Raw genomic sequence first — 72,089 nt, 5'->3', positions numbered from 1 at the left:
CCTTGGATAGCTCCAAGTTCAGGCTCAAAGCAGAAATGGATGTCCCACTTCACTGACATTGGACCCATGGCTGCCCTTGGTTAAACGCATTTGCCTCAGGCAATATAATGTCTTGTGTTTGCCTACATAATACAGTAAAGATGTTTGCCTGGCAACTGATCCTCTAAAGTGGCACATCACAGAGATACTAAAATGACCAATATTTCAACAGTCTTTCAGATGCGCTTGCTTTTCAAGTGTTTTCATTTTAATTCTAAGGAGCCCTTGGTGGCGCAGTGGGTTAAACTCTTTTGCTGGCAGGACTGCTGACCTGAAGGTTGCCAGTTCAAATCCAGGAAGAATGCGGATGAGCTCCCACTGTCAGCTCCAGCTCCCCATGCAGGGACAGGAGAGAAGCCTCCCACAAGGATGGTAAAACATCAAAAATATCCGGGAGTCTCCTGGGCAATGTCCTTGCAGATGGCCAATTCTCTCACACCAGACGTGACTTGCAGTTTCTCAAGTCACTCCTGACATTTAAAAAATCAATTCTTATTTCATGTGTGCTTGATGTAAAGCAAAAAATTATTATGGTGCATTTTTTGCTACTATTCCATCCCAAAGTGTCCTTTTCAGCAGATTCCTGTTCCTGGCACTTAGTATCCCTGAAATACATTAAATGACTCTTAACTCTTTCCTCACTCTAGTAAGCATTTTGAAAAGAAACATTATTATCAGTATAAATTCTCTCCTGGAACCATAACCTATTATGCACTTGGCACTGGCTGGGAGAAAAGAATGATAAAGGACTTGTATTACCACAGGGTATCAAGTGACAGAGCAGTGTAGGCTGGCATGTGAGCACTTTTAAAAAGAATTGGAGCTTGTGTTCAATGTCATTTCAAAAGCAAAAATCATTGTACCTCCATGGTTACAAAAGATGACCTTAAAATAGCAAACTGCTGGATGCACAAGGTGTGTTTTGAGATTAACTATGCCAGTCCTTTGCAATCATGCCAAAGGGAGAATTTTGCAAGTGCCTTGCCATCCATCACTTTACTACATCAGTTGAAATTATTCCTTCGGCATAGCTATGAAAAGCACAGGAGCCACAAGTGAACACAAACTGCCAGCACCCTAAGGCCTTGATTTCAGATTCTGGTTCAGTTATGAACTGGCTGAGTAAAGCCTCTCTGTATAACACAGGAAATCAAGGCTCAGTCTGAGGATCCTTTTTAAGAACTAGAACTGGGGAAAGGGATTACTTTAGGGGCTGCAATACCCCTAATATAAGATACAAGATACACCTCCCAGACAGTAGCTTTGATAAATCTTGAGTTTACTTGGTTGTCCATGGTGAAAACGAATTCCACGCAGTTGATGGAAATGGCCTAACAAAAGAAAGGCAGATAGTTCTGTCATTCTCGTATTAGACTGCTGCTAGAGGAAAGGACAGCTTTTCCCATCTAGGCAAGTCATTTGGCAAAAAAAAAAACAAAAAACCAAAAAAAAAAAACCCGAAAGCTAGTCTGCTAGGAGCCAGGTTGTTTTTTTCTCCATGCTAGTTGCAGAAAGGTTCCATGATTCTTTATTTGGGAGGCAAAAGGTATATCTATATTGTAGAATTAATGCCATTTGAGACCACTTTAACTGCCATGGCTCAATGCTATGGAATCTTGGGAGTTGTAGTTTTACAAAGTTTTAAAGCCTTGTCTGCCAATGAGTGCTAGTGCTTCATCAAACTAAGCAATTCCCTGTGAATTCCAACCTCTGCAAGGATCCAAAAACTGTCTTGCAATGGTGTAGCACTCACAGAAGTCATCAATATTTACCAATAGGGTGCCAGTATGATTTTTTTTTTAAATTGCTGACTACTGAAATGGTCCATCTGACTCCACCCCTGGTCAAGTGAAACACAAACTTTGGTCCTTCCTTACACTGTATCAGCAGTGGTCCCTCCACATATATCAGTGAGTCTTATCTTTACATTAATTTCCCTTTTAGTAACAAATTTATCTATTTACTTTCCCTGTCTTAACAGACTTACTCAGTTTTCCCCAAAATAAAAACTAGCCCGAAAAATATCATGATTTTTCAGTATTTCTGAGGATGCTTGAAAAATAAGCCTATTTCAAAAAAAAAAAAAAAAGCCCTAGATATAGTTCATTTAAAAAGTCAATTTGGAAAAATAGGACTGCCCCTGGAAACAAGCCCTAACACATCATTTGGAGCAAAAAATTAACATAAGACCCTGTCTTATTTTGGGGAAACAGGGTAAGTGCTACAATGGCACACCCCCCCCCCCCCCGGTACATCCTGGTGTAGTTTATTAGAACTATTTGTCAGAAAAAGCTAAAGTACTTATACAACTACAGCACCCAGGATTTCATAACATTGAGCTATGGTAGTTAAAGTGGTGTCAAACTGCAATTATTCTTCAGGATAGGTGCATGCTTAAATGCAGCATTTATGCCAATTCCAGAAATAAAATAATATGTATCCTCTTATTCATACACAAAGTCATATGTGCAAAACCATGTGAAAAATATACTTCCTGGACTACACCTCCCAGAATCATCCAGAAATTTGATCACTGGCCAAGTTGGCTGGGCAAGAATTGAAGATATATCAATGATATATCAGAAATTTGACATTACCACATTGTGTTTGTGTCTATGGTGAACAAACATTTTGCTTGCTTTAACATCTTTCCTTGGGGAGAAAAATCTGGGTCCCCAGTTTCCATATTTCTGGCAGGGCTAATGTACCTCATATTCATTGACAAACTGAAGCAAGGAAAAGGGCTAAAACTGAGGGTGGACTTACACTGTAAATCAGTGGTTCTCAACCTGTGGGTCCCCAGGTGTGTTGGCTTACAACTCCTGGAGATCCCAGCCAGTTTACTAGCTGTTGGGATTTCTGGGAGTTGAAGGCCAAAACATCTAGGGACTCACAGGTTGAGAACCACTGCTGTAAAATAAATACAGTTTGACACCACTGATCCAATGGTTCAATGCTATGGAGTTGTGGGAGTTATAACTGGATTAGGCACCAGCAGCCCTTGGCAGAGAAGACTTGTAACAATACAGCCTCCATGATTTCATAGTACTGAGCCATGGCAGTTAAACCTGTGTCAAACTGCAATTATTCTACAATGTAGGTGCAGTTTGCAGAAGGTGTGAGGGAGAGAGGGGGGGAGGGGAGGGGGAGGGAGAGAGAGCGAGAGCAAGAGCGAGAGAGGGGGAGGGAGAGGGGAAGAGCGCTGTGTGACCAAAGTATCAATCTACAATCTTGGTCTCAGATGAAATCAGACATAGAATTGCTAAGTAATGACAGACTCACTGATCCTTGGGGAAAAAGAGCAATTGTTCAGACATGGAGATGTCTGTGAGGTCAGAAGCTTGAGTGCTGAGAGCTAAGAGATGAAAACAGAGAGGTGAGCCAGAACAGCACACCTGGCGCACAGGGCCTGATCTCAGTCTCTCATTCTAGTCCTCAGGTAGAGCCGCTGTAAACTGATCATCAGTAAGCTTGGGAGGTCAAACCTTCAAAATGGCCTGCGTGAGCTGGAACTGAACCCCACCTCGCTAATTAGGAAAGGGACGGAGTGGGAAGCTCTGAAGAAACCCGATACAGCTGTAATGATGGGATCATTATCCCAAACCATATGGGAGTGTTATACGATCCCACATCTTTCAATAATGGCTTCAGAGTGCTGTACTGTTCAGCACTCACCCCTCCACTAATTGTAGAACACAAGCAAAATGAGAAGGTTGCGGGCAATTACATAATTTATAGTTTTCTGAAGAAAGCTTTATATTTGCAGAGGTTTCAGCTTTTGCTCACTCATCTCACTACTCCAAAGTCAAAAAGGAGTGGGGGATTGCTCAAGAGGTAAAGCAGCAAATGCAGCCCCAAACCCACCTATGGAAATTAAAGTGCATTGTAAACAAAGTCAGTTTGGCACATGAGGTAGAAAGCCCTGCAAGTATCTCACTCAGACTCTGGAAGAAATAATACAGTAACAATTTAAAATGAAACTATTACTAGAATATGCTAAATTCTTAGCCTCCTAATATTCTAAATTCCATTAATCTCAAATGGGCACATGGATAGCAATTGTCCTCTTGGCTTCCATCACACTGTTTGTTTACCATCATTATTGTTATCACCACTATCATTACCATTTTCAGAATCTTTCTTTCTACAAATTAGATGGTAATTATTAGCACTGCTTTATTTTGAGATTGAGAGAGGACTCCACAGCCTAATTGCAAAAGAACAACTAAGTCGCTGATAAGACGCACTGATTCATGGGATCAACTCATTAAAGGCATTGTTTGACAAACTTTCTTTTTACTTGCTAATTTCTTTAGTTGGACTACAAAACTGGGTGTAAAATTCATACAGTTTGATATGACTTTAACTGCCATGACTCAATACTAGGGAATTATGGGATTTGGAGGTTTGGTGAGGCACTAGCACTCTTTGGCAGAGTAGGCTAAAAATAATGTAAAACTACTACTGCCATGATTCAACAGCATTGAGTTATGCCAATTAAAGTGGTGTCAAACGGCATGCCTTCTACAGTGTAGATTCACCCCATGACAGCTTATTAACAGCAATAGTTTTTGACATGATATTTTCCAGTTTTTCTCTTATCAATCTTGAAGTTCTTCCCATCCTCCCAAAAGTAAAAGAAAACAACAAGAAAGCAATTACTGCAAAAAATAACGAAATGAGTTTCACATTTAAGCATTATAATGAGTAACTTCATATACAGTAGAGTCTCACTTATCCAACATAAACGGGCCGGCAGAATGTTGGATAAGCAAATATGTTGGATAATAAGGAGGCATTAAGGAAAAGCCTATTAAACACCAAATTAGGTTATGATTTTACAAATGAAGCACCAAAACATCATGTTAGACAACAAATTTGGCAGAAAAAGTAGTTCAATACGCAGTAATGCTATGTAGTAATTACTGTATTTATGACTTTAGCACCAAAATATCACGATATATTGAAACCTTGACTACAAAAATGTGTTGGATAATCCAGAACGTTGGATAAGCGAGTGTTGGATAAGTGAGACTCTACTGTATATGGGTTACATTATAAAAACTATATTGAATAATGGAATATACCTTTGAAAAGTAATTTTCCAAACTCTGCTGCCAGTCCTGCCACACAATGTGAATGACTTTAACCAACTAACCCTATATTCTTCCACATTATAATATACTGTGTTTCAAAGTCTTCATTCTTCCAAAGTTGTAATATGAAATAAATGCTGGGTTTAACTTTTGAATTTTAAAGTCATCTGCCTTGTTTTTTTTAAAGCCAAGTCTATATGTGAAATAAACATACCAGGTTGAGCTCCCAAGATAATGATAGGCTTCATTTTGTAAAATCATATGGTAGCTGAGTAGCCTCATGAAATAGCCAGATGGTGACAATCTAATAAGGTTTTTCTAGGTTTATGTCCCACTGGGAGGAGATAAATGGATGGAGTACAGGACAAGGGTTAAAGAAAAATGTAAGTGCCATGTTCTCAGGACAAGGATAAGTTGTATGCTCAGCAAAATGACACAATGTTCACAACAAAAGTACCACCTGAGAGAAGCAGTCTCTACACACACACACACACACACACACACACACACACACACACACACACACACAGATTGCCAGTAACTCACTATTTATAATGCAAAAGAAAAAGATGTAGGCAAAGTTCACTGAAGAGAACTAACATCACAAATTAGCAGTCTCATGCTGAGCTATGTTTGTCTCTCACACCGCAAGATCTATGCTAAAAGAACACAAAGATCTTAAAAGCTTTTTTGAACTGTGATGGATTATGAGAAAGAGACAGATGGAGAGATGGGGGAGGAGGCTATGAATACCAGAGTCTCTTGTGGAAAATAATCTGATCGGCAAACAGATTCATCTGAGGATCTGGGAGAACAAGACTCTGGTTTGTCTTACTGTGACAAGTGGGGAAAATAAAATGCTTGGCTCAATGCTTACATGTTACAATTTCAAACTGCTACAATTGCAAATAGTTTCAGAACCATGCTTATGCAGGTTAAGGATCCCATATACAAAATGCTTGGGACCAGATGTGTTTTGGATTGTGGAATACCGGTATTTGCATGTACACTCATAATGAGATATCTTGAAGACAAAACATGATATTCATTTATTGTTTCATATATGCTGAATACACATGTTTTGTAACCAGCTCCGAGCCATGAGGAGGGTAAGCAATACAATTGTTGTTGTTGTTGTTGTTATTATTATTATCTAAAGGTAAAATTCAGTCAATCTCATTGTTTTGTCCTACATTTTGCAGTTTCACAGACAGTCTTGTCTCATCTTTTTGACATTCCTTTAAAATATCTGAAAACTGTCCACCTTTCTAATCTCTCCCATTTCATGAATTCCTGCTGTTTTTAAAGTAAATATATCCCTGCTTCCCTTACTGTTCCATAGACAACTTTCAGAGTCTTTTAAGTCCATTTTCTCCTGCTATTTTTCCCCTGAATCATTTCCAGTTTATTTGTAACATTCTTGAAATATAGTTTCCAGTATTCATGGCTGCTGCTAGGTTCTGTAGGTTTGTTCTTGTGTGGGAACAGGGACATTCTTTCAGTGTAAAGCAGCCAAAAATGTACATATATTAGCTTTAGATAGCGAAGGGAAGGGTCAACACCCCTGTGGTGTTTGTTTTGCTGTCTGTGCCCCAGTTCAGAAGTTTTCACCTCATTTTCTGTCACTGCGATAATTGGATCTTGAAAAAAAATGGCTTGTTGTGGAAACAGGGATTGGTAATAATGCTTCAGTGGAGACAGCTTTCCCCCATTATAACTCTTCCAAGAGGTAGATTTCCCTTCCGAGGGGTAGATTTCTCTCACTTCCTGTTGCCTCACCCCCGTTTTTAACTATGAGTCATTTTTAAAGTTGGATGTTTGTAACTCAGAGACTGCCTGTAAAAATAATATACAGTAGGCCCATGGTATCTGTTGAGGTTTGGTTCCAGCACTCCATGTGGATCCCAAAATCTGTGGGTGCTCAAGTTCCGTTACATCCAATTGGGTAGTAAAATGGTGTCCATTATAAAATAGGATAATCAATGTGCATTTCTTTAAAAATATTTTCAAGCAGTGGGTGGTGGAATCTGTGTTTAGGGAGGACCTTTTCTGGTCTTGGCTTTTGCTATTAACATTATTGAAATTTGCTAAAACAGCATCTGTTTGGATGCATCTACACCAGTGGTTCTCAATCTGTGGGTCGCAGCCCAGCAGTGGGCCGCGAGCATGAAAATCCTCTCTGCAAACCTCATTCCTCTTCAAAGTGGTCCATGGTCAAGCGGGCCTTGATCAAAGTGGGCCCTGGTCAAGTGGGCCCTGGTAAAGATGGTCCCTGATCAAGTGGACCCTGGTCAAAAAAAGGTTGGGAACCACTGGTCTACATTGTAGAACTAATGCAGATTGACACCACTTAAACAACCATGGTCCAATGCTATGGAATCCTGGTGTTTGTAGTTTGGCAGAGAAGACTAAAGACTTTGTAAAACTACAACTCCCATGATTCCATAGCATTGCGCCATGGCAGTTAATGTGGTGTCAAACTGCATTAATTCTACAGTGTAGATGCACCCATAGTTTATTCTAACTTTTCTCTAAGGAATGCACAAAATAGTCTGGGTACACTGTGCAGTATGACTCCTTCTTTACTGTATATGTATTACAGGAGAAATGTCTTTGCTTTGTCCTTACTGACCTTTAAGATGTTTAATATTAGCATTAAAATGTTAGCAATTCAAGCCTAAGCAATGCTCTCATTCCAGGACTGTGATTAACTGGCTAGCAGAGCCTGACTACGTTAATTGTCTCATCTTTTGGGAAACACACCAGCAACAATTCTGCAGCTGCCATTCTTTGCAGCTGCCATTTGTCTTTCAGAAATTATAGCTGTAACTTCAGGTAAATCCAATATGGGCATTGTGTTAACACTTTCATAAAAAGCACTCATGGGCCAAAGTATTGGTTGCAATATAAATTCAGCTAGAACACTTTATAACAATATATAAAGTATAAATCTTTAGCGACATAACATTTTAAAAAATAAATAAATGTGCAAGGTAGTGAATGTGAGTGCTAGGAGAGGAGGTGCTGAATTTAGGAAGGTAATGCTCTCATTACAGTTAACCGCAATATAAGCAGAGAGAGAAAAGAGTGGATGACACTTTAATATATTTAGGGTCTGAGAGGATACAGGACGAGAACAACCATTACAAGGCATGAATATCTCAACATTTATGATAGACTCATCTGGAGCAGCCCAATGCTTCTCTTGTCCTGGTTATATTTCCCATCACTTAATACAGCTTTTTACTTCTTACCTAAATCCTACATGATTTCCTGTCCAGCTATACTGTGGTACTGTTTGCATTCTAAATCAATATCTCTATTTCAGAGGTTTTCTTTTCTTTGGGGATTTTTATTTATGTGCAAGGATATGTACCGTGGATGTTATTTTTCCCCACTTTTACACTTGATTTGAGAACATGTTCTTTCCTGCTTTCTAAAACCAATTTCCCCACTTTCTCAGTTTTTCTCCCTGTGCTGTTAGCCCTGTTAGCCCTGTGCACAAAATTGCCTTTAAATGTTTTAAAAATGGATCCATCTTGTGCTAGAGCAGCAAAAGTTTATGGGGAAAAAAATCACATTTGCAGATGCGGAGTTTGGAAGCAAAAGGCGTCAGAAGAGGCCAAGAAGGATAAATTCTGGTCTTGGCTCTTTTTTTTTTAAGGCTACATCCAGCAAGTATTTGAGAAGCTTGGAAGAAGATACGAGAACAATCGCAAAAAAAAAACAACCCATCAAAAGCAGAGAGAAAGTAGCTCATAGCTTCACTGAATTAAAAAATAATAATCCTGATGAACCATGAAGCAAAAGCTTTCTTACTTACTTGATGCATTCACACAACAAATAGCTTATAAGACTGTCCCTGCCCATAGCCTCATAAACTAAAAGACATGAAACAGAACAATGTGATATCTAAGTGACGCAGACTGGGAAGAGACACTGACATTATTATGTTTGAATGAAAACAAATAGAGATAATTGGATGCATTTACTGGACAAAGGAGAAAGCGTACAATACTTTTCAAACAAGACAGTTTGGATAAGCTGAATAAAAACAATAATGGCCAGGGCAAATGCTTTTTCCTATGTGAAATGCACACCTTCCTGAAATAAACATTATGGGTAAAAAAAAAGGGATTGACTTACAGATGAGCTTATGCAAGCCATATGAAAGTCAAGAGTAATGGAAAATTAATTATCAATGCACTGTCTTAAATGACAGAAGTATTTTGTGAGATAAGAATGAAGGGTGGAATAGGTAAGTAATTAGCTACCCTGAGAGATCGCCAGCTCTTCCAGTTTATTTTTTAAAAATTCAACCCAGTTATGCTTTGGAACAATGATACTTTTGTTCTGTTGTAATAAAAAACCCATTTACTATTACTTTAAAAATGATATTTCAGAGTTAAAGGTATTCCAATGGTTTTGTGCATTTAATTATCTGGTTATTATCAATTCTAAGTGACTTCTTCAACTAACCAGATGCAACATAAAAGTAATTATTGTATGAACTGTGGCAGAGAATGCAAAAGGCTCTGCCCTAACCAACATTTTCCAAAATGCAGTGCTCAGCATCAGAAAGCCCCAATGAGGGTTGCAGAAGCCAGATGTTTAGTCAGTCTAATAATAATAAATAGAATGATTCAATCTGCAAAGAGGACTAAAGTAAGTAATACTATAAATCAGTGCTAAGTTGAAGTTATGTGGTTGTGAGTCATAAAGACAGGCAGACATTAAAGGGAATTGCTGTTGTAGCTTTTTGGGGGGATAAATTGTTTTTGTCTAAATTTTTAAAAATTCCCAAAAATCTGTAGATGAAACTTCTGGGGATTCGTGCCCTAGTTATCTTGTGCATTGTAGATAAAATTCAAGTACAAAGCTCTTGTAGTTTTCTCTTTAAAAATGTCGTTTATAAAAATTTTGAAAATTCTCCAAAAATCCATGGATAAGTGAAAATGTGTTCTATCATTGTAGCAAGTTTTGCTCCAATAGCTTTAAAATGAGAAAGGAGCCCCTGACATTTCCCCAATTATAGTCATTATGCAGAATTACTATAACGAAATAGTAACAAAATTTTGTTACTCTCGTTATAGTAACAAATTTTTCACTAACCATACTTTAGACACGAAATGCCAGTGCCCCCCCCCCTCGCCCCAGTTTTGTAATGACTTTTGAACCATTTTTAAATAGATCGCACAGATTGGCACATTGGAGTGTACCAATTAATGATTGAGCCAAAGTAGGGAAAATATTGAAATATTTCAATGTATTCATTGTCTACTTTAAAGTTATGTATGATCATTATATGTGTTTTCATAATGTTCAACTGTAAACCTGCATATGATTTTTCTGCCCTGACTTTCTTCAATAAGTCTTCGCTATTTTGTGCTAGTAGTATGGTGTCATCTGCATATATTATATAGTTGGTATTCCTTTCTCCAATTTTCACGTCTCCCTCCTCTGAGTATAATCCTGCTTTATATATGATGTTTAGTGCACAATTTAAACAGATAGGGGTTGCATCTACACTAGAATTAACGCAGTATAAGTGTCACATCTTGATGCTATGGAATCCTAGGAATTGTATTTTCACAAGGTCTTCAGTCTTCTCTGTTGAGTGCTGGTGCCTCAACAAACAAAATTCCCAGGACTCCATAACATTGAGACATGGCAGTTAAAATGGTGTCAAACTGCATTAGTTCTACAGTGTAGATGTACCCAGATAAAGAGTAGCCTTATCTGACACCTTTGCCAATTGGAAACCATGCTGTTTCTCCATATCTTGTCCCAACATTATCCTGTTCTGGTCCTGAGTGTAGATTACAGGATAAACAAATATTCTGGCACCATGAGTGATCTATGATGTTTCATGTTCTATATAATCAAAGCCTTGATTGACTGATTTTCTTTTTAAATTGTTTTGTGCACTCCCAATATTCAGTGTATGTTTGTGATATGATCCCTGGTGTCTCTCCCTTTTCTGGACCAAGCTAGGACAGCTTGCATCTCTCTCCATATATGGTAAAATTCTTTTTGTAAAAATTTAACCATCACTTTGCTTGCATGGGAAATCAATAGTCCTGTGATTTTTGAAATTCCATGTCTACCCTTTCTTGGAAATTGGAATCTGTTGACAGATTTTTATTAGAACTAAAAGCTGCACTCATGAGTACTTGAGAGAAGAGGGAGGAATATCAACTATCTAAATTCTGTCTCTGTAGATTAAAGCAACTGTATTGATATGCCGGCGCCTCCAGAGGTGTAGTGGGTTCAACTGCTGAGCTGCTAAACTTGCTGACCAAAAGGTTGGAGGTTCGAATCTGGGGAGTAGTACTGTTAGCCTCAGCTTCTGCCAACCTAGCAGTTCAAAAACATGCAAATATGAGTAGATCAATAGGTACTGCTCAATAGATACCACTCCAGCGGGAAGGTAACGGCGCTCCATGGAGTCATGCTGGCCACATTATCTTAAAGACGTCTAAGAACAATGCCGGCTCTTCGGCTTAGAAATGGAGATAAGCACCAACCCCCAGAGTTGGACATGACTAGACTTAATGTCAGGGGAAAACCTTTATTTTTGATATGCCATCTGTTCCTGGTGACTTATTTCTCTCACTTGCTCTGAGTGGAGCTTCTATTAATCTTTAAAAATTAGAAGTTTGTCTTTGTATGGATCTTTTTTCAAGTGACTCTGTCATCTCTTTTATATAGTTCTTCCAGGTATTGTTTCCATCTTCTTTTTGTTTCTACTTGCACATGTAATGAAGGGCCTAAGGCCTAGAGATGGAAAAATACCAGCTAAGATTGAGAGGGCTTGGAGTGAAAATTTACCAGCCAATTCAAAACCCCTCATTTTTCTTTAAGATTGCAGGAAATATTTTAAGCCACCTGGAAATAAAGGGACATAGCGGCGTATCCCAACATTCATGTGTTTTCCTGCTGGTTGTAGAACATCTCCACTTTTGGCTAAAATTGTTATTTGATTTTTTGGGTCTTGTTGAAGAGATCTCATTTTTTTCTTTTCTTCTCTTTCTTTCTGCTGTCAACTGTTCTTTTTCTGCATTGGTTACAGTAGTTTTTCTTATCTCTGTGAACAAGTCAGTGAACAGTTGCATTGAGGGTTTTGGTTGTATTTCTGTTGTCTTTCACTTTTGCTTCCCTTCTGTCCTTGGTTGTTTGAAAATTTTCATCTGTCATCCAATGGGATTTCTCTTTCTTTTTGGCTACAGATAGTATCTTTTTGCATTCCTCCTTGACAATGTTCTTGGCTTCAGTCCAGAGTTCATCTGGATTTCCTAGTCATACCGCATTTTGGCAATCTATTATTTCTACTATAAACCCCCTTTGCTGCCTCTTCAAGCAGAAACAATCTCATTCTGAAGACCATGCTTTTCTTTTCTTTGAATGGAAGTGATTGCTATGTCACAGATTATTGTTCCCTTAAATACTGTTTGGCTGCAGCAACCTTGTTCATCTTAAGGCCTTATTCCTAGATTTAACATTTAAGAAACACTGTGTGAACATCAAGCACAAAGTAGATGCATGCAATAACATACTGTGGAAACTTACTAATAGTGCATGGGGTGCAGACCCAAAATTAATAAGACTACCAGCCTTGGCCTTGTCTTACTCAACTGCTGAGTATGCCTGCCCCGTCTGGCATAAATCTGTCCACACGAAGCAGGTGAATATAGCACTGAATGAGACATGTAGAATAATCATGGGATGGCTTAAATCTATATCTGTTGACAGACTGACTCTATAAGCTAGCTAGCATTGCCCCCCCCCCCCGATGTGTGACAGAAAGTTGCTGCCAATTGCGACAGAAATAAGGTTGAATACTGTAAAATCCAGCTATTGTATGGCTATCAGCCTCCTCCCAGTAGACTTAAATCAAGGAAAAGTTTCATGAGAACCACCACTTCTCTAAATGTTCCTCCTGCCACAGCAAGAATATCCCTGTGGGCAGCAAAATCAGGCACTTCCACCTGGATGGTCCCCCACAAGGGTCTGCCTCCAGGGGCAAATCAAGAATGGGCAACTTGGAAGTCCCTGAACAGACTCAGAAGTGGAGTTGGCAGATCAAAAGATAACCTGGCAAGATAGCACTACCTAGAAGAATCCTACATCTTGTGCGACTCCGCAAACAACTCTGCATATGTATGCTTGCTCATGCCTCATGCACAGAGGAAGAACTGTTTAAAGCTACAGACAATGCAGTCGCTGTTGCCTGTTTTTGGTCTAAAAACTATTTAGCAGCTTGTGATCCCTTTATTTTATCAGTTTTAAACTTATCTATTTATGCAATACTTTTGGCATGAAATAAAGATGAATTCCTAGATAAAGACAGTATTCCCATATCCAGGATTATAAAATCTGAAATACTCCAAAACCCAAAATGCGTGGCTGAGGTAATGAAGTTCAGTTTAAACAAACTTTGTTTCATGCACAAAATTATTTAAAATGTTGCATTAAATTACCTTCATGTGAGGTTATGGGAAAAAGAAATGAATTTCGTGTTTATAGACTTTGGTCCCATCTCCAGAGCCCTATAATGAAGTTAAACTGCCTCATATGGTCAGTGTCAATTAGGCATGGGCAAACTTTGGCCCTCCAGTTGTTCTGGACTTCAACTCCCACAATTCCTAACAACTGGTTCAATGTGCAGTATATGGGCAGACACCTATCATATAAGGCAGTTCAAAGTGTATTATATGGCAGTGTAGATCTCAAGACATATTAGTTACATGCATGCAAAACCAGATTTTCAAATATCCAAAAAGCTCCAGAATACCAAAGGCCTCTGGTCCCAAGCATTTTGGATAGGGCTACTCAGCCTGTAGTACCAGCCGTGAACACATGCAAATACATGCAAAGCATTTTACAAAGATAAAGGATATTCAATTGATAGTATAATCCAGAAACAGAACACACAGATGGAGCCAGAAGCCTCTTCCTGGTGCAGCCAGTCTAATGCAATCCCAGCCGCAAGAAGAAACTGTTCTCAGATGATTCAATGTTGTTTTTGCTGATGGTGATCATGCTGCTGAAGAAGAGATCCCCCCAGGCGCACATCACGCTTGCCACACACATCCTTTCCCACATTAACATTAAGGACAACTACCGCCTGGGGCTGCGATTGTCAGATCAACATTTCCACAAACCCAGGGCAGAACATGTTATGTTTTATGACACTGGGATGTTTTGAAGTGAGACATTTTGCATGCTAATATTCTACTATTATCAATGCATGTTTTACAAGAGTCAGTAAATAGTGCCATGCACTGACTACATAAACACAGGCATATTCCCATACAGGCTATCCTAAGGATACCAATAAAAAGCAGTTTCTGTCAAATCAAACTTGGTGGGCAGTTCACTGTCCATGAAAAAAAAAAGTCTACCTCCTGGCCCTGGTCCCAGTGTGGTATCCTCTATTACAACTGTTGTGCATTGCTCCCCACTAGCTGGGATTTCATAGAATCATGGAATAATATAGTTGGAAGAAACCACACAGGCCATCTAGTCCAGTTCCCAGACATGCAGGAAAAGCACATTCAAAGTATCTCTGACAGGTGGTTAAACCCTTGTACCGGCAGAACTGCTGACCAAAAGGTCGGCAGTTCGAAGCAGGGGAGAACAGGTGAGCTCCCTCTGTCAGCTCCAGCTCCCCATGTGGGGACATGAAAAAAGCCTCCCACAAGGTTGGTAAAGTATCAAACACCCGGGCATCCCTGGGCAATGTCCTTGCAGATGGCCAATTCTTGAAGTTTCTCAAGTCATTCCTGAAACAAAAAAAAGGCCACCCTGCCTCTGTTTAAAAGTTTCCAAGGAAGGAGCTTCCACCACACTCCGAGGCAGAAAGTTTCACTGCTGAACAGCTCTTACGGTCAGGAAGTTCTTCCTAATGTTCAGGTGGAATCTCCTTTCCTGTAATTTGAACCCATTGCTCCGAGTCCTAGTTTGCAGGGCAGCAGAAAACAAGTCTGCTCCCTCTTCCTTATGACATCGTTTCAAATATATAAACATGACTATCATGTCTCCTCTCAACCTTCTTTTCTGCAGGCTAAATATACCTAGTTCTTTAAGTTCTTTAAGATGCTCCTCATAGGGCCTGGTCTCCAGACCTTTGATAATTTTAGTTGCCCTCCCCTTGCCAATATCCTCCAGCTTGCCAATATCCCTTTTGAACTGTGCCCGGATTTATCAGATACATTAATGCAACATATTCCCTCGAATTCCTGGCATCCTGATTATGCCTAGGGGTGCCCTTACATTGTCGAATTAATGCAGTTTGATGCTACTTTAACCACATGCCTCAATGCTATGGAATCATAGGAGTTGTAGTTTGGTGAACAGCACTCTTTGGCAGAGAAGACTAAAAACCTAGGACAAGAGCTCCCAGGATTCCATAGTATTGAGCCAGGGCAGTTAAAGTGATGTCAAACTGCATTAATTGAACAGTGTAGATCAGGCATGGGAAAACCTTGGTCTTCCAGGTGTTTTGGATTTCAACTCCCTCAATCCCTAACAGTCCACTGGCTAAATATGCTTTTCCTGCATGGCTGGGAGTTGGACTAGATGGCCCGTGTGGTCTCTTCCAACTATATTATTCCATGATTTTATGAAATCCCAGCTGGTGGGGGGCAAGGCACAATTGTAATAGAGGATGTCACATTGGTGTTGTCGACTGCGTTTTAGGGGATCGGGCCCTTAAGGAGAGACCCGATCCGGTCCTGAGAGAATGGACCTTGGCGAAGCCAAAAGGAGAATTACGAGCCGCAATACAACCTGAAGCTGAAATGAAGGAGGTCCGCCAAAGTTGAAGGAAAATCCGCCAAGGAGTCTTTATTGAGCAATTCAGCTGAAGAGGACTCTAGTAGCGATCATTCGGTCTACTAGGGTACCATACAATCAAAATAAAGCCATACTTATACAAAATTTCAGTCTGACAACCCTTTGAATTTCTCGCCCTGCTTCCCCGCCCATCTGATCGTTGATAGGCTAGAAGGTTGAACGAGGCGGGCTTTCGTTTCCCGCCTTGCTCCGTTGGCCCAATAGGAAGCTGCCTTTTGTCTCTACTCGGGCCAATCAGGAAAGAGAAGGCGGGAGTTATCGAAACAATGAGGTGACGGGACAGGAACTAGCGGATTAAGTCCTGCTAGACCAATTTCTAAAGGGTGCTTAATTTATTAATGGCAGCAATCAAGGGTGTCCGGGTTTCTGTCACGTATACAGATTTTAGATATGCCTAGGGGTGTCAGAGATGGAAGCAAAGATGGGTGGTGATGAGCCATATTGACAGGCTCTGCAGGGCGCCTTCCTGAGGTGTCCTGGTTTTTCCTTTGGGTGAGATATGACAATGTTTGCCTTGGGGCGAATCACCTTTAGGTCAGCAAACTCCGAATTCGGCGACTCAAGCCCTATATTGTCCATGCAATTTGAATTTGATTGGATTTAGCGGTGGCAGATTATCCTTTTGTTTTTGGGAAAGGAAGCCTGGGTCATAGGAAATGGGATAAGTTCTGGGGTTCAGGTTGAGTTCAAAATATTTCCTATTTGATTTCATGATTTGACAATTATATGAAATAAAATGAAAAATAAAATAAAGTTGGAATATAAACCATGCTGGGAAAAATACATATTTTCCGGGGATCCCAAAGAGTACAAATACATATAGGCAGATAGATAGATTTCATGGAAATAAGGGAGAATCCATAAAAGTGAGTTACATTGCATAAAGGGGAATCATGAATGATATAAACAATTGAAAATATTTGATAAGAACGAAGTTCATAACATCTGGAGAACCCAGCATGGAAATTCATAAAAGTGGAGTTTTAGCAGCATGATTTTACAATTCATGAAGTTGTTATCTCTTGCCTCAGAGTGCAGAGTTTTAGTAAACCACAGTAAACTCCAGTAAAAAGTCTCAATCATCTTCTACTATAAATATATGGAATATAGAACATAAAGTCTTGATTTTTGAACTATCTTTTACAAAGTCCTGGGGGGGAGGGTGGTCACCTCGATCACATTGGGGACAGCGTTCCACTGCTGAACAGCTCTCACAGCGAGGAAGTTCTTCCTGATGTTCAGGTGGAATCTCCTTTGGTGTAGATTGAAGCCATTGTTCCGCATCATAGTCTGCAGGGCAGCAGAAAACAAGCTTGCTCCCTCCTCCCTATGACTTCCCCTCACATATTTATACATGGCTATCATGTCTCCTCTCAGCCTTCTCTTCTGCAGGCTAAACGTGCCCAGCTCTTTAAGTCGCTCCTCAAAGAGCTTGTTCTCCAGACCCTTAATCATATACTATTTTGTATATTGATTCTATATTTTATATATATTTCACACACACACACACATATAGATATAGATGTCATATTCTACTTGATATTTTCCACCTTTTATTGTGCCTTCTTCGCCCCCCCTCCCCCCTCCGTTGTTCCCACCCAAGCCCCCTGCCTCACGTGGCGCACGAAGCCTCTCCGCCCGCCGCGGCTCCCTTAGCAACAGAGCCTCTCTGCTTTATCACCCAATCAGGAGAAACATGCTCCGTCAGAACCAATGGCGGCGCAGGGGGCGGGGACAACGCGCGACCCGCGGGGGAAGGAAGGCGGTCCAGGCTGGAGCCGCCATTTTGCCTGGTGAGAAACAAAAGAGTCGAAGCCACTGCTGGGCCGGGCGCGATTGGTAGGTGAATTGATGCTGTTTCTTTCTTCCCGACAGTGGTTTAGGTTTAAGGTCGGGGGGCCAAAGGGAAAGGGGTGCCCTTAGCTTGCCCCAAGGGTGCTGAGTGCCCAGAGTCGTGGGCACCGAAATGGCCACAGTCTTTGCCGGAGAGGCGCAGAAGTAACCGGCTGCGGCCTCACCGTGAGGCCAGTATTGCCATTATGTTACTGTCCTTTGCAGGCGGGTGATGGTTCTTCAAGGGAGGCCTGTTCTCGTCCTATTTGGAAACATCTTTGTCCCCATCATGTCGTGGTACCTCTGTGGGCCCAAATCCTATATTTTTGGGTAAGCTATTCTCGTTTGTGTCTCTTTTGGACTCCAACTCCCACAATTCCTGACAGACCGGCTGTCAGGAATTGTGGATTGGAATCCAAAACACCCGGAGGGCCGAAGTTTGCCCATGCCTGCGCTTACCCTTCAGTCAGAATTAAAATAGCCGAGAGATTGTTCTCTTTCTTTGTGGTTAGAAAACCCAGGGTTTAGGCCCAGCACGTCACAAAAGGGCGAGATAATTAAAACATCTTTCTCTGTGTGTGTTCACTTTCAAAGCTTTTATTGCGATGGGAAATACATGAGTCATTGAGCCCTTCCAGACAGGCCCTATATCCCAGGATCTGATCCCAGGTTTTCTGTTTAACCCATATTATCTGGCAATGCAGACTCATATAATCCAGTTTAAAGCAGAAAATCTGGGATCAGATCCTGGGATATAAGGCTTGTCTGGAAGGTCCCATAGTTATTTGGCAGTTTTGACACTGCACTGACTGGCTTTTCAGTGTCTTTCTTCACTACCCTCCCCCCCCCCCCCCCCCAACATTATGCTTATATGAGATTTATATTACAAATTCTAGAACATTTTGATCTTTGTGACATGCTATTCGTTATTGAGCTGCATTTACAAATAACGAATTCCTAGTTTGCATTCCATCTTGATGAAGTATTTTGATTTCATGAAACAAAACAAAGCATAAGTACTTTTGATCCCTCTCAGTGATTCTCAAATTGATCCTCCGGGTGTTTTGAACTTCCCCTCCCTGAAGTCTCATCATCCTCTTTGACCAATGACCAGGGATTTTGGGAGTTGGAGTTATAAACACCTGAAAGACCAGAGTTTGCAAAAAGAAGCAATAGTTGTCAATGGTGTTGCGTATTTCTGCTGTAATTTTTATTAACAGTATTTTTATTTTATAGGGCGTTCTTCCCTACAGATTTGCTGTGGATAATGCATCACTAATATAGCAGAAAACAAATAATCACTGTGAATTACATTCCCAGTATATTAATAGGAATCAGATTTGGAGGTTAAAATTCTGATAATAAAAACAATTCTTAAGACACATTCTAGCAGGTACCCAGTGAAATATCAAGCACTATGGGGTAGCACTTGAACGCTTTCCTATGTCTTACTGATTTGCATAAACAAGTGGTTCTCAACTTGTGGATCCCCAGATGTTTTGGCCTTCCTCTCCCATCCTAACAGCTAGTAAACTGGCCAGGATTTCTGGGAGTTGTAGGCCAAAACACCTGGGGGCCCACAGGTTAAGAACCACTGGCACAACTGTTCTTAGCAGGACCAGCATCTTGACTGTATTTAGGTAATAGTTCTTATCAGCTGTTTTTTCAGAGCAAGTTGTTCAATGCAATGAATGAAAATATACAATGTAAGTACAGTAAAATGAATAATAATAAAAAATGTACTGACCACACAACAAGAGCAGTGGCTGAACTGAAAGTCAGGTGAAAGCTAGTAAATAAAGCTTGTAAAAAGAAAGTGGAAGGTAAACAGTGAAATTACCTAACAGGAGCTTGCAGCAGATTCTGCAGTGTTGGTAAATATTCTTCTGAACTTTCACAACTCTGTGAATAGTTGCTGTGAACTTCACTGCACCTTCTCCATAATAAGTTTTAATGACATAACATTCTGCAGTATGTTCCTGTTGAAATATGACAGTGACATGAAGATGACGACCAAGTTGCAATGAGGAAGCTACCAAAACTTTTTCACCAGATATAGTTAAAAACATCCACAATCACTATTGCAACCTGATACTACAGAAACATAAGGCTGTATTATAATGAGCAGGGTTGATTGTTTGCTACTAAAAATGTGTCCTTCCTAGACTACAGGATTATATTCTGTGGATTTTATGTCTTTTTAATCCTCCACTGGTGCCCTCTGTGATAAACTGTAACAAAAACACATTGGTCTGAACGACTGGTTTATTTAAGGCTTACAAATTAAATTGAAATGCATTGTATTCAATCTGTTTATAGTGAATGCCACAGATGCTTCATTTAAACCTGAGTATTTACACCAGTGATGGTAATTGTGCATCCTCCAAATTTTGAATTACAATGCCAAACATTTTTCATAAGTGGCTGTGCTGGCTGGGATATCTGGGAGCTGCAGTTTATCAAATTGTTGGCTATGCATATTTCTCACCCCCAATTTTACACCATATCTATTAAGTTATATCTTGCTGTTTGATGAACTGTTCATGTTAAGGGATGGGTGTCATGGAGTCTGATGGCCATAAATGCATTTTTGAGACCCCATCTTTAAAAAAGACGGGGTGGGAATGGAGACTTACCCCTTTTGAAGCTGCTGGAAGGGGTGTGATTCTGGCCTAAGTCAAGATGTATTTCCCTTATGGCTTTTGTTTTACCAGAAATCTGATTTTTGAGGTAAAAGACAGAAGCAACCTGGTTTCCCTAGTATGGGCAAGTGCTCTAGCGTTTAGAGGTCTAAGCAATAAATCCCACTTCATTCTAAATTTTCAGCATCAGTTGATAGCTGAATAAGGCCCCTTCCACACAGCTGTATAAAATCACATTGAACTGGATTACATGGCAGTGTGGTCTCAGTGGTTCTGACTGCCAGGTACATACATTTGCAGCTTAGAATCACCAAAACAGATTTTAAAGCTTGAGCAGGTTCATAGGGGTGAAAGTTTCTGAGATTGTGGTCAGATTTAAGGGTTAATAATACTGAATTAAAAATGCAGCTGATACAGTAGATATTGATTGACCCTGTAATTTTAGAGGCCCTGGATGGTCCTGAAAAAATATTTTATCATCATGAATGGGACAGTAGTTTATTTGAAACAGCTGGTACAGATCATGGGATGGCTCCTGAGTTCAGCCTGACCTCTGGATGTTCATATACATGAGTGGCATTTTTATTACGTATTTATGTACCATCTGCAGCTTATATTGGAGGTCAAAGTCATTATGATTACCACTTATTCTTTGATAGTAGGAATGGGGGCACTTATTTCTTCTGTGTCATACTATTTATTACTTTAGCCCTGTGCTGTGTCGTTTCTTCTGCGATGGTTCTGCAGGGTCTAGGGTAGGAGTCGTCTGCATCTTGTGGTAAACATGTTTTGTAGCTGTTTTTAAAACTATGAATGCCAGGGATTGGCTCAGATCTGTAGTCAAAATATGAGTTTTACAGCTCCCACTACCCAACAAAGATTGTTTGCTGTAATGAAGCCTTTGAAGAGTGCTTGCAGAAAACAGTTTAAAGTATTTACATTGTTTCACAATACTTTGTCAGCAGTCTTTACAATGGATCTGTAAAGTGGATTAGCCTTATTAGCTCAGTGTTGTAGATGAATGAGGTTGAGAGTAATTTGTTTAAGGCTCTCTAGCAAGTTCAAACTGGCACAATTTGAACTTGAAAGCTATTCATCATAGCAGATTTTTCACTGAGCACAGCTATTGTGGAATCCTATTGCTTCATCTACTATACACAACTGACTTATTTTCTCCATTGCATTCACTAGGTTGATCTAATTGCTAAACATAGCTCTAGGTACTGGTGAATAAATGTCTTGTAAGATAAGCCTATATGGTAACTCCTTTCAAAAATTCCCCTTATTTTGAGATAAGCAGGTGATGGGGTTGCTTTGCATTTCATCTAGCTGAAAGCTAAACCCTAATAATGTATTATAATTAAAAATCGTGGAGGAGTTTAAGGGGAGACAGAACACACTCTAGACCAGAGGTTCACAAAATTTGTTGCTCCAGCTGTCTTGGACTTCAATTCCCAGGAACCCCAGCCAGCTTCAGCAGCTGGGAATTAAGGGACCTTTGCAGAAGTCTACCGTCATCCATCATGCTTTCCCTAATGGTTTTCTCCTAGCATGACAAGAGGATAATGTCCAGCTAGTGTGGGGCTAGCCAGCCAGCATTGCCTTCCTCCTCCATCTTTGTTCTGCTCTTCTGAATGAAAATAATACTTGAACTGGACTATAAACTCTCATGTGTCATAAAATTAGGCATTTAGAGTCTGGATCCGAAGAAAGTTTGGCCAAGCTGCAAGTACCCTGCCACCCCCCCCCCCCCCCAACCCCCGGTTAGATTAAAGGCCTTTTAAAAAATAAATACTGCTGTAGCTGTGCAGTTACAAGCCATTACCACATACTGTTTTATCTATACTAATCAATCTGTATGTAAGTCACCTGCATGCTACGTTGACAGTAGAGTCAATATTTAAATGTTCTGGGGTTATTTTATTCTCTGGCGTTATAATAATAAGAAATAAAACTTTATATTCCGCCCTATCTCCCCAAGGGGCCTCGGTGCGAATTACAACACACTAATAAACACATAAATGCAAACATTCAATGCCTCACCACCAAAACATGCAGGTGAGAAGTAGTGATTAGGGCAGGATTAATATGCGAGTAACTGAGGTGTGGGTGAAATGTGTCTTAACAAATGTCATTGAAAACATGAAGGTCCCATATTTTAATATTTGCAGTAGATTGTGCTGCTGATTTTTGGTGGTATAATTTTAGATGCATTTTTCTTCAGGGCAAAGATAACAGTTAAAAAGAGTGGATGTTTTGGATGAAACTTGACTGGCTACCCCTTCTCTGCCTGTTTTTAAAAATAATTGTGTATGGCTTAATTTATATCCCCCCCCCCCAAAAAAAAACAAAAAAACAAAAAACCATCCTATACTCCAAAAGCATCTTGGAATAAGCTCTGATCAAGTGGTTGATTAGTATGAGAGGGAAAACATGTTTTTGTGTTCTTGGCCATGGGAGTCTATTTTATTTGAATAGTAACTGTCCATTTGTTGTTTTAATAAATCTGGAGTCTTGGATAACATAGGTGATAGCATATTTTAAACATGATGTTTTTAATGAAGTGTCAATTCCTCTCAGTTCCTTTGTTTTCACCTTTTTGCTGTCTTTACTGGTGGCATAATGGGGTAAAACCTTATAACCTGAAGGTTGGGTTGCTGACCTGAAGGCTGCCAGGTTTGAATCCCACCCGATGAGAGCGCGGATGAGCTCCCTCTATCAGCTCCAGCTCCATGTGGGGACATGAGAGAAGCCTCCCACAAAGATGGTAAAAACATCAAAACATCCGGGCATCCCCTGGGCAACGTCCTTGCAGACGGCCAATTCTCTCATTCCAGAAGCGACTCAGGTTGCTCCTGACACGAAAAAAAATTGCTCAGCAATCATAAGGAAAATGTAAAACCCACTGCATTATTTTTTAAGGATTACATTGTCTTTTGGTTGTTGGTGCAAGGTACAAAGAAGCATATGCAGCATTCAGGATTGTAACGTTCAGTATCACTCCTTAGATCACAGTGGTGTGCACCTGCTGAACAGATGGCTGACAGTCTGCTTTGACAGCTCTCATCACCTGCTGGAAGGACTGAATCCAGCACCCTTATCTTCCCCTTTACCATGCTACAGAAATAATTGGCAGTAATGCAGTGTTTACCATCGGTTCTCCTGGGAGTTCCATGCATGTAGCATTATGTGAATAGTCCAGTATTGCGAGCAGGGATTTGTGAACTTCAAACAGATTGTGAGGGTGGGTGAAGTGTTGTCCTAAGAAGGAGGACAGAGCTTGCACTCGATGATTATTTTGTTTCATATGAGCAATAAACATTTAGGACAATGGGTTATAGACAAACAAGAATGCTAACTGTATCTGTTTAGCTATTTCTTGACATTACATTGTTAAAAGCTATTGTAACCTTCTTGGCATAGATAGATGTACAGATGATAACAACAGTCATAAACAAGGAACCAGGAAGTGGCAAACAAGTGGTTTCGATGTTTCATTCGTGTGGTCTTGTGAAAACAGCTCACAGCAAGTACAGTATTGTCTCACTTATCCAACATAAACGGGCCAGCAGAATGTTGGATAAGCAAATATGTTGAATAATAAGGAGGGATTAAGGAAAAGCCTATTAAAAATCAAATTAGATTATGATTTTACAAATTAAGCACCAAAACATCATGTTATACAACAAATTTGACAGAAAAAGTAGTTCAATACGCAGTAATACTATGTAGTAATCACTGTATTTACGAATTTAGCACCAAAATATCAGAATGTATTGAAAACATTGACTACAAAAATGTGTTGGATAATCCAGAACGTTAGATAAGCGAGTGTTGGATAAGTGAGACTCTACTGTACCTTGCTAGAACCTTTGAAGGAAGAGTTTTATGTTGCTTGAATAATGCGCAGAAACCTTAATCTCCTTTCAGCACCTCCAGTCTAGGCTAGGTATATTAGAATCATAGAGCTGGAAGAGACCACAGGGGCATCCTGTCCAACCAAGCCATGAAAGATTCTTGGTACTTTGACAGTTGTTATTGGATATATTTGTGAATAATAGGGAGACAAATAGCGAGTATGATACTTTGCATGTGCAAATAAATTCTAAAACTGTCCAAATGTTTCTAAATAGAATTTAGTATTGCATATTTTAATGTGTATTATTTATTCAAAATCAAAGAGTGTCATAAACAATATAGTCCTTGAGATTTCAAAATGGGAACCTTTTGAAAAAAAGAAAGTCAAAGCAAATTTGGAAACAGTGGAAAAACACTCGCCCTGTAATGGAAAATTTTGATCTCTTTAAGCAAGCTTCAGAGATGGTAAACTGGATCTGAAACAGGTAAATACAATATTTTGGGGCTGACAGAAAAGAAGTATTAGAATGTAAAGCAATTAAGAAATTGACAATTGACTAAATGTAAAGCAATTAAGAAATTGACTCTTTGGACAAAAAGAGTTCCTCCTGCCCTAGAGTACTTTGTAGCTTAGTATGATTTTCCTTCGGGCCTCATAATTCTTGACATATTCACCCCTTAACATTATAGATAGCTGCTTAGCAATATAGATACATGCTATCTACCTTATTACCCTTGGTAATATTAGATCATGGGGTTCAGCTGTTCTTCTGTGGTAGCTCACAAAGGTAATGGAAGTGTTGCCAGTGCTGTAAGGCTACAAATGTTTTACTGTCTCTGAACTGTGGGCTAGAATTTTAGCAAAAATTCACTAAGGGTGTATTGCTAAATTGCATATCAGTGTTGGATTGGGATTGTATTTATTTAAAGCAGTGGTTCTCAACCTGTGGGTCCCCAAGTGTTTTGACCTACAACTCGCAGAATTCCCAGCCAGTTTGCCAGTTTGTTAGAATTTTTGGGAGTTGGAAGGCCAAAACATCTGGGGACGCACAGGTTGAAAACCACTGATTTAAAGTAGTAATGTCTCAAATGATCCTGACTCTAAAATGTATGTTCTGATTTTGTCTGAAAAACTTAATATGCAGGGTGTAACCAACTGCCAATCAATTTTGGTAGTATTGCATCAATATAAAATTTGTCAGCCATATAAGTTGCTGCTTGGCTGGTGTACTTTGTCATCATTAGGAAAGCAGTCATATGTAGGTTCATTTGAATTTAACTTGAACTAAAGCTCTATGTAGCAGTGCCATCTCATAAAACAAATAGTTTAGAGCAGGGGTTCTCAAACTTTTAAAGCCAAAGAGCTCTTTTTGAAAGTTTATTGGGGTTCTTGTGGAACCCCAATAAACTTTTGCATTTTAAAATTTGACAGATGGGTTGGGGCAGTGGCAGATGGATGGAAAATGTTTACGTGAAAAAGGAAAAACAAAATGAACAAATTCCTATACACACTGCGCATATCTTGTTTATAGTGCAAAGGAAAGAAAGGGGAGGAAGGGGGGGAAAGAAGGAGTGCAAGAAGGAAGCAACAAAGTTAGGCAAGAAAGAGGGACGAAAGGGAAGGAAGGAAGAAGAGAAGAAAGGGAGGAAAGAAGGATGGAAAGAAAGGGGAAGGAAAAAAAGAGGGGTAGGGAATGACTATCTTGTTTGTAGTGCAAAAGAAAGAAAGGGGAGGAAGGGAGGGACGAAAGAAGGAGTGCAGGAAAGAAGGAAGCAAGGAAGTTAGGAAAGAAGGAAGAAAAAGAGGGAAGGAAGGAAGAAAAAAGGGAAGGGAGGGAGGAAGATGTTGGAGATAGCAACCTTCTCAAGCTGCCTCTATCTAATGTTTTGTCTGTTTATACTGTGTTGTTTATTTCCTGAAGTGTATGTCTTTTTTTGTTTGCAGTTTTCATAGCTCGATGTACTTTAGGCAGTGGGAGGGGCTGCAGACCATGTGACTGGTTCAGTAACTGTTTAGAATGCTGTTTAAAAAGATGATAGTTAATGCTTATGTCTGTTTGAGTACAGAAGCCAGTGTAGGAAGTTAGAAGTCTGTTGAGGCTTGAGTTCCTTAGAAGTAGACTGTTATAAAGAGAGTTATACAGAGCAATATAGTTTTTAAGAGGCTGTTAAAGATACAAATTAAAGTTACAGATACAAACTGAAACATTTTAAACTTAACCTGACAATAAATGTACCTGTATATTTTAAATATACATTTATAAGTTGTGAGTAAAACAAACATGTTATCTTAAAGAAGTCTACTTGAATCTTTGTCTGCTGAGAGCATCGAATAGAAAGATATTTATGCGCCCAGCGATCTTCCATTATTCAATAAACTAAAGGAAACTCTGCTACCCAATAGACTATGATCCTAACACGTTATAATTCAATGTTCCAATGGAAGAAAGGGAGGAAAGAAGGATGGAAAGAAAGAAAGAGGAAAGGAGGGAAGGAAGAAAAGAAAGAGAAGGAAGGGGGGAAAGAAAGAAAAAGGGAAGGAAAGAGAAGAGGGAGGGAAGGCAGGCAGGTGCACTGAGTTGTGGCCAAAGCGGCTGCAGCCGGCATCAAAGTTCCTGTGTCTTGGTCACAGGCCACACTCACTTCTGCTGGACAACCATGGTGTGGAACAGGATGGACCGGGGGCCGGCCACGCCGCTCCCAATGCTACCACCTCCTTTGCTACTACTGCTCTTCACGGGACCAGGCTCCTGGCGGTTCCTTGGAGGCATCGTAGGCTGCCCTGCCAGCAGCACCAGGGAGGCCTTGTCTTTCCTTGGCAGGTGAGATGGGGGAGCCACCTGCCTAGGAAGGACAAGCTGTGGTTTGAGAACCACTGCTTTAGAGATTAGCAAACTGGCTACCTGATCCATTCAGCCAATCTGTTTTAATTTGGAAGTGACCAAAATGTCATTCCCAATCTATAGGGGGTGTTGAATGGACAATGGACCTACCAGTTCCTTTTTTAACTGATTTTCTGGTAGGAACATGGGATTGCACCACCTTACTATGACATATTCACGTTATTGGTTATATACACGGCCTAGTGAAGAATAACTAATTTTTGAATGTTTACAGATACAATCGTTTTCATTTTTGAGCAAAAAACAGTTGGGGTGGGGAGTTATCCAGAGGGTTCTGTGGTTTATTTGCAGTCTTTATAGGCTTTGTGGTCCTCACATTGATCTGTTTCGTGATCACTATAGCCAATTGGATACCTCAAGAAAATAAATACATGTAAATTAGCTTTCACGTGAATATTGCATACATTTGTTTTCGAATTCAATAAACTTAATCTACTATAAAATTAAAGTTATTATTGACATCTATTCACGTTTGAAGAATATATGTAGTATTTAAATGTGGCTTCATCTAATCAGTGGTTCCCAAACTTATTTGGCCTACTGCCCCCTTTCCAGAAAAAATATTTCTCAGCACCCCCTGGAAAGGGGCGTGGCTTAGAGGGATGGGCGTGGCTCCTGTTCAAGAAGGCAGGGCTGAGCCTCTCCCCTAGTCCAAGATGCAGGGCTGGGGAGGGGAAGGTGGGTGGGGCCACAAATGGACGGCCAGGACTGGGATGAGTTGGAGTAACGAGTTCTGAGGCAGGGCTGAGTTTCTATCTCTGTCCTGCAGCACCTGCCAGGACACAAGGGGCGGGGCTAGAGGAGGGGGCGAGGCCTCTTCCCAAGTGCCTGACGGGGCTGAACCTCTATACCCCGCCCCTGTGTTCTAACAAGCGCCTCATGGGAAGTATACAGAGGCTCAGCCCTGTCTTGCGCTCTTGGGTAGAGGCCCCGCCCTTTAGTCCTAAAAGGCCTCTCAGGGGAGGTATAGAGGCTCAACCCTGTCTTGGGCTCTTGGAAGGAAGTCCCTCCCCCTTCCCTAGCTCCGCCCTTTGTGTCCAAACAAGCGCCTCAGGAGAGTTATAGATTCTCAGCCCTGTCTCTGGCTCTTGGGAAGAAGCCACACCCACTCCTCTAGCTCCACCCCTTGTGTGTCCAAATAAGTGCCATCACCGCCCCCCTGGATCGCTGCAGCGCCCACCAGGGGGCGGTAGCACCCACTTTGAGAATCACTGCAATAGATATTCGAGAAAGAGATGCTCCTTTACCATTTGGGGGATCTGTGTGGTTTGTTGCCCCTTGGTGACTGAAGCTGCCCTATTAGTGCACAATGGAAATATGAGCTGAGCTGTGCAATCATGATACAGTCATAGATCTTCTGAAAATACTTTTAGAGTTTCATTGTGGAAAATACGTGGCTGCTTTTGTTAGTATTCTTTTTTAAAATAATTCATTTATCCTGTTTTATACAAGAGGGGATAGCTTTACAGTTAAAAGTATGTATATTGCCATCAGAGGTTATTTATTTATTTATTTATTGGCGACATTTGTATCCCGCCCTTCTCACCCCAAAGGGGACTCAGGGCGGTTTACAAGTACATACAATATATTATATTATACGACTATATTGCAATATAGTTAGAGAAGGTATGAAGAAGAAATTCCTTCTTCTTTCTGTCTCTCTCCCCCCCCCCCCTCGTAAATTCCTTGTCCTTATTACTTGGTTACAGTACACATTCAAGACATTCTTAATTTTGCTTAAAATGAGTCTATTATTGCCATATTTCTATATACCTCACACTCCCTGCTTTTTGCTTCTGATTTAAATGATGATGTATTACCATATTGTTTTGTTTGATATAAGTCTTAAATAGGTTACTTTAATAGGTTAAATAGGCATTGGTGACTAGTTTAGTTGTTGAAGCAGTTCCATTTTTGAGTAGGAAGTTAAGTCAGGTGTAAATTACATAATTGAAATAAAAAGCTCTTTCACACACTAAATTAAGCAGTGATTAATTTATGTAAAAATTAGGTTGTTGAAGAATAGAATCCAATTATTTTCTCTTTATTTAGAAATATTTATAGACATGTGTAAGTTTGAAATGTTTCCTTTATTTTCAACTGGCTTGGGGACCCTGCAGTGCCTGGGTTATTATAAGAAGGCATTGTTTGTTTTGGGATTGTTAGGTAATATCGCTTAATTTTGGTCCAGATCCGTCATTGGCTGGGTTCAGTGCTCTCTGGATAAGGGTGAACTGCAATTCCCAGATTCCCAGGGCAATCACCCTCAAACCTTGACAGTATTACAGCTGGCCATGTTGGATCTGTGAGCTAGGTGTGGTCCAGATCCGTTGTCGGCTGGGTTAAGGGCTCTCTAGATAAGGATGAATTACAACTCCCAGATCCGAGGTCAATCACAGTATCACTGGATGTAGGTGAACTATCATTCCCGAAATCAAGGTCCATTCCCAGAAACCCCTGCAGCATGTTTAGTTGGTCATGGGGCGTCTCTGTGGCAAGTTTGATCCAGATCCGTCATGTCTGGCTTCAGTGTTGTCTGGATAAAGGTGAACTACAACTTCCAGAGCAAAGGTCAATCACCCCGAAACCATGCCTGTCTGCACAGTTGTCCATGTTGGGTCTGTGTGGCAAGCTTGGTCCAGATCCGTCATGTCTGGGTTCAATGCTGTCTGGATAATGATGAACTACAACTCCCAGAGCAAAGGTCAATCACCCCGAAACCAGGCCTGTATGCACAGTTGGCCATGTTGGGGCTTTGTGGCAGGTTTGCTTGAGATCTGACATCAGCTTGGTTCCATGTTGTCTGGATAAGGGTGAACTAAAATTCCCAGATCCAGGGTAAATCACCCCCCAAACCAGGCGTGTATGTACAGTTGGGTCTATGTGCCAAGTTTGGTCGATATCTGACGTCAGCTGGGTTGAGTGCTTTCTGGATGCAGGTGAACTATAACTCCCAAAATCAAGGTCCATTCCCACTATCCCCTGTAGTATGTTCAGTTGGTCATGAGGTTTCTCTGTGCTAAGTTTGGTCCTGGTCCATTGTCGGTTGCGGGGGGGGGGGGGGGGTCACTGTTTCTCTGGATGCAGGTGAACTATGAGTCTTTCCCCCCCAAACTTGTCCAATATGTTCTATTAGTTATGGGGACTCTGTGCCAAGTTTGGTCCTGGTCCATCATGGGTGGGGTTCAATTGCAGGTGAACTATAAATCCCAGTACCCACTACTCCCAAATGTCCAGGCCAATTCCCCTCAAAACCCACCAGTATTCAAATCTGGTTATATCGGGTATGCATGGCAAGTTTGGTCCAGACCCATCACTGTTTGGGTTCATCTGGGTGTAAGTGAAATACAACTCCTCTAAATTCCTCAGTAGGAGTCACAGTGCTCTGACTGGATGCAGGGTGAACTACAACTTCCACCATGTGGAGTCAATCCCCCAAACTCCTCCAGGAAATTTAGTTGCTGCTCAGTTCTGCTCTGTTTGTTATGCAGACAGATTTGAAAGGGAAGGGCAGTAGAAGCGGTTGTGCAAATTCCACACCAGTGGAGAACCCTGGGATGCCTGTCTGTGGTGGAGGAAAATGCAAAATCTATGATGAAATGGTCCCCAAATGAAAGCATTCCTTGGGTGGTGGTTCGTAGTGTTTGGGAAGGACATTGGCAGGGTTTGGGATACATGGTCATGGTGCTTGCTATAACCACAATGTTAGTGGAAGGGAGCGACTTGGTGGCTCCACAGCACTTGGAACTATAGCCTGTTTGTGGAGGCCGGAGGCTGTCTGTGTGAGTAGACACCCGTGCCACATACATATGGGTTTTCACTTTTATTATGGACTAGCTTGGGGACCCGGCGGTGCCCGGGTTATTTGAGAACTGAATTGTTTGCCTTTGTTCCAAGTTTAGTCTCGATCCAGTGTCAGTTGGCTTTAGTTGGTACGGGTGAACTACAACTCCCATATGCAAGTCCATGGTCGATCCCCCTCCAAACAGCTTCAGGATGTAAAGCAGGTCATGGGGACTCGATGTGTCAAGTTTGGTCTTGATCAGACATTGGTGAGGGTTGCAGTGGTCTGGGGAAGTGAGTGAAGGTACTGTCAATCCCATCATCCATGGTCTGTTGCTCCCTCTGTTGATAGGAGGATGTAAAGTGGGCCACATTGCACCTATATGTCAAGTTTGGTACAGTTTCATCATTCATGGGCATCACAGTGGTCTGTGGGAGTTGAATTGGATGAAGGTACTGGAAATCATCCTTGGTACATTCTCCTGCAAACCACACCAGGACATAAATTGTGTGACATTGCACCTGTATGCCAAGTAAGGTACAGTTTCGTCTTTCATGGGTATCACAGTGGTCCGTGGGAGGTGAATAGGATAAGGGTACTGCAAATCCCATCATCCAAGGTCCATCCTGCATCAAACCAGATCAGGACGTAAAGGGGGCCACATTGCACCTTTGTATCAAGTTTGGTACAGTTTTGTCATTCATGGGAATCACAGCGGCCTGTGGGAGGTGAATTGGATGAAGGTACTGCAAATCCCATCGTCCTTGGTCCATCCTCCCCCAAACTGCTGCAACATATAAAGTGTGTCATTTGGGATATATATATCAGATTTGGTTCAGTTCTGTCATATGTAGCAGTTGCTGTGGTCTCAAGAAGCGAGTGAAGGTACTGCATGTCCCATCTGTGTGCCAAGTTTGGTCCAGTTCCGTCACTGGTGGGCATCGCAGTGGTCTGTGGGAATCGTAGCGATTGAAAGTACTACATATCCCATCACCCATCGTCCATCATCCTGCAAACGGCACCAGGACATAAAGCGCATCATGGGGTAGGCTCTCTGGAATTGTGGGAGTTGGAGTCCAAAACACCTGGAGGGCCCAAGTTGGCCCATGCCTGGTTTAAAGGCTTCCATACAATCCTAGAGTTAGAAGGGGTGCCCATCTAGTTGAACCCCCTTCTGCCATAGAGGAAGACACCATCCAAGCCCTCCTGACAGATGGCCATCCAGTCACAAATACGATTGGGAGATAGATAGAGTCCTAGATTTGAAAGGGGTCTCTGAAGGTCATCCAGTCCAGCCCCGTCTGCCACAAAGGAAGAGACCATTCAAGCCCTCCCGACAGAAGGTCATTCCAACCATACATACAATTGAGACATTTATTTGTTTATTTAATTCTGATACTTCTCCCCCGTCTTTCTGCAATGGACCCAAAGTGGCTTGCAAGGTCATTAAGCCACGTGCTAACATCCACCATATAAATAAAACATAAAAGTAATGTCAAGCAATAGTAGTATAAATAAGAAATAGCAGGGTTCAGTGGGGGCAGGTGAACTACAACTCCCATATGCAAGTCCATCATCCATGGTCCATCCCACTCCAAACAGGGCCCGGATGTATAGTAGGCCATGGAGACTGTATGTGTCAAGCCTGTTAGAATGAGTAGGCCAAAGCCTACTCTGTGGTAGTTTTTTGCCTCAGTAAAAACTGGGTGGGGGGGGGGGGGAGTAAACGATCCTTAAAAGGAAAGAATAAAAAGATAGTCATCATTTTCTCTTTAGTCTGCTGTGAATAGTATTTACGTACTGCCGCCTTACCTTGTTGAAGGAGAGTGCTGTATCCAAAAGACACAGGCAAAAGCTGCTCTGTTTGGAACCATGTGGAACAGGGAAGATGGCTGCCTCTTTTGCGGCCTAGCACAATGGACCCAGGCTGCAAGGCCTGAAACGTGTTAGCCAAATGATCAAAGTAGGCTTGGATTGGGGCTTTGGGGGTCTAGAAGTGTTCATAAGCATATCGTTAAAAAGATAATAACAATGTTCTCTGCTGTCTTTTGAGGAAAGTAAGGCCTTACAAAGAAGTTGAAAGCTGAGGCAAGATGGCGTCCTCCTTTTGGGCCATCAGCATGGGGCCAGCCTGGAAGGCCTTAAACATGTCAGCAGAGGGGCCAAAGGGGGCCATCCGTTGTCAGTGGGTTTATGGGGTGATGTGTGTCAAGTTTGGTCCAGGTCCGGCCTTTCTGGTGGTGGCAGTGGTGTTTTGGATTACCAAAGTGTAGGCCGAAAGCTGTTAACTGTCCCAAAGCTAGCTTCGTTCTGAGGAGAGAAGTAGGCCGAACGAAGCCAGTTGGTAGTAGTTTTTCCCTCAGCGATCCCAGTGGCCTATGAAAGTGGCGGCCAATCAGAAAGCTGGCACATTCCACCCAGCCAATCAGAAAGCTGATCCATATTCCGCCAGGCCAATCAAAACGCGAGCACATACACCGCCCGACCAATCAAAACGCTGATACAAACATACAAATATTCACTTTTATTATATATATAGATATAGATAGATATATAGATATAGATAAATTGAAGTGCATTTATGTATGAGAAGTATATACAGTGTTCCCTCACTTTTCGCAAGGGTTAGGTTTTAGGCCTCCCCGTGAAAAGTGAAAAACCGCAAAGTAGCTGCACTATATTTATTTCAATAAATATAGCCCCCTTCTCTCCCTCCCTCCCTCTTTTCCTCTTTTAACGTACTGGACTGTAGCAAATCCGCGGAACCCGAATTGCGAATTAGCGAGGGAGCACTGTATAATGTTTCCTGTACTACAGTTAATGGTCATCCTTGCTTGAGATTCTTTGAAACCACAGTAAAATGTAGATAATTGAGAACATTATTTTAAAAGGGGGAGATGTGAAGCAAAATGAAGGAAAGGGATGTGCCATGGACGTTAATGGTTGAAACTACATGAGTCGCAAGAATAAGATAATGGAAACGGTAGGGATAGTTGTCAAAAGAAGATGGTAAAGAAAGAAATGAACAAAAGTACTAATGATCACAAGACCAGCAATCCCAAACATCTCTGTATGTAGTTATTTATTGGTGCCTTGCGACCTGGCTTAGTGTGATGTCTCATGGGCCTTGTAGTCCCGTTCCTAGTTCTATTGTGGCAGACGAAGAGGAAAACTTGGGTTTCCCACCGATTCAGCCAGAATCGGAGCCCCTGCACCTGCAGGATGTTTGCCCTCAAGAAGTCAGCCAAACAAGCCTTGGGCAGAATTCTCCCCCGTTCTCTCGTAAGGATAATTATAATAGAGATAGAGGCGCTAGGGAGGCGAATCGCCGAAGCGCCAGGATCGCTGCCAGACAATTAGCTGATTAAGCCTGTTTCCCTTGGGAAAACTTAAGGAGTCATGCATCTGGACACAGTCTGGGTTTCACTTCTTGTTCCCCAGGGAAAGTGTTCCTTGGCGGGAAAACAGGATCCTATATAGGTGTTTTACCGCAAGGAGATCCTTGCGGAGTCAATTCGTCAGCTTCAGGAGTGAGATCGTGTGTGGACTACGCTACTCCAGTTCCTTGTTTCCAGGACCTTGCCACGGACCTTGTTCTAGTTCCAAGCCTGCCTTGTTCCCCGGACCTCGCCACGGACCTTGTTCTTGCTTCTTGCTTCTTGCTTCTTGTTGCCTCGTATCAAGTCTGGTTTGCCAAGAATCTAGTTTGTTTTCCAGCCTTGTTGTCAAGCTCCATTGGACTAAAGGACCTTGTCATTTCCCCACACTTTGCTCGGCAAAGTGTGTGTTTCGGTTATTGGATTATAACTTTGGACTCTAATATCATATATTGGACATTGTTTTCCTGGACTAAATTTGACCTTTCCTGAAAGGTCTATTTCTGAACTATATTCTTCACTTGTTTTTATTGACTTTATATATTCCTTTAATAAAGATATTAGATAGATTCTGGTCTCTGCACATGGTTATTGTTGCTCTGCAGCTTGGGTCCTGACACTTAGCTGTATTGGGCATAGAGTAGTTTTGGTTTAGGCTTATGAGCACAGTATCTCTGAAGGCACTCTTTAGTAAGTACTAAAATAGTATTTCCACTAATTATCTCATAGGAACAGGGTTACACTCTTCACTTGATCAGAAGCATTGTCATGCTTACTGAAAATAAGGTCTCAGGTCGTTTTCCAGAAAGCCTTGATTCAAATTGGAATCTTGGCATGATATGGCCAGAATAAGTCAAAGTAGCACTTTAGGAAGAATGTATCAGCAATTTACATTGTAGTGCTTGAAAAATCAATACAGTAAGCAACATTATGCAAACTTTAAAAAACCCAATATTCTGAATGTTTATTTATTTCCATTTATTTCCATCATTTCTATCCCGTCCTTCTCACTCGAATGGACTCAGGGCGGTTGTAAGCTCCATGTAATTTTTAATACTATTATATTATTTTATTCAATTTATACATTCATTGGTAAAATGTCATTTGTTTACAGCAGTCAAATTTATGTAGGTATAAAAAGAGGCAGTTTAGTGGTTTGAACATTGCAATACAACTCTGGAGACCAGTATTCAAATTCCCAATTTATCATGGAAACTCACTGGGTGATGGTTTCAGCCTCAGAGGAAGGCAAACACCCCCTGAACAAATCTTGCCAAGAAAACACCTTAGATTTTCCCATTTTGTCAGAAACTACTTGAAGGCACAAAACAACAATAGAATTTAAAATTTACTTTTGTCAAGGGAATTTAACAACCATTTGTTTTGCAACTGTTGTAGCAATATGTTTACTTCCTGCAAGTGAAATGAGCTTTAAATATCCTGTGTTTTCTGCTCACTGTCCTCTTTTGTTCACTATTCCATGTTGTTTTTATGCTCTCCTTTTACATATTTGGATTTCATAGAATTGTAGGAAGAGACTCCATGGGCCATCTAGTCCAACTCCCTGCCGTAGAGGAAAAGTACATTTGCTTCTCTCTACCCAAAATCAGGCATAGTCTTGGTTCTATTCTTGTCACTACTGCTGTGAAATCTTATAGGACTTTCTCTACATTAACCTGGAAAATTTTCATTTATAGCTACTGCTCTCTATTGCTGACATATTGGCTTTAGACATTTCTCCAGCTATAACTTTGAAGTAGGGTTCCCATCCAGTTTTCAAAGCCAGCGTTGGCATTCTGTTTACACATAACAGACACTGCGATTTCAATTTCTGACATTTTTGAAGAGATAAATTGGCTGAAACAACCTAGACCTAGACTGTGTGGCCCCATATTGTCTGATGGTGCTTGTAAAAGCTTGAAATTGAGAGACTATGATATCTTCCATTAATTGATATCTTGTTTCATGTGTCTAGAGACATGTTATAAGGACTGAGGCTGAGATTATCTACTTTGCTCCTGTGGACTAAATATATAATTTTCCCTCCCTGTATAGTAAGTGAAATGATAATTCTGTTGGTTGTGAGGCTAGATTCAGAGGTTTTCATATTAAGTAGGAAGATATTTGGTGAATGATCCCATCTTCAACATAAATTCCAAGTGCTAGAGATTAATCCAGAATATGCTACGCTAATAAAATGAACTAAATAGATAAATAAATAAATAGGTAATCATCACTTTATGAAATAGGTACAGCATATATATCCCTTTATTGATTGTTGTAGAGTTTGGCAAGAGAATTGAATGGCTCTTGCAGCCAATAAAAGTGTTGGAAGCTCAAGATTGTATATTCATCTACTGTGAAACTTTTTGAAGATAGTTTGTTGAATAGTTCTGATTCTTTTATTAAGAATGAAGCTTGTGATTTGGATAGAAATAAGGTACCGGTAGGAGAGAGTGGAAAAGAAGCAAGAAGAGCCAATCACTGCGAAAAATGTAGTCTTTTAACAAGATTATTAACAGTACAAAAACACTTCCTGTAATTCACTAAACTCCTTGTTCTCAGACATGTGGATCATTTTTCTACGTTTACTTGATATTTAAGAAGAATATTCTGTTCTTGGGAAAGTTTGTTAATAATTAAAATGCTTTTCTTTTTATACTCGGGAGGTTTAGTAGGAGTTAAAACTCTTTCCTTTTAGAGTTACATAAATGGTCTTACGAGGGAAAGATAGAAGACCTTGTCTGGAGTGGAACTAGAAAGAATAAAGATGCCATTGTTACTAAGAGCTATAGCACCAAAGGGTCAAGTGTTGTTTTAAAAGCTGTACAAAACACAAAAAAACTGCAACAAAACTTTATCTAGGGAAATCTCGTGCTGCTTCTGGGCAAGCTTTCAGGATGTCATGTATGCAGGCACCTGCACAGCACACGGGGACTGTGACGATATCCATGCTGATCCGTCTTAATCCAAGCAACAAACTGGCAGGATAATGGATGGCACAGTTGAAAAGTACAACTGGTGCAAAAAGTAAATCAGAATGACATTGACAGTTTTTCTCTCCGAAAGCTTACTTTGGTGGTTAATCACACAAGATCTAAGATGAGCTTACCTCAGCAGACATGCACTGCTTATTGACAAGGCTGTCTCTCTATTGAAACTATAATACCAGACTCAGAAGTCAGTAATATGTGTGCATATTTCCATCTGTATATATAAAAGAGTGATGGCATCACGGCAATTCACAAAACAACAAAAGTACAGGCCCCCCAACCTCAAAATTTGACAACACAACCCATCATCCACGCCTCAAGGTTGATACAACAAAAAGAAAAGAAAAATAAAGTCCTAATTAGAGGGAGAGCAATAATTTTTTTTATCCAATTGCTGCCAGTTTAGAGGGCTAATCTCTGCCCACTTGGTTGCCTAGCAACCAAGGGACAGCCAGGTTTCAGTTAGGGGACAGGCCGATTTAGGCCTCACTTAGACTTCTTCCACAGATTATCTAATTTGCACTGGATTATATGGCAGTGTAGACTCAAGGCCCTTCAACACAGCTATATAACCCATTTATAATCTTATATTATCTGCTTTGCACTGGATTATCTTGACTCCACACTGCCATATAATCCACTTCAGTGTGCATTTTATACAGCTGTGAAGAAGGGGCCTCAGATAATCCAGTTCTGAGCAGATAATATAAGATTATCAATATACAGTAGAGTCTCACTTATCCAACGTAAACAGGCTGGCAGGATAAGTGAATATGTTGGATAATAAGAAGGGATTCAGGAAAAGCCAATTAAACATCAAATTAGGTAATCGTTATACAAATTAAGCACCAAAACATCATATTATACAACAAATTTGACAGAAAAGGTAGTTCCATGTGCAGTAATGCTATGTAGTATTTACAGTAGAGTCTCACTTATCCAACACTCGCTTATCCAACGTTCTGGATTATCCAACGCATTTTTGTAGTCAATGCTTTCAATATATCATGATATTTTGGTGCTAAATTCATAAATACAGTAATTACTATATAGCATTACTGTGTACTGAACTACTTTTCTGATAAATTTGTTGTCTAACATGATGTTTTGGTGCTTAATTTGTAAAATCATAACTTAATTTGATGTTTAATAGGGATGTTTAATTTGATGTTTAATTCCTCATTATCCAACATATTCGCTTATCCAACGTTCTGCCGGCCCGTTTATGTTGGATAAGTGAGACTCTACTGTACTGTATTTACAAATTTACCACTCAAATATCACAATGAATTTAAAACACTGACTACAAAAACATTGATTATGAAAAGGCAGACTGCGTTGGATAATCCAGAACATTGTATAAGCGAATGTTGGATAAGTGAGATTCTTCTTTAATATGAAATAATTACTGGGATAGAATAATGCAGAACAATATAATCTCTAAAACCAGGACAGTAAATAAACAGGGGAATTCCACACAGGAAACAATCGGGGCCAGCTAACACCTCCCAACAAAGTATTCCCATCATCAAAGTCTGGCAAATCCTGTTTTCTCAGGGCCACAAACAGTAGAAGCACATAAAATATCACAAACAACACCACTCTGAAAACAAGGGAATTCCAGACAGGAAACAATCAGGGCCAGCTAACACCTCCCAACAAAGTATTCCCATCATCAAAGTCTGGAAAATCCTCTGTTTTCTCAGGACCACAGACAGTAGAAGCACATAAAATATCGCAAACAACACCACTCTGAAAACAAGGGAATTCCAGACAGGAAACAATCAGGGCCAGCTAGCACCTCCCAACAAAAAATTCACTCAGGGAGGAAACAGCCAGGCTTTAAAGCTGCAAGGCTATTACATCCTAATCATTTTTCCTAATTGCAGCATTCATACTTGCCTCCAACAAACAAACAAAAACAATCAGAAATATTGTATATTCACAACCTTTAGGAAATAATATCCCCTGATGGCGCAGCATGTTAAAGCGCTGAGCTGCTGAACTTCTGGACCGAAAGGCCACAGGTTTGAATTGGGGGAGCGGAGAGAGCCCCCACTGTTAGCCCCAGCTTCTGCCAACCCAGAAGTTCGAAAACATGCAAATGTGAGTGCATCAATAGGTACTGCTCCGGCGGGAAGGTAACGCCGCTCCATGTAGTCATCCCACATGACCTTGGAGGAGTCTACGGACAACGCCGGTTCTTCGGCTTAGAAATGGAGATGAGCACCAACCCCCAGAGTAAGACACGACTGGACTTAATGTCTGGGGAAAACCTTTACCCTTGACCTTAACTACCACCAATTCGTCAATACTTTATTTCCCATACCACCAGACTTCGCCACAGCAACGCGTGGCCGGGCACAGCTAGTATATATATATGTATAGACAGTCCCTGAGTTACAAACATCTCGTAGTTAATAATCAGGGTGAGATAACAGGTAGTGAGAGAAATGTATAGCTTGGAACAGAAAGTCACGCCTGAAGTTATCATGGGTAAAAGGTGTCTTAACTGAAGCTTTATCATCAGTCCTTGTTACCACAACAAGCCTTTTTTTCTTCTTCCAAAATCCAATTATCACATGGACAGAAAAGGTGACATCTTCTTAACAGGGACATAGACAGCAAAACAAACACCACAGGGGTGTTCACCCTTCTCTATGCTATCAAAAACTAAAAGGTAATATGTTTGGCTGGAGTTTCACTTAAAATGTGCCTGTTCTGACTCTCAAACAAATTCAATTTAAGAACAAACCTAAAGAACTTACCTTGTTAATAATTTGGGGACTGCCTGTATTGTGTTGCCCATTTACCTCTTAACATTAAAGCTATTGGAAAGGGCAAAGATTTTTCATGCAGTTGTGCAATGATTTGCACTACCTTAAGGTTGACTACAATTTTTGACTTCACTAGCTTGTAGTATTGATCCTTGAGCACTTTGTATATACTAAATACTCAGCAAGTGGAAGTGCCCATATTAACAAAATCAGGAAAAAAATGTTTTGGTTGTATTTTTCTGCATGACAATGGGTTAGACAGGATGTTCCCTGTGGTTACTTTCATCTCTATGGTTTTATGGTCTAAAAGCTTGGCTCTTTCAGCAGGCTTTTGGAGAATGAATATTCACCCCTAAGACAGATCCTGTTCCAGTGGCCAGTACTATATTCAATGCACTTTATTCTATTTGGTCACCTGCCTCTCTGTCAGTTTACAATATATACTTCAATGCACTTTGGCCCAGTTTGCTTTTATGAATCTTGCTCAGGTTTTTAAATTGCTTGTTTAGATGTCATTGTTATCTTATTATATTTACATGTATCATTTTATTTTATTTGATGTTTTTTTATTTTCTAATGACTGTAACTACCTGGGCATGGCTCCATGTAAGCTGCCCTGAGTCCCCTTGGGGAGATGAAAATGGGGTATAAAAATAAAACGTTGTTGTTGTTATTATTATGGTAGGAAGTGTAGAATAGCACTTAAATCAAACATATTAATCCACCCTTTTCTATCAGTAAGTTGTCCCCCACTTATTTGACAGGTTAGTGTCCAGAGCACGTAGGTTCTGCATTTCAATGATTTACAGCAGTGGTTCCCAAACTTATTTGGCCTACCATCCCCTTTCCAGAAAAAATATTACTCAGGGGCCTGGAATTAATTTTATTTAAATTTTAATAGTTATACAGAAATATATATTTACCTGTAGCCGTCACCGCTCCCCTGGATTGCTGCAGCGCCCACCAGGGGGTGGTAGAGCCCACTTTAGGAATCACTGATTTACAGTGTTCCCCTGCTACTTCGCGGTTCGCTTATCGTGGACTTGCTGTTTCGTGGAAACTTTATTTATTTACCTGCCTCATTGCTGCTTTTAATAGCTACATAGGTGCCCTTTCTCCCCCTTGCAAGCCCTGGGGAGAGTGAAGCCTTTTTTACCAGCACTGGCGGGCCCCTTTCTTCATGCCTGCTATGTTGCCCTGGCTGCCTCTGTTCCTGCAGTCAGGGAAGAAGACACCGCTTCGCTGGGTAAGCGAGTGAGGGTGGGTGAGAGTGTGAGGGCAGGCGGCAGCAGAGGAGCCTAGAAGAGGCAGTCCGGTTCCCTTTTCTGCCGCTGCTCCAGCCGGCCACACCGGAAAATGTGGAGGTCTCGGAAGAGAGGGGGTGGGACTTCCGAGTCCCTCTTCCGAGTCCTTCACATTTCCCGGCGTGGCCGGCAGGAGCAGTGGCAGAAAAAGGAGCCGGGCCGCCTCTTTTAGGCTCCTCTGCTGCTGTCCGCCCTCACTCTCTCACCCACCCACCCTCTCTTGCTTGCTCGCTTACTGGGCAGAGCAGTGTCTTCTTCCCTGGCTGCAGGAGCAGAGGCAGCCAGAGCAACATGGCAGGCACCAAGCAAGTGTCCTGCTGGCGCTGGTAAGAAAGGCTTCACTCTCCCCAGGGCTAGCAAGGGGGAGAAGGGCCACTTAACTATTAAAATAATGTTTAGATATTAAAATAAAAATAATGCCCCTACTTCGCGGATTTCCATGGTCATGGAATGTAACCCCTGCAATAAGTGAGGGAACACTGTATTTGACAGTGCCTTGAGCCATAACTTGTTAAATAAGCTGGTGCAGCAATTTACTGGGAAGCCTGTAAATTAATGCACCATCAACAATATAGATATATGGGCTTTTATATGAGCAATGTGCAGTCCTAAACACATATACTGAAATGTATATTTCCTGAGCAAGAAATTAGATAAGTGAGCAAATATATATACAGCATATGAGGAAAATGGCTTTGTTTAATGCTTCCAGATTTAAAAAAAGCCCAAGATGATACTGTGAATTGGGTGTTGAAGTTAAGAGACAACTCAAGGCAATTATTTTGGTCCTTGAGTAATATAATTGCTTTGATGACTTTTGTCAATAGGTATCTTCAGCAGTCTGGGTAAATGGAAATTTTCAAACTTTTCCACATTTGAAGGTTCCAAACCATTTTCAGACAGTGTTAATATGAGTAAGTTCTTCATGAATAAGGAACAATATGGAATATACTTTTCATTAATTCAAAAATACGTTCTTATCATGATAGTGCACAGTTTTAATTCTTTGTGTGTTTGGGGGGTGAGGGCCTGTTGGTTCATGTTCTGCATAATACCCAGGGTGCTTTGGTTATGTAAATACATGTTAAAAATTCCCTGTGGTCTGCTTTGAACATGTATGAAAGAAAACAAGTTATGAAAGTGCTAGAAAAAAATTAATGAGCTCACTGGGGATGATAGAGAGTGGGAAGCTGTGTGCTTTTGTGCAGAGTGTGAAATCTGTTTTGTTGCAGATCCTCATTTCTGTAAGGACTAGAAGATAAAAGTGATTTTGTCAGAATTCTTGGTTTACATATTGTTTTTTTATTTTGTTCTAGGGATTGATCAAAATAGTTTGAATGTTTTCATGGTATGGTTTAAATTAAAACCCTATGTAGATTTGTTTACTCTGAATTAATTCCCAGTATTGTTAGTTTGTCCGACCCAAGATTTTATTTGTAGCTTTATGTGTGAGAATAACTTGTAAAAAAGTAAGGATGCCCTCTTCTGGATAAAAGGGTGTTACAGAAATGAATTGAATGCAGTATTAAGAAGCTGGAATGTGGTTTACTTTAAGATAATAAACATTGTTTATCTTTGGAATGAGTGTTTCTGAGGGACTGAATATTAAAGTTTTGAGCTCCCAATATTTCTGTAATTTGAATAGTTTTGTACGTGGCATTAGATACTATTTATGGTCATGCAATCATCATAAAATACTTGGTAAAGCTCTAACATCTATATCCCAGTCATACTTCTGTAAACATGCTGGTTTTGATTTTTTTTTAAATCCTTTGTTTTTATAATCCCTAGAATTTAGTTTGAAGATAAAGTGTTGTATTTTTCTACTCACTCACTAGTAAAAGTAAGCATAATTTAACTGTAGCATTTAATGCTGACTCAACCTATTTTGGACAGCTTTAATCTTTTACCCTATACTTGAGTATACCTAAAAATAGATGTGTGACCTAGAACACTCTGTGATTCCTAGAATTAGGTGCATTATTATTCATTTAATACTCTTTAAAGGAAAGGTAGGTGTCGTGCTATTTTTAGATATAAAAGCTGAAGCTCAGATTGTATCAGACTTTGCATTTGCTAATAAGATTTTGGCTATCTTATCATCTGCTTTACTGTTTCAGTAGGCTGTTTTGAATGGTATAATGTGCCATTCAATGACTAAATTTACAAAATGTAATTCTGATTAATATTTGTCCTGTGTAGAGAAAATAGTTATGGAATAAATGTTTAAGTTTATTCTCCTGTATACTTTTTCAGGTGATTCTGTTGGTAGTAGAACAAGAAAGGTGGACCACATTGTGAAAGTATGCAAAGCAAGTTTTGAGAAATTTTTTAAATGACAGAAATTCTCTTTTTCTGTATTTTACTGTGATATGTGGCCACACAATAGTGTACAGGGTTTTTTCCCATTTTCTTCTCAGAAACTGCTCCCGCAGAAGATCTCAAAACAGAGTCCAAAAATCAGGTTGAGGTTGGGAGTTTAAATGAGGGCTTTTAGAAATATAAATGCCTATGAATGTTCGATACTGTCTGCTGGTATCCTTATTTTAAAAGCTTAAGAGGCTGAATTGCAAACTGCTAAACAGGGCTACAGCTAAAACCTTTTTAAAAGACAAGTTTCGTGCATACATCTATGCTAAAAGCATCAAATGGAAATGTTGCTTTCTTTTATTGGTTAAATATTATGTATTCTAGCTTAGTTCAGTATCTTGCAATGAGTGATAATGCATAATTTATCCAGTTGTTCCATATGGTCTGTTGTGTTGAGAAAAAATACTGCAAGGGTTAGCAAACATCTTGAGCTGGGAAAAGCAGTGTGAGTGGTTTGCCCTCTCATCTACTTTCTGCATTGCCACTCCTCCTCCTCCTTAATAGAGATACCTTGTTCTAAGTCCCATTGGCTAGGACAGGAATGGGCGGGGCCTGCAGACTTTTTTTTTTTTTTTTTTTTGCATGACCTCACTCCTGTTTGTCTCAGCACTGTGAGCTGGTAGGCTCTTTTCAGTTTCGGCTTCTGTGAAGAGAGTTTCGCTTCTGCTTCTCTTGCTGGATCTTACAAAGGAATCTGTTAGTGTTGCTGTTTCTGATCCACTTTGGTAAATGAAAAGGGATTTTCTTCTCTTTCCATAGACGTTCTGAACTGGACTAAAGATCTTCTGGGGGAACAAATCTCTGGGAGACCTGATTTCACAACTGCCACATTGGTGTGTCTAATGTGCTACAAGGATGAGCCCGGCATTTGGAGCTATGGAAGTGGAGCATTATTCCAAAGGCGTCCTGCTGGAGCCTTTTGTTCACCAGGTTGGGGGTCACTCCTGTGTCCTCCGGTTTAATGACAAGACCATCTGTAAGCCCCTTATCCAGCGTGAACACCAGTTCTATGAGACTCTTCCTGCAGAAATGCATAAATTCACTCCTCAATATGAAGGTATGTTACCCACTTTAGAAGAGGGCTGAGCATTTTATTTTCATCATCAATTCAAATGTGCTCTTTTGTTTTGTCTCTAAAATCTCTTACACTGAAAAGATTTTAGGGAGCTTCTTTTCATGTATTTTGATGTTGTCTGAGCCAGGCTGTGGAGATGCAGGGTGGAGATGCTTGCCAGTGGGTCTTTGGGCTGGCTAACAGCATTAGAGTAGAACAACTCTGCTGATGATAGCGTATAGATCACCTTTAGGCACAGGTAGGTAAGTATGTTGATAACAGCTTGTAAATGTTTTCAGTAATACTGTGCTCTTCACTCTGATCTTTTAGGTTGTATGCACTTTTACAAATTATTTCTTTTGAACAGTGTAAAATTTGGATTGTTCTTTATCTCTTACATTTTGATCACACTGGATATTTCAATCAAATGTCATCATAGCAGTGAAAACAGCAGTGCTTGTACTTGCCCTTAAGGAAATGGAAAAAAACCTATGGCTATTAGATAGGCAAAAGGTAAATTACACTTGAAAAAACTATTTCTGATGGTATGTGGAAGTGGATATTCCAGTTCTCAGCGACCCAAGGTATACTTAAGGGATTTAATTAATGATAATCCAAATTTTAAAATTCTGATTATATCATTACATTTTTTCATTAATAAAACAACCACTTGTTTCCCAGTTGTATATCTGAATTGAAGGACAGGCTAAGGGGAAATGTCTCTTAGCTGTATTGCTGTTTGCTGTGCACACTTACTGAAACATTTGAAAATTTCTCATTACAAGCTCTTAGCATGAATAAATACAAATGCTTTAAAAAAATATTTAACACAATGTAACAAATTGTATTAGCATATGTGGTTTTTCTCTTTCGTGTGTGTGTGGGAGGGACTGAGGGGTGGGGTAGGGGGCTGATTTGGTCCGTTTCTGTTGTTTTTTCCAGGAGAAAGCCAAAGGCCACTTTCTAGCTGGCTTCCCCCTATCCTGTAGCTCTTTCCTATGTGGACAGCAGGCCTGTCAGTCAGAGCTTCCGCACTCCCCACCCTTGCTACTGTAGGTCCCAGAGCCGCCTGCCCTGCTCAGAAGTGCCAGTCTCCCGCCAAGAACTCTAGTGATGAGCGGCAAGAATGTGCAGATTGGTTGATTTCAGGATAAAGAGAGGACTGAGGAAAAAAACCATTCAGCCAGTTGTTACAACTTCTGCCGTAACATTCCTATATGGCACAGGAAAGCACCCCTGTCAGAACTTTCCTCTAAGACTCTTAAAACATTACACAGTGCTCTAGAGACTTTTGAGATGAGGCAAAATGCTTTCAAGGTTCACCATGTTTTGATGTATTTCAGTCAAATTTGTTTTGTACTTCATTTTGTTATTTCTTTCACAAGACTTCTACATAACCGCAATCAATAAAATATATTCCCCAAAATAAAATAAAAAGAAATAATTGTGAACTTAAACGTGGTGATTCTATATGGAAGCCTTCAAAATAGTTGTCTGTTGTAATGTGTTTTGTTGTTCTTGTTTTGCTCTGCTCTTGAAAGTCTTTCCTTTCCCTGGAATCTCTTAACCCTCCTTTGTTTGGATAAATGCTTTTTGCTTTGCTGTTGAGCAAACCTTAAAGCTTGTGGTGTTTTTGTGCAGGGCATATTCCATTGCAAGATGTAAATATTCAATGTTTTACATCACTTTTAGGGACAGATAAGTCAGATTTTTAAAAAATAATAAAAATTTTCAATAATTGAAAACGTCTCCTGTTATTATTTGATTCTTATATGATTCTGCTCAGGAAAAAGAGAAGAATCTCCTGCATCATTAATGTGTTGTCTTCATGATAACTTGTCTTCTCTGTGAGGTGTCACTTTGTCTAGATGTTTTGATATTTGTTAGGTTGACAGATGAGTTTTGGCCTGTGGCAAGATAAAAAACTAAGGACTGGGGTAAGAGAAAAACCAAAGTTGCTATATTCTTAGTGTAAAATTATGTTGTGTTCTAAGATTTATTAGATCTAATTTATCTGGTTCTTAACTCAATGTCTTATTTCTCCTTTCAAGGTGTGGTATCTGTAAGTTTTGAAGAGGATGAAGATGGAAACCTCTGTCTAATAGCATATCCGCTAAATGGGGACCATGATAATTTAGAAAGCCTAGATAATTCTGACTGTGAACCTAAAAGTAAATTGCTACGATGGACTAATAAAAAGACTGTATTGCTAGAAAATGAAAAGCTCACTAAGGAATGGGTCCGACAACATCGAAAAGAAGAAAAAATGATGAAAAGGTAACTCGGAGGAAAAGTAAACAAAACACATATACACATACGTTCAATGGATTACAAAACATCATCCTAAGAATGTTAATGCAGGACTAAGTCCTTCTGTATTTATTTTAGGCAGTTGTGCATAGGATTGTAGCATTAAGCTTTAGTGCTATATGTTTGTATTTCGGAATAAGCCCCATTTGATTAAACATTCCAATTTTACTTTAAGTTTGATTTAATTGTGTAGGTCAGTTTGTTCTATGCTGCTGCCTTGACTTTTCACGTTGGAAAAAGGAGTCAATGAATTTCAGTGCTCTTTTATCATATTCTTGTTTCCTGTTTCATGATTAATTGGCAGCATGTTCCACAAGAGAAGGAATATCAGGAAATTTTTCTGATTTATAGAGGTCTCATCTTGAAAGATTTTATTGTAGTTCTAGTTATCCCCAGAAGTAACTTAACCTATGTATATTTTCCATGTCAGTCTGTTGACTCAAAATACAAAGGGGGTTGTGACCTTTTTACTGTAACATTTATTGTGGCAAAAGATTCCTTAGGCTAGAATCTACTCCACAAAATGCAAAACCTTTAAAAATGGGGTAGAAGATTTGAGAGGAAGGTGCACAAATTGCTCAGATTATAATAAAATAGCTAGTTAATGTCACCTGAAAGCAGTGCACAGGTTAACCTTATCAGAACACAACTCCCATTTTTCATATTGTTTGTAAAAGTGTAGTACACTGATTTGGCTGGAGATATTAATGTTTTTCCTTATTTTTCAGTCATAAATTAGAAGAAGAATTTGAATTGTTGAAGAAATCTGAAGTGTTGTATTACAGTGTTGAGAAAAAGGGGAACGTCAGTTCACAGTTTAAACATCATAATCCTTGGAGTATGAAATGCCATCAACAGCAGCTACAGCGAATGAAGGAAAATGCAAAACATCGAAATCAATATAGTATCCTTTGTCCAAATGTGTCATGTTTGCGAACAGAACAAGGGCTGTACTTTCTTAGGAACACTGCAAGATTAAATACCATCATACAAATTTTAATACTGGGAGACTATTGAGGCTGATTTAGGGTTTCTTGTCAGTCATAGGTCATTGTGACTATAAAGGATTGTTTTCTGTTGCTGAAATTGTTTTTGTGCTGGCATAAATCTGCAGGTCAGTTGTCTGCAGCAGCTTGAGTTTCTGTGCACTCTACAGCTGAAGGAGGCTATTGGTTGTAATGTGTTTGTAATGGAAACAAAGCTATGTTACTCATATGGCAGTTCTAGGCAAAAATCTCTCTTTAAACCAGTGTGTTGCAAGATGTCATATAGCAATTGTGTTAGAAGTGAAAACATGTCTTTAAACCAAGAATACATTTTAGTGTGATGCTAAGACTGCTTACATCATAATTAGTGGATTATTGCAAGCAAAATTAATTTCTGTGTCTTTGCATGGCTCTTAACATTGTTACCCCTTTAAAAGATAGCAGGATAGCTTGATGTGTATTTTAATATTTGTAAGCCACCTTCAGTCCTCTCTAGGGTAGAGAAAGGCAGGATAGGGGCCGGGCTGTGGCGCAGCTGTTGAGCAGCTGCCTTAAATCACTCTGACCATGAGGTCATGAGTTCGAGGCCAGCCCGTGGCGGGGTGAGCACCCGTCAATTAAAAATAAAAAAAAAATAGCCCCTGCTCGTTGCTGACCTAGCAACCCGAAAGATAGTTGCATCTATCAAGTAGGAGATAAGGTACCACTAATAAAAGTGGGGAGGCAAGATTAACTAATTTACGACCTGGTATGAGGAAGTGCCGTCAGTGTGAATGATGAAGCAGCTGCTCCCCCCTGTGGCCAGAATCGAACATCCCCTCAGAAGAAAGTTAACTTGCCTCTGCGTGTGTGTCTCTCAGTCTCTGTTTGATGTGTTTATGGGCATTGAATGTTTGCCCTATGTGTGTTATAATGTGATCCGCCCTGAGTCCCCTTCGGGGTGAGAAGGGCGGAATATAAATACTGTAAATAAATAAATAAATAGAAATGAAGTAAATAAATGAGTAAATAATATCAGAGGCAATATGCCTCACAGCAAGAGTTGTTAGGGAACATGTGTGTTGATGTGCTTTCGAATTTAGATCTTGCTTCTGAATTTCTCATGAGCATTGATTTGTCCACTGGGAACAGAATGCACAGTTTTGGTCTGAACAAGCAGGACTGCTTTTAGGTTCTTAGTGATACACAAGGTGAATGTTCTGTTGTATTTTGTCGATTGATAGGCTATGGGCTGTATGCTTCTGCAAATGGACCTCCTGCATATTAAATGCTAATGGGTTTCAGATGAGTATTAAGCCTTTAGAGCACTGAAGAAATTACATACATTGGGCAATTGGTATCTGTTGGAGTTGAGCTGAAAATAACTAGCCTTTTCTTAAATCAGTTCACACAAGATCTAATTCATCTGGAGCAGGAGCATCCTTGGGAATTCTTACAATTGGGTAGAACATTTATTACTTTGCTGGTAAAAGAAGATAGTCACAATTCTTGCAGATTTTCCTTAACTAAACAGAATTTATCTTACTGGAAAACCTAACCTCACGATATGAGGTGCCTTGTGTGTTGGATCTCAAGATGGGAACCCGACAACACGGAGATGATGCCTCTGAAGAAAAGAAGGCTAATCAGATCCGGAAGTGTCAGCAGAGTACTTCAGCTGTGATTGGCGTCCGGGTGTGTGGAATGCAGGTGAGCCTAAAAACAGCTAGGAGTGGAATAAGACATTCGGAATGAGGGTCCCTGTTGAAAAGAGAACTATGCGTGAAATCAATTTCTACTTGCATTTTGTTGCAGTAGGAAAACTCCAGCTTTCTCCTGAATCAAAATATTAGGTTATCATTATAGTTGTTGTTGAATTATAGTCATAGATGTCTTAGGGGGTGTAATTGAACATTGCCAGGTAGTTTAAAATGACATGCCTGATAACTATCTTCGGTGCAAAGTAACTCGGTTTTGTTATTAACTTTCAACAATTCTGTAACTCTACTACTTCATACTTTTCTAGCTGAGAGATTTTACATTATATTCACCATCTTGCTGAAGAAAGCTCCAGAACGTGGCAGTATCACTGTAATCAGGCGGACGGGCCACTTCAGAGCAATTGCTCTTATCAGGAGCTGAGAAAGTGAGCCACTGTGCCCTTCTCTAACTATGCATGGATTTCGCTATTTAACCATCAGGCTGCCCCTTAATTTGATTAGCAGGTTCTTCATAGGAGATAGAGGAAGTTTGTTTCCACATGCATGTGCATGAAGTGAAGCATGGACCCACAAGTCTTGAATATTAAAGGATTAAAACCAACTGCCCTTTCTGTCAAAACATGCAAAATCTTCTGCAGATTCTGCCATGGACCATAGACTGTAGCCACTCACATTCAACTTTGCATTTGAAATCATTTGGCACTGAGACCTCTGATAAATTGGTGTGCTGGCTCATTTCAGTTGGAGTGAGAAAGGGGTTTTGTAAAGTCAGGAAGAGAATTTTATTTATATTTTGATAGAATTGAGGATAGAAATGTATTTCTTCCTTTATAGGGTTCATAAAGCAACCAAAGCAATGCCCCTTCCACAAAGAATGTAATCTTGATTCAAAGGCAAGCCACCATTTCTTGTTATGATATCCATCTTGCCTTTCATTGTGGAAGGATTCCTAGGGCTACTTAAATTTTAAAAATTAATCAGTTACAGTTATTTTGGGACAGCTTCTATCCCAGGTATTCTCCGGAGACTATTTCCATCTTCCAAAACCCAGTTCTCGTTTGGTCATTGTGATCAGCTTTCATTCCATCATGGTTTTTTTCTGAGTGCGGAAAGCTTGGCTGTGTGTTTTCTAATCTGCTTCATTCAGTACTTGAAGTGAGGGTTGGGAGCTTTAATTGCCCAAAGACAGAGGGAGAGACACCAAGGGCTGCAGTTGTGTGCTCCAGATGAGATGTTAACATTGTTTGGGTATGTGGTCTCAACTCTCTGTATGTGAAGGAAACCAACAGATGTGTCCATAGGGACAATAAAAGTAGATTTGTATCCCTGTTTCCCGGCTGTTGCTTCACAAGGTTTCTTTTTAATTTAATCTGAATACAGAACCTCACAAAGTAGCCCGTTTTCTTAGTTTTCCTGCACTGCTATTAGATGAAATATGTTTGCCCTTCTTCAGCTTTTTCTAAGAAAGAAGCTTCTCTCTCCTTCCACTTCCTTATTAACACTTCATAGCAAGTAGCACCTGTTAGAAGCCTGCTGTTTATAACAGCTTGCCTTATTTCAAGTGACAGGTTTTTTCCTGAGGTGATTGTCAATTCATGGTTTGTGTTTATGGAAAGTAGTTTTTACCAGCATGCTTTCTAGTAGAAGCATGTGAAATGCATCATTTTGGTATCGGGTGGCTGTGGTCATTTTAGTTTGATTTTCATTATTCTTCTAGCAGATACCTACATGCTTTGTAAGAAAATGTTAGAGAATAGTTTCACAAATGTATTAATTTTCTTCAAACAATATAGACCAACACAGTAGCTCCTTTTAAAAAAGTATTTTTTCATCATGAACAGGTCACTGGACACCACAGGCAGCCACTCCAATTGGCATTAGTTTTTCAAACAGAGTTAATAAGTGCAAGCATGATACTGGAGTGAATGAGCTGAATTAGAGACTGGCGCAGCTATGCATGTCATAACCTGACTATGGAAATGGTGGCCAAATATTTTTTTAATTCTAAATTCTTCCATCTTACTTACTAAATGGAAAAAAACCAATGTAAATCTGAACAGTTTTCTTGGCAACTAAAATGAATTGATGAATTATAATTGCCAAAATATGCCATTCCTCCTTTATACCAGAGGAGCTTTCCCAAGATTTCCTTCTTTCCTGTATCTGTTGATTTCCTCAGTTTTGATTATGATATATTGTTGCATTTGGCACTAATCATATCTTTGATTTTTCTATAGGTTTACCAACCAGGTTCTGGCCAGTTAATGTTCATGAATAAATACCATGGAAGAAAGCTATCTGTCCAAGGATTTAAAGAAGCACTTTACCAGTTCTTTCATAATGGCAAATATTTGAGAAGAGAACTTTTTGAACCTGTACTCAAGAAACTGACTGAATTAAAATCAGTCTTAGAGAAACAGGAATCATACCGTTTCTACTCCAGCTCTTTGCTCATTATTTATGATGGAAAGGAATTACCAGATGTACCCGTGGACTCTGACCCAGAAGACCTTGAAGGTCTTTCAGAGGAGTCATCTGATGAATCTGCAGGGGCATATGCCTACAAGCCCACTGCTAGCTCTGTTGATGTTCGAATGATAGACTTTGCCCACACAACCTGCAGGTATTATGGAGAAGATAGCGTGGTACACGAGGGCCAAGATACGGGTTATGTTTTTGGACTCCAAAACTTAATAGCTATTATTAAAGAAATAAGGGACGAAAACAGCGAATAAACATTTAGAATGCAAAATCGTAGAAATCACTATAGTGACTCTTTGTATTCCAGAAATATTGACCACTTTCTGGTGGTAGCAGACTGTACAGACTGTGTTGCGGCAGCTCTGTCAGTGATGGACCTGTTCAAAAGAGGGCATTTCCTTTTAGTGGTGCTAGAGGTAGCACTGATGCATCTGGGTATCTTTATTATTTATTTTAACTCTCTCGTAAACATTCCATTTTTGATTATTCGAATACCTCTGTTATTCCTGTGTGTATATGTATCAATAAAATTCTTTTTGTTCATTATAAGTGGTAATGTCTTTCCGATACCAGTCATTTACTTCAGCATGAGGGCAGTGATTATCAGATGTTGGTCCTCCGCGTGTTTTGAAGTTCAGCTCCCAGAACTAGCCAGCTTGGCTGATATTCAGGGATTCTGGGATTCTTCAGGTCTTATTCCTTATAAAATACAATGCTTTTTAGCAGGAAGTTATTATAACATATTTTTGGTATTTTGCTTGGCCACAAACTATGATAAGAATGAGCTTACGTGTTTCTATATGTTGGAGGAATGCTTCTGATCAATGAGCCAAAATTTTTGCATTGTTCATTCCAAAAGTGATGTAGGACCTTTTGGAGAGAGCCATTAAGCAGCTCTCCAAGGAGCCTAAATAGGCCAATGGACATCCCAGCAATCATAAGCTGTATGGGGGTGCCTCCCTCCCTTTTACAATGCCTAAATACCAGTGTACTTCTTTCTGACTTGTAGACAAGCACTCGTGGCTACTGCTTTACCATCTTATCTTGCAAGACAGATTTTATACTGCCTGTATCTGCATTGCGCTTTCCAATCACCTCTGTTGCTGGGCAGCACGTTTGGTATTTTAAGGCAACCTTGTTTTGTTTTGTCTTGTCTTGTCACTGGAGTTAGGTCTTAGACAAACAACACTCGACTCTGAATATTATAATTCCCTACTTTGGAACACCATACAGTATTTTCAGTGGACCTGAAAATTTATACATCTTGTCCTGAGTGGGATCATTTGTCATCTTGTGTTTTGAGTGTTTTGACTCATATTTTTTCCCTGCATGTTCTCTGATAAGGCCCTAAAGAAGTTAGTATGACTGCTGCTTTCATGAATATACATATACAATTTACATGCCTAGAAATAGAAAATAAATGTTTAATTTTAAACTTAACTCTGAAAAATTGGAGAATCAAATGCTAAGAAAGGTGAACACTATTCTATGTACTCAGTATTTGTCTATGTGGGCAATATCACCAAATATTTGTTTCTGCATAATGGATCACAGTAACTAAAATTAGGCAAATGTATGGAGCCTGCGGTGTGTATGAAAGGAAACATATATGGTAATCACCTAGGTCATCTCCCATTTTTATATCCTACTGATTTTTAACGAAGTGTGTTGTCCAGATATAGTGGTGCTACTGATACTTTCCCTTTCTATGATTCTATTTTGTGGGTCCTTACCTGTATAATCATTTTCATAATTCCTTCTTCACTTCTTGGTAGATTGTATTATAAGTACCAAATGCTAAGTATGAATTGCTCTAATATGACCCACTGATCCATAGGCAGTACAACAAGATGTTTTCTCCAATGCAGCAATTCCCAAATGTTGGTCCTCCAGGTGTTTTGGACTTCCAAATTTCAGGATCCCTGAATGTCAGCCAAGCTGGCTAGGACTTCTGTAAGCTGAATTTCAAAACACCTGGAAGACCAGCATTTGGTGACCATTGCTCTAGTGCACCCTTAGAATAAACACAATGGATAAAAATGGATGACAACCAGGGTCCTTTCTAAATACAGTCCAGTTTTGTCTGTCTGTCTGTCTGTCTGTCTGTCTGTCTATCTATCTATCTATCTATCTATCTATCTATCTATCTATCTATCTATCTATCTATCTGCTTCCATTCATCCGTCCATTTGTATTAATGTCTACTCTGGATTCCTGGGATGAGTGTATTTCCCACCAAAGAGGTTTTTATCATTAGTACCCAGGGCAGGTAATTATATCTCTACGTTGTCTTTGAGATATACTTAAAATAATATATTTGACCATAGTATATTGAGCAACTATGGATTCTTTTTGAGAAGGATTTTGAGCAGAATTATGTGGTCAGAGGCTGCTGAAATGTCCTGTAAAACTAAGACAATGCTTATCTGTGTACACCTGAAGTTTGTTAAACAAGGATAGTAAAGCAATCTTGAGCAAAAGCTCAGTCTATGCCCACATCACTCTGAAGCTTAAGCTTGGAAAGACCAGGAAATGAAACTTGAAATTTTAAATGGGATATACCTTGTTCTTTCTCGATTCACTGAAACAAATATTTCCAGTTAAATTAACTGTGGGAACCATGCAAATAACTACTGTGGGCCATTTCACACCTCCACCTATTCATCATTTGATCTTAATGTCTAATTGTTCAACATTTGAGGCAGCTGGCTGCACTGAAAGGCTTCTATTGAGAATGACTCCATGTATTTCTTAAAGGGATACATGAAAACGGGCCTAAGGTGTTTGATACCTGATGGCTGTGAGTTTCACACAACTGATTATTCTCTTAATGTGCATATCAGATGGAAAGAGGGCCTGAAAGACAAAGAGCTATTGGGCATCTCCTTGCAAAGCACCACTGTATTTTAAAATGACAGGTCTGTATCTTTAGGAATGTTGATGTATTCCTGGTTCTCAAACTGAGATAATCCTTTTCTCCTTCTGGGGTCTTTTTTAATGGAAGAGATGCAAATTTTCTTCTGGAATCTTTTGTATATACCTAACTTGGTAGCTGCCCTTACTATGATACAAGCCATTTCTCTCATTGGTTACTGATCAGGTGGAAAGATACAAACAGATAACATAACCATGTAGAACATTGAGTTAGTCTTGAAGACCACAGTTTATTATCATGGATAATAGTCCTTAATAGGACTGCCATTTTAGAACCAACACCATGAACATACTTTTAAAAATGTTATCTAAAGTAGCTAAACTCTCACAATTTGTGACAGAACTATCTGTAGGCAAATTGCATATCGGATGAGTAATCTGTGGCTGTATGATTTGGAGGCAACAGCTTGAATCTAAATGAAATTTGTGGAATATAGGTCCCATTGAAGCCAATGGAACAATAGTATCTGTGGAGGTCTTCCAACTCATCACTAGTTTCATTGGCTCACCTTTTTCTCCTGCCTTTGAGATGGAAGACAAAAGGGAAGCCCAGTTTACAATGAAATCCTTTACACATCTACACAAAAGTCAGCCTCGTGGAGTTTGATGGGATTACAAGTAAGAGCTTCCTGTAGTATTAGTCTGCACTAAGTGTATAATTCCGACACAATGTAGGAAGGGCCAAGAAGAAAGAAGGGATCAGGTGCAATGTGTGGTCTGGGGCAATCAATAAAGCTTAATTTAACATTCATGCAAATACCTACACCAAAGGTTCTCACATTTAATCCTCTGGATGTTTTGGACCTCAGGTCTCAGAATCCATGGCTGTTGACTATGGCTTCTGGCCATTGAAATCCACAACCAAAGATTAAGTGTCACTGTTCTATGCTACAGATGCTATTCACGGAGATGTGTGCCACTGCAGGCAGAGGGAGGTTACAATAACTTTTGAGTTTGATGGAACTCCAGTTGCATTCTTAACATGTCAGATAGAGTACGACCTCCATATCTGCAGGAGATAGGTTCCAAAACACACACAAGCGTCTATGTATATCTGAAAACATGGATAATAGCAAATTCTACATTTTTACTATACCTGGGCTGGAAGCATGCCGTAAAATCACACTGGAAGATATAGAGAAGCCCACTAACACTTCCATGGGGAGGGAATTTTTTTTGGAGTGGGCAGGTGAAACTGGATATCAAATCTATGGATAGGGGGGTCATATCATTTGCACAACGTAATAAAACGATGCAGTGGCTTTTTCTTAACTTACAAAGCCAGACAGTGGGGGGTGGAGAACTGCTTTTTTAATACCTGCTCATAATCACTCAAGAATTTAAAATGGGGAGGCGGGATTCGAACCACTCAAATAGTCTTGGAGAGAGTTGAATGACATGGTGGAATGACTATTGTGAGAGCAAGTCTTGTTTTCCTTTCTCCACTCCTTGTTCTGCCCTTCTTTCTTGGAGCTCTTCTGTTTGTAGAATGCCAGTTACATAACGGCTTCTTCTGAGTCTGCCAGTGTTAAGCACCATGAGTCTGTGGGTGGAAGTACAGAGTGTAATTGTTTAAGCAAAGTCTGGCTCAGATTGCACAAGGACCCAGGTGGTGCAGATTGTCTCTAGTGCCGGCACTTGTTATTGGAAAAGCTTGGTAGGAGGTTGGCATGAACCATAAAAGCCAGCTTCCCACTAGCTCTCAGTGTGGTTGTACTATTGGGAAGCAAAGAGAACAGGATGGTATCCTTGGGATTCTGGAAATATCTCTGTGATTTGACAAGCACTCTGCCATCAAGCCCCTCACCAATGCTTTGTAGCACATAGATGTCAAGGAGGAGGTGGAAATGCTTATACAAGAGAAACTTTGGATTCGCTGTGCAGGATCCCAGGGAGGCTTTGATTCAAGGTGGCAGAAACAGCTTTACCTTGCAAATCAGGACACACCTTTGTTTTCTTTTGAGCTTTATCATTCCCAGTTCCAACCTAGTGGCTTGAGGTGGTGAGAACGCCTCTCCAGCAGATGCCTGGGTCACGTTTTGCGCCAGTGAGACACACTATGTTTTGAGCACATCAGGGGATGAGGTCATAGCAGCTCATGAAGCAGCCGCCCAGAGCCTTGTGTGCTCAGGCAGAAATCAAAGCTGGAAGGGAGGAGGGATTCTGGAGGGAAACCTAACACACAAAGAAGCCTTCGAGCCCTAGTGTCCTTTGGGGTGAGAGACTCTCTCTGGAAATCTGCTGACATTCCCCCCCCCCCCCCCCCCCTCATGGCAACATCAAATGCAGGTTTCAATTTCCATCTTCCTTTTGATAATTCATGAGACAGTTGAGTCTGCAGTGAGTGAGGATCAGCTGTCAGCACGTGGGTGGCTGAGAACAGAATGGGAAATTCCACTTCGGGGAGCAGCTCATGTATAAGCAGCAGCTGAAAAGGTGGGGGGGGGGATCAGAGGGAAGCTATAAACAAAGTAAGTTGGGGCTGGAGCTATAGCCTAGAAGGTGGGTCAGCATTGTTATTTTCTTACATCTATCCTCAGTCAGGGAGAGCTCAAGGCTGGCAGGGTTTCAATGGGAGATGTAGTCCACTTCATCTGAAAGCCACTTGGTAGAGTAGTGCTGATGATTCAAAGTGGATGGGAAGCAAGAACATTCTGTTTCTAAATACTTCCCCAGACTCAAAAGACCTGTATTTCAAGGGTCCTCTTTCTGCTGACCTCTTTTTCTCCAAGAAGAGCCCAGAGGGACTGTGAGGAACATTAAGGAGAAACTGCCATCTACGGGGCAGGGGTGAAGTCAGGCAACTACCTCAACAACAGCCTGCAGAACTTCTGTTCATTGATAAGGCTGGAGGGATCGGTGAGGGACTTTGGAGGGGGTGAAGCCTCTGTTTCTGATGCCCACTGGAGCTGTTTAGCTTGGGGCCCTTTCATATTACACCAGGAATCCTCAAACTGTGGCCCTCCAGCTGCTTTGGCCTCCAAATCCCAGAAGCCCTAGCCAGCTTGTTTAATGATGAGGAATTCTGGGAGATGGAATCCCAAAGAGCTGGAGGACCACAGTTTGAGGATGCCTGTATCACACAATTATAGCACTATGGTTCCATTTTAATTGATAAAGCATCATCTTATAGAATTCAAGGGCTTGAAATTTGGGAGGCACTAGAGTAGTGGTTCTCAACTTTTATTATTTCAGAGATTTGGGGCTTCATCTCCCAGAAGACCCAGTCTAGAAGACCAATAGCTGGGCATTCTTGGATTAGTGGTTGAAAACAAAGGCGAAGAACCACAACGCTTGAACTGACTTGGAATTCGAAATGCTCTCCAAACCAGAAATGCCTAAGATTCCATGGAATAGAATCATGTCAGTTAAAGAAGAATTATTTATTTATTTATTTATTTCAAATATTTCTATCCCGCCCTTCTCACCCGGAGGGACTCAGGGCGGCGTACAATTGGCAACAATTCGATGCCGATACATCATTAAAAACAACAACATATAAAAATATATTACAACCAATTAAATACAGTATAAAATATAAAACATAAAACATATGCTTAAAATCTGTTCGTCCAATATCCTCCAACTTTATCCATATAACAATCTGGGTCGTCTTTATCATTTATAGTGGTATAATTTATCAATTATAGTGGTAAAACTGCAGTGTGAAAGGGCTCTTAGAGCTTTCTTCCAGATTTCATCCCCGTTCATTCTTTCATTCTTATTTATTTAATATTTATTACAATATTTATATCCCGCCCATCTCACCCAACAGGGGACTCAGGGCGGCGTACAATAAAACAGACATATAAAAACAGTACAATACACTATAAATCAGTTAAAAAATTAACTTACATATAACATTCATAAAATGCATTTATAAAATATAGATAGGCGTGTACAAGTTTAAAAGACTGGGTCTGTCAATTGAGTTCCAGTATACATAATAGTAATTAATGCTGCTGATTCTTATTCGAAAGCCTGGCCCCACAACCAAGTTTTTACCTTCCTACGGAAGGATAGGAGGGAGGGAGCCTGCCTGACTTCAATGGGGAGGGCGTTCCATAGGCAGGGAGCCACTACTGAAAAGGCCCTGTCTCTCGTCCCCGCCAGCCGCACCTGTGAGCCTAGCGGGACCACGAGCAGGGCCTCATCCGACGATCTTAAGCTTCGAGGTGGGTCATAGCGGGGGACACGTTCGGACAGATAAGCTGGGCCGGAACTGTTTAGAGCTTTATAGGCTAAAGCCAGCACCTTGAATTGTGCTCGGTAGCTAATCGGCAGCCAGTGGAGCTGACGTAACAGAGGAGTAGTACGCTCCCTGTACGCCACTCCAGTTATTAACCTGGCAGCCTCCCGTTGGACTAACTGAAGCTTCCGAACAGTCTTCAAAGGCAGCCCCACGTAGAGTGCGTTGCAGTAGTCTAAACGGGATGTAACAAGGGTGTGGACCACCGTGGCCAAGTCTGGCTTCCCAAGGTACGGTCGCAGCTGGCGCACAAGTTTTAATTGTGCGAAGGCTCCCCTAGCCACCGCTGAGACCTGGGGCTCCAGGCTCAACGATGAGTCCAGGATCACACCCAGACTGCACACCTGCGCCTTCAGGGGGAGTGTGACCCCATCCAGCACAGGCTGTAACCCTATACCCTGTTCGGCCTTCCGACTGACCAGGAGGACCTCTGTCTTGTCTGGATTCAATTTCAATTTGTTGGCCCTCATCCAGTTCGACACAGCGGCCAAGCACCGGTTCAGGACCTGAACAGCCTCCTTAGTGACAGGTGGGAAGGAGTGACAGAGCTGGACATCATCTGCATACAGATGACACCGGACCCCGAAACTCCTGATGATCTCTCCCAGCGGCTTCATGTAGATGTTAAACAACATGGGAGACAATACAGAACCCTGCGGGACCCCACAAGTCAACGGTTGTGGGGCCGAGCAGGCGTCCCCCAATGACACCATCTGGGACCGACCCTCCAGGAATGAGTGGAGCCACTGCAGGACAGTACCTCCAAGTCCCATTCCTGCGAGGCGTCCCAGAAGGATACCGTGATCGACGGTATCGAAGGCTGCTGAGAGGTCCAGCAGAACCAGCAGGGACACACTCCCCCTGTCCATTTCCCGGCTCATTCAAGATGAGGTCTTGGATGAAAGATGTTTTCCCGTTTACTGACCTGGCATTAAACAGCACCACCTTTAACCTGGAGGGACCGCCATCCTGGCTACCCAGGTTAGCTACGTCAGGAGACCGTTTTGGAACTATTAACGTCCTACCAAAAACCCTAGGCCGAATTGAATGATTTGGTCTCCCTTTCCCGTATCTCCCCCTCCCAGACACCACCTCTATAGAGGCTCCCCACCCATCGGAACACCCTCATCCCCTATCCAGCTGTCCTCTCTCTTTCTCTTCCCCTGGTCCAAATGATGTTATTTGGTTTACTAGTTTCCTGTTATAGATTGGCATCCTTACACACCCGTTCCCTTCCCCCACCCTACAGTCCCCATAACCCTCCAGCCTCCCCCACTCTCCTCCAACAATACAAAGTGCAAATACAGTTGCAAAGCGCAGAGGGTGCAAGAGCAGCATAGGTATACGGGTCTAAGTTAACTAAGGTGCAAGCAGGCGGTGGTGAACTAATTCAATATGGTGCACTATGGTTTTATAATGTGCCAGGCGGGACCAATTAAGGATGATAAATTTGGTAAGTTAATCAGGAGGACCAGGCTTCACAGCACGTAATAGATGTTATAAAAGTATTTAAAAGTTGTTATAGCAGCAATATATAAACAATATATTCTTGTATTGATAATTTTTGGACTGCGGTTTAGCTTGTTCATGGATATCAATTACGAGTTCGTGTGGCCTTTTTGACATTGTTGGACTGCAACTCCTAGCAGCATCAATCAGCAAAGACAGTGGTAAAGGATTCTGGGAGTTGTATTCCAAGAATATTCCAAGAATATTCCAAGAGGCTCCTTCTTTGGAGGCTTTTAAGCAGAGGCTGGATGGCCATCTGTCAGGGGTGCTTTGAATACGATTTACTGCTTCTTGGTAGGGGGTTGGACTGGATGGCCCATGAGGTTTCTTCCAACTCTACTATTCTATGATTCTATTATCTGAAGGGCCACATAATTTCCATCACTGCTTTAGACAAAGGTCCATGCAGTGAGTCACATGGCTGAACGGATGTGTGGGTCAAGATTCTTCCAGCCAAATGGTGGCAAAACTTCCTTTTATTGAGTGAGTTGATCTGATTTCAGATCTGGGCAAGCATATATCACACATCCATCCATCCAGCCATCCAAGCATACCCCTGGCTGTAGCCTTTCTATTTCATCTAGATATTAGTAAGCATTGAGCCTACTGGAAATATTCTGACTAATTGGATAAAGTCCTGCCTACCCAACCTGCTTTGAATTTGTATTATTACAAAGGTGAGCTATCTAAATGTTGTTGGACTGTGGCTCTCATCAGCCTCAGTCAGCAAAGCAGGTGCTGTAACATAACTGCAGCTAACATAATCTAGACAGCCACTATCATTATGTTTATGTTTATTTATACCCCACATTTTCTCTCCACAAAGTATCTTACATTGAAAGCTTTTCAATACAATTTAATATCCAGAAATCTACAAACATTAAAACAGAATTAAACATCAATGGTATGAAAAGATTCACATTTAAAATCCATAAAAACATATTCAAAGCTTAAAAACTGTTCACAAGCTGCCCACTCTTAGTGGATCAATCGATATGTGGTGGTGGTAAGAACTATTGGCAAGTTCCAACTAGAGTAAACCCACTGAATAGTAAGTCAACAGGCAGGTTAACTCAATACTTTCAGTGAGAATACGCGAGCTGGGACTACCAATAGGATTGGAATCATTGTTTTCTTTAGCATGATGTCTTCTGACTCCCAGCCAGATTTCCCCTTCCTTCCAATTTTCTATTAACCCCTCCCCCCCCCCCTGGAAAAAGAAATAAAAATAAACTAATAAGGATAGACTGGCACAAAAAAGTGGGCCTGTTTTTTAAGTTGCTGGCTAGGGTTAAAGTCACATATCTGAAAAAGGCAAAAAATAACTACATTTGCAGCTTTTTCTTGCACATATTGTTAAGATGATAGAAAACATCATCAGTGAAGCCCAATGAAAGAAATTTCCTCAAAAACAAAAGCTCTGCCGTCCTGTTGTTCACCTGGCAATTGTTAGGTGGTGGTGCCAGGACTTTTCACCCTTTGGTCCCTTGTACTACAAGGCAATTATTCATAACCTTTGCTCTTAGCATAAGTTGGCATCAGCATTAGCAGTTTTAAGTCCAGAGCTGATGAGAATATGAGTTATTTCTTTTGTGTGCAGGAGCTATTTCGTGTTGTTGTCTGCCAGCTGCTTGTCCATTGTAAATATTTAATTGCTCCATCAGTGTTTGGGATGTTAGCATCTGAGACAGTTATTTTCTCTCAGTGTGGGGCCCAAGGCGGCTTTCTTTACTCTCACTGACCGACCTCACAAGGTTGTTGTGATCATAAAGCAAGGAAGAAGAGAGCCACAAATACCATTTTGAGCCCACTGGAAGAAAAGCTGGAACAAAATGGGACAAAACAACTAATAACAGTAATGAATCTGATACCTTGCAGAAGATGTTGCTTCCTGCATAAAGGGATATCCTATGAATTTCAAATCTCTTGCAGAACTGTTGGCAGTATTGTTGAAGCCTATTAACCTGCTAGTAGTGCTTCATAGGAACAATCTATTAATGAGAGCAGTGTGACTTGAAAAGGAATTAAGGAGACAAAATTATGCCTCATCTCTTGTGAGCAAGGCAATCATTTTGTGATTATGTCACCATGTTGTATACAAACAAGCAAATATTTTGCTGTTCTAGTCTCTGGTGTCACTTTCAGGTACATTTAACTTGCAAATAGTGTTTTGCAACCTTGCCCATAAATAGTTATGGTCCAGTTAAATCACCTTCATGATGTATAGGGGTGGGTAGGTCTGTCTGTCTGTGTATCTGCTTATCTAGCTAAAACCAAAAATATGTGAAAAGATCAAGAAAGCATAATTGAAGGTCAAGTCATTTTATCCTTATAAAAATCTTGGGGTTTAGTTTAGGTATTGAAAGAATGTCTAGTATCTAGTAACCTATCTCACCAACTTTGCAGATACTAGATCATTGGTACTAAGCCTTTCTGGTCTAAGTTTATTGATTACACCACATGGCCTTTGGGGGCTTAGGGGTGTCATTTAAACCTTTTTGAGGAATTGGAGATAGAATCACACTGAAAGCAGAAGAGTCACAGTAGCTGGACTTCCTGCTGACTAACAGCTATTAAGCATGAACTACGCTTGTCATTCAAGAATCTTCATAACAAGAGTGTAGAATCCTGGCTCACCAGATATTTTGGATGACAACTTCCCTGATTCCTTACCATGAAAAGACAGGGATCCATTTCTGGGAAGGCAGCTGGTGAATTCATGGTAGTATAGATTATCCAGGATAGCTTTCCCCAACTGGAATGTGTCCAGAGAAGTGTGACTAAAATGATCACAGGTTTGGAAAGCATGCCCTATGACAGTGGTTCTCAACCTTCCTAATGCCATGACCCTCTAATACAAGTCCTCATGTTGTGGTGACCCCCAACCACAAAATTATTTTAGTTGCTACTTCATAACTGTAATTTTGCTATTGTCATAAATTGTAATGTAAATATCTGATATGCAGAATGTATTTTCATTCATTGGACCAAATTTGGCACAAATACCTGATATGCCCAAATTTGAATACTGGTGGGGTTGGGGGGGATTGATTTTGCCATTTGGGAGTTGTAGTTGCTGGGATTTATAGTTAACCTGCAATAAAGGAGCATTCTGAACTCCACCAACTATGGAATTGTACCAAACTTGGCACATAGAACTCCAACAGAAAATACTGAAAGGTTTGGTGGGCATTGGCCTTGAGTTTGGGAGTTATAGTTCATCTACATCCAGAGAGCACTGTGGACTCAAACAATGATGGATCTGGATCAAACTCGGCACAAATACTCAATATGCCCAAATGTGAACATTGGTGGAGTTTGGGGGAAATAAATCTTGTCATTTGAGAGTTGTAGTTGCTGGGATTTATAGTTCACCTACAATCAAAGAGCTCTTTGAACCCCACCAATGATAGATTTCAGCCAAACTTCCTACCAGAACCCCCATTACCAACAGAAAATACTGGAGGGATTTGGGAGGAATTGACAGTGATTTAGGGGAGAGGTAGTTGACCTATCTCCAGAGAGCACTGTGAATTAATATGTGTTTCTGATGGTCTCTGGCGACCCCTCTGACACCTCCTCATGACCCACCGCCTCAGGGGTCCTGACCCCCAGGTTGAGAATCCTGCTCTGTGTGGCTCGACAGCTCTTTCCAAAGGAAACATGTTTCAGAGCAGACACATGCCCACAGCAGCCACAATGCAAAACAGGAGGGGCAGGGATGACAGAGCTGTCTGTCACTGAAATAATTGGAACCTGCCCATTCTTGACCTTCACTTCCTGCATTTATACCAAGAAACTCTGACTCTGCTTCAGTTTATACCTCATTTTGTTTGTTTGTTTGTTTGTTTATATTGAACTAAGTGACTTGAGTGAGATTTCCAAGCATGGTTCCAAGTAGTTGATTCTTCCCATCCCCATGTGTGGCACCAGAAGACCCGGAGAGTGCTTGACCAGCCATGGGAATTTGGTCCTACCAATATCCTAGTAGATATGGCCAAGGATACAGCATTAACAGCAGAAGTCCCGTTTGCTTCATTTGCTATTGGGAAACAGGGCACGAGTGCATGGCAAATGTTACCAAACAATTCAGGGAGAGAAGGCCTTTGTCTCTTGACAGAATTGCTGGATAAGAAGGCTGTGCATATATATAGTCTGGGTGTTGGACTAGGATTCCAAGAGACAAAGGTTCAAATCTTTCATCACCCATGGAAACCCATTAGATGATTTTTGGTAGGTCACTCTTTCTCACTCTGAGATGAAGGCAATGGCAAATGTTTTCTGAATAAATATTGCAGAGAAAATCCTAGGATATGGTTATCATAAGATTAAATTGAATGGAAGTACAGTGTTCCCCCACTACTTCGCGGTTCGCTTATTGCAGACTTGCTGTTTTGCGGGAAATTTATTTATTTATTTACCCCATTACTGCCCCTTTGCTTTGTGTTGCCATGTTGCTCTGGCTGCCTCTGCTTCTGCAGCCAGGGAAGAAGGAAGGCAGCTCCGCCCGGTGAGCGAGCGAGGGAGGGAGGGTTGGTGAGAGAGTGAGGGTGGGGGGCAGTGATGGCAGGAGCTTGGAAGAAGTGGCCAGGCTCCTGTTTCTGCCGCCACTCCAGCCGGCCACGCCAGGAAACGTGGAGGACTCGGAAGAGGGGACGGGACTCATGGAGGACTCTGCCCCCTTTTCCGAGTCCTCCACGTTTCCCAGTATGACCAGTTGGAATGGTAGCAGAAAGAGGAGCCTGGCCTCTTCTTCCAGGTCTTGCCGCTGCTGCTACCCACCCTCACTCTCTCACCCACCCTCCCTTGCTCACTTGCTCACTTACTAGGTGGAGTGGCCTTCCTTCTTCCCTGGCTGCAGGAGCAAGGCAGCCAGAGCAACAAGGCGGGGATGGAGCAATGGGCCCGCCGGTGGGAAGGGCTTCAATATAATGTATAAATATTAAAATTAAAATAGTGTCCCTACTTTGTGGATTTTCACTTATCGTGGGTGGTCCTGGAATGTAACTCCGGTGATAAGTGAGGGAACACTGCAGCATAAAAGCCCCAGTTCCTGAAGGTACATTTGTTTCAATTGCAGCAGTGATAATTCAGCCTTGTGAATACTCATGCTGTTAGGCTATTTGGATTGGTTGTGACTGGTATGGCAGTTGAATTCGCTCCTGTGTATGATGTAAATATGAGGCATGCTGATTTAGCACACTTGTAGCATCTTTTCTCTTGTAAACATCCTTTGTGATATCCTTGCTGAACCAGATCAAATGCCTATCTTTCAAGCATTCTGTTTCCTCAATGGCCAACCAGATACCTAGGAGACCTACAAGCAGGGCATGTCATGACACTAGGCCAGTGTGAAAATCCAAACCATAGATATAAAGCTAGTGCAACAAATCCTTTTTCTATTGATGACATTTGTCCTGCACCCAATGGAACAACATGTACAATGTATACAAAAACTCCCAGCTTCACTCCCTTACATCTTCAGGGAGTGCTAGAAAAGAATCTTGTATGCAAACATGGATAACTGCTGCCAGCCAGCGTCGATGTTGCCAGTACAGAGATGGGCTAGATGGACCAACATTCTGACTCTGTAAATACAGCCTTCCTCCCGATTTCTGAGTTTTAACTTTAGACACATAAACATATTGTGAAATAGGGTAGGATAGTGAGAATCACTTCCTCTAGAGCAGGGGTTCTCAACCTGTGGGTCCTCAAGTGTTTTGGCCTACAACTTCCAGAAATCCCAGCCAGTTTGCTAGCTGTTAGAATTTCTGGGAGTTGAAGGCCAAAACATCTGGGGACCCACAGGTTGAGAACCATTGCTATAGAGCTGGGATGAGAATCAGGCAGCCTTCCAGATGTTATATGACAAATCCTGGCAGCTGTGGCCAGCACATCAACAATATCTGGGGAGCCCCATGGTTCTCACCCTCTTTCTACATCAAAGACGATGTAGTGAGTTTATTGACTTAACAAACATTTGAGCCAACCTATCTCTCACACAAACCAGGGCCAAGATACTTTCCATTGTCCCATCCTACCTAATTTCAGATCAGGGTGAATATGTCTAATACTGAGCTGCTTTTAAGGCTGTCAAGAGTAACAGCTACAGAGTGAGGGTTATTGATAAAAAATAATACCAAATGTTCTGTTAAAATGGAGGGTCGTTAAGAAGTGCAAATGGATTTACCTTCAAAAGAATTCCATGGGTAGTGTAGCTTGTTCTCTTTCTCCTAATGTGTTTTTCCTTCTAGATGTGTAATGAATGTGTGTGGCAAGTTCCTTAGGACTATCGACTATGCTAAAATAAGACATGGAATGTTTTTAGTGTTAGACTAGGACTGGTCTTGAATCCCCACCTGCTCACAGAAACCCACTGGGGCCCCTTCTACATTGCCATATAAAATCCAGATTATCTGCTTTGAATTAGATTAGATGGCAGTGTAAGGTAAAGGTAAAGGTTTCCCCTCACGTTAAGTCCAGTCATGTCTGACTCTGGGGGTTGGTGCTCATCTCCATTTCTAAGCTGAAAAGCCAGCGTTGTCCATAGACACCTCCAAGGTCATGTGGCCGGCATGACTGCATGGAGCACCGTTACCTTCCCCCCGGAGCGGTATCTATTGATCTACTCACATTGGCATGTTTTCGAACTGCTAGGTTGGCAGAAGCTGGAGCAACAGCGGGCGCTCACTCCACTCCCGGGATTTGAACCTGGGACCTTTCGGTCTGCAAGTTCAGCACCACCGGGGCTGTAGACTCATATAATCCAGTTCAAAGCAGATAATGTGGATTATCTGTGTTGACAATCTGGATTATATGGCAGTGCAAAAGGGGCCCAAGTGACTTTAAGCAAGTCACACTTTGTCATCCTCTGAGGAAGACAAGGGCAAACCTCCTCCAAACACATCTTGTCAAGAAAATCTTGTGACAGGGTTGCCTTAAGGTCTCTATAAGAAAGAAATGACTTGAAGGAGCACAAAAATCATGTGATTTTACTTAGAGTTTAGGGATGTTACTGTTAGGGTTATAAATCCCAGACTCTCCCATATAGCATGGCAGTTCGGGAAGATATATAGTCCCTGCAAAATCAACTTTCTTTAAGCTATGACTTCATCCCTTTATCCAGACCCCCATGATTAAATCTGTGTGTGTGTGTGTGTGTGTGTGTATGTGTATGTATGAGAGAGAGAGAGATAATCATAGGCATTAGTTTGGCAAATGCTGCTTGTTTAAAGCTTTGAGCTCTTGAGATTGTCTGGACTGGCAAGGAGCCACAGTCTCTCATCTGCCATGGTTACTTACCTTTCTGAGAACAGAAGAAGCAGCAGAAATTTCCTCTTGGCTCATACAGCCTGCCTTTTCATGAGAAGCTGGCAGGGCTCCCTTTGTGGCAGGGCAGCTTTTTCTTACCTAATGTTGGTAAAGACAGCCACCTATGCTTTTCCAGTAGAAATTGTTGAATTTTATGGAGTTGGGGGAAGAGGATGAAAGACAACATGGTTCCATTGTGGACTCTATTGCTCAGTTGGCTGAGGAATTTTTGGAATTTGAGTCCTGAAATGGAACTTTGTGAAGTTTTGTCTCATTGTATTTTCATTGATTTTTCTTCAAATGATGCTGATATATTTCCAAGATGCTTCTATTTTATTAATTCCCTTATTTCTCTCCCAAGTTACCTGGAGCGCTTACTATATGGTTTCAAGGGGTTTTCCCATCCCACCACAATGGCAACTGACCAAATCTCGCCACCTGAGTCCAATGTGGACTCTGCCAGAGCTGCTGATGCAGAGACTCAACATTTCCCCATCAAATTTACTTTCCCTCTGTGTTGCGGATGAGGCTTTTGCTAACGAGACATAATTCGATTTGAATTTTCTAGGCCCAGCTGTAAGGAGGACATTGGGTAAAGAACATCCATTCCCCATGGGAAAGAACTGAAGCAGAGCTAATGCAAACAGGATGCAGAGAATGAACAAGCAAAGTGCTCACGAAGGTCAGGGCTGGCTGTAAGCGTTATTGCTCACCATTCTGCAGTACTCATCACAAACTCCCCTCTGGCTTTGAGACTGTGGAAGAGGCTGCTTCTCCCCATATTTTAAATCTGGACAATTGAAAAACTTCTCTCTGCTCCCATCTGGAGGTCAACAGCCACTGGAACAAGTCACATTATGCCCCCACAGCCCTTGAGTTTTGTCACATCCAAATATGAACAGATTTATTTGCTTTTTGGGTGATAATTAAAGCACTGCTTCATCCAAGGTGAGGCCTACCTCACTCCTTCCAGTCACTACTGCCCAGACAACATTCTCTTTGACCTCAGGCAGAGTGAAGTATTCCCCAACTCCAGAGTCTTTCCAAGATCAGAGCTGTTTTCAGATCAAAGCTTCTAAAGCTATCTGATGTGGGGTAAGAAAGAGCCCCCTTCCAAGCCTGCCAGGGACCGGGTCCATAGTTGTGCCCACGGACTACAACTGTTTCTTTTTCCCCTAGCATCCTCTTCAAGTAGCACTGTTTTTGATGCCATTGTCCAAAATCCCTCAACTTGAAATCCTGGAAGACTGTTGTTCCAAAGAGGAACTCTTCCAAGATCTGCTCCAGATGCATGTGGAATCGAACCCCCAGTTATCCTAACCATCATGGCACATGATGAGAGATCACGAGAGATGCAGTTCAAAATCAGGAGTAAGCATACTTTCCACAAGCTTTATTTAACAGGAGGAGCAGGGATTTGATATCAGATAGATCTTTCATTGCGGGGGGGGGGGGGTAGTTTGATATAAGTACTTTTAATATTTTGTATTGCACTGATATTTATTATCAGCATGGGCAACATTTGGATCAATGATTGATTTATGAAGCTAAGTCAGAGACAAACTGAACTTCTGCACAATTTGTTTACCTACAGTTTCTACAGAATAAATTCCTGCATTGTGTTGTGGAGACAACCTGACTGAAAACCCATTGGCAATTCTGTATTAATGACATTCTATGCTGTTGTCTGATCAAGAATTGGTAGCCTCTATGGAGGACATTTTCTCATGTCTTATTTTTTGAAGAACCATAAAATCTTAGAGTCGGAAGAGGCTATAAGGGCCATGTAGTTCATTTTCTCACCATACAGAAATACAAAATGAAATCACTTCCAAAAGATACTTAGCCGACTTCTATTTAAGGACCACAAAAGAGAAAGTTCATAACCTTCCAAGGCAGTCCATTCAACTCTCAAATAGCTTTTATCATCAAGACTTTTTTCAAGTTTAGATGAGATAGCTGTCATATCTCTTTTCAGTCATCTCTTCTCCAAGGCAAACGTATCTATAGTTGACTTAAGCCATTCCTCATAGGGCTTGTTTCCAGATCTTTAACTATCTTAGTTCCCCTCCTCTGGACATATTCCAGCTTATCAACATTCCTTCTGAACGGTGATGCCAGAACTGGACACAGTATTCTAGGTCAGGGCTGACCAACTCAGAATAGAGTGGATCTATTATTTCCCTCAATCTGGACATGATACTTCTATTGATATACTGAAAGGCAATGGGGTCTGAACCAGACAGATGGATTAACATAGCATTTAGTGTAATGGCACATGTCTGTCAGCTTCTGAAATCTGTAGAATGGTCTAATTGTCTCTAATGGGAAGTGAGGAGTGGATGTACAGTTCGGGTAGGAAAAGCATAATCCACCTCATCCCAATGCCCCTGTCATTCATTGAGGTTAGGACAAGGTATATGTAGTACTTGCTGATCTTTCCTTCTGCTCCATAAATCCTGATGGATCTCCACTGTCACTGGAAGAAGGTATAGCATATCTTCAAAAGACTTAAATGAGTGGTGGAAGAGCATGAACTAAAACCGGAAACTATATCAAGCTCTTCTCACTCAATCACTTTTAGAGCCAGTATAATGTGTAGTATGATTGCAGTTTTCCTCAGAAATGAATCCTGATAGGTTCTATAAACAATGAAATTGTGTTGAGTTTCTTTTCTCTTATTTACTGAATGAGTAATATTTTTATATGCTGTTCCTTTTAGGTAGGGTGAGGGAAAAGTTCCTTATTAGCATATATATGAGGTGGCCAGAGGCTTTTCATCCCTAGGGCTGTGCAGCTAATTTGGACAAATTCCAGACCTATTTGTATGAGACCTGGATCTGAATAGATTGGGCCAATTTCCTTCCAGAATACAAGCAATACAGTGCAAAGTGCTTTTGAATAATCTGGATATTTGACCATTAGAAGAAAGAAGGAAAAATATGGGCAAGGTGCCTCCGGTATGACTATATAAGGAACTCCAAGGTGATGTGATATAAAAGGGTAGATTGTAAAAGGACTTGACTCACCGATAGCTCTGTTGTGCAATCTGAGTGCAAATCTTTCTTGAAAACAGTTTACAGTGGTTTGTATGGTTGCTTGCCATCACTTCCTGTAAGTATTGTATTGTGTCACAACTTTGGGATATGCTGAGAGCAGCCCTACGTTTTGCACCACGTCATTCTTGATAAGAGGTATCACTCCATTACTTATTCTTCAATTTTTAAGTGCTTCTGAGTCATCTGTAAATTACCCAGAAGCACATAACACACCAGCAACAAGTCATACATGAGCTGTTTATTAAAAGTATTCTAAAGAAACATTAATACTAACATATAAAAATGACAGTTCAACTCTAGATTTAACCTAATGGCTATAGCCAACACTCTAACAGCCATGGTTTAGAGCAGTCTGAGTTTTAAAGGCATAAAGTACATTAAAGTAATTATGTTTCCTTCTGAACTATATCAGTCAGTGAGTAATGAAGACAAGTTACCAACTGTCCTTTAAAAAATACAACCTCACCAATATTGTTCAATGTTAAGTTATGGGATCATCAGCATTTTTATCTGTATCCTTCGTTTCTCCCAAAACTGGGATTTGAGGCAGCTTACAATTTAAAAACACAATAGAACTAAAACTATAAAGGGAACATGGAAACAGGGTACAGGAGTTAATTCCCCCCACCAAAAAAACAAACAAACAAAAACCCAGAATTAATT

At 40.8% G+C, this 72,089-nt stretch overlaps 1 protein-coding gene across 3 annotated transcripts; it reads left to right on the top strand.

Moving 5' to 3' along the window:
* Positions 1 to 17,673: 17,673 nt before the first annotated feature.
* Positions 17,674 to 52,913, top strand: ip6k2 (inositol hexakisphosphate kinase 2). Of its 3 annotated transcripts, none has more exons than XM_062969838.1 (6): positions 17,674 to 17,831; positions 44,593 to 44,890; positions 46,939 to 47,164; positions 47,926 to 48,101; positions 49,697 to 49,872; positions 52,121 to 52,913. In XM_062969838.1, the coding sequence occupies exons 2-6, from the start codon at positions 44,689 to 44,691 to the stop codon at positions 52,616 to 52,618; spliced, it is 1,278 nt and encodes a 425-aa protein (XP_062825908.1). In that variant the 5' UTR covers positions 17,674 to 17,831; positions 44,593 to 44,688; the 3' UTR covers positions 52,619 to 52,913. The 3 variants fall into 3 exon arrangements, with proteins under 3 accessions (XP_062825908.1, XP_062825909.1, XP_003217768.1); XM_062969839.1 differs by lacking the exon at positions 17,674 to 17,831 and adding an exon at positions 18,134 to 18,155; XM_003217720.3 differs by lacking the exon at positions 17,674 to 17,831 and having other exon boundaries at positions 44,432 to 44,890.
* Positions 52,914 to 72,089: the final 19,176 nt, after the last annotated feature.

Source organism: Anolis carolinensis, chromosome 2, assembly GCF_035594765.1.
Source record: "Anolis carolinensis isolate JA03-04 chromosome 2, rAnoCar3.1.pri, whole genome shotgun sequence".
In the NCBI taxonomy this organism is placed as follows: Eukaryota; Metazoa; Chordata; class Lepidosauria; order Squamata; family Dactyloidae; genus Anolis; species Anolis carolinensis.
The sequence above is the reverse complement of the archived record's forward strand: the minus strand, read 5'-3'. Positions and strand labels throughout refer to the sequence as shown.

Excerpts from the sequence above, each read along its gene's own strand:
- ip6k2 (XM_062969838.1), top strand. The coding sequence starts at position 44,689 with ATGAGCCCGGCATTTGGAGCTATGGAAGTGGAGCATTATTCCAAAGGC. Across the intron at positions 47,165-47,925 it reads GAAGAAAAAATGATGAAAAG|TCATAAATTAGAAGAAGAAT; the intron begins GTAACTCGGAGG and ends CTTATTTTTCAG. Across the intron at positions 49,873-52,120 it reads TCCGGGTGTGTGGAATGCAG|GTTTACCAACCAGGTTCTGG; the intron begins GTGAGCCTAAAA and ends ATTTTTCTATAG.